The 69,744-nt window shown below is 50.8% G+C and overlaps 3 protein-coding genes across 3 annotated transcripts in view; all 3 read right to left on the reverse strand.

Moving 5' to 3' along the window:
* The window catches only part of Slc6a12 (solute carrier family 6 (neurotransmitter transporter), member 12), a 16,390-nt gene extending 10,589 nt beyond the window's left edge, over positions 1-5,801 (reverse strand). The window contains 4 exon segments of the mRNA XM_013023659.1: positions 255-336; positions 768-908; positions 2,357-2,491; positions 5,588-5,801. Coding sequence (XP_012879113.1) covers positions 255-336; positions 768-908; positions 2,357-2,491; positions 5,588-5,801 — 572 coding nt within the window.
* A 9,329-nt stretch (positions 5,802-15,130) lies between these two features.
* On the reverse strand, positions 15,131-42,079 carry Slc6a13 (solute carrier family 6 (neurotransmitter transporter), member 13). The gene is made up of 15 exons (XM_013023653.1): positions 42,026-42,079; positions 38,804-39,010; positions 29,459-29,593; positions 28,616-28,756; positions 26,709-26,793; positions 26,232-26,364; positions 25,075-25,209; positions 19,563-19,666; positions 18,298-18,422; positions 17,754-17,866; positions 17,355-17,492; positions 16,755-16,857; positions 16,235-16,335; positions 15,666-15,836; positions 15,131-15,534 (listed from the first exon to the last, which is right to left on the reverse strand). Exons 2-15 carry the CDS (start codon positions 39,003-39,005, stop codon positions 15,412-15,414), a joined length of 1,809 nt encoding a protein of 602 aa, XP_012879107.1. The 5' UTR covers positions 39,006-39,010; positions 42,026-42,079; the 3' UTR covers positions 15,131-15,411.
* Positions 42,080-47,169: 5,090 nt separating this feature from the next.
* Kdm5a (lysine (K)-specific demethylase 5A) overlaps positions 47,170-69,744 on the reverse strand; it is a 53,864-nt gene continuing 31,289 nt past the window's right edge. The window contains exons 19-28 of the mRNA XM_013023691.1: positions 66,996-67,351; positions 65,601-65,739; positions 64,218-64,397; positions 63,469-63,630; positions 60,920-61,471; positions 60,405-60,548; positions 58,775-58,934; positions 57,212-57,432; positions 56,250-56,660; positions 47,170-48,832 (exon numbers count right to left, since the gene is read on the reverse strand). Of these exons, the coding sequence (XP_012879145.1) occupies positions 48,626-48,832; positions 56,250-56,660; positions 57,212-57,432; positions 58,775-58,934; positions 60,405-60,548; positions 60,920-61,471; positions 63,469-63,630; positions 64,218-64,397; positions 65,601-65,739; positions 66,996-67,351 (2,532 nt within the window). The 3' untranslated portion in view covers positions 47,170-48,625. The remainder of the gene's footprint in view (positions 48,833-56,249; positions 56,661-57,211; positions 57,433-58,774; positions 58,935-60,404; positions 60,549-60,919; positions 61,472-63,468; positions 63,631-64,217; positions 64,398-65,600; positions 65,740-66,995; positions 67,352-69,744) is intronic.

The following is a 69,744-nucleotide window of genomic DNA, read 5'->3' on the forward strand; positions in this document are numbered from 1 at the left end:
AGTGAATGGGGGAATGTAAGCAGGCCTGGGTGGAAAATCCAGGTCTGGGTGTGGGCTTGGAGTGTCGGTGGGCAAGCATGGGTGTGTGTGTGGGGGGGGCAGACTCCCTTGTCTCTCAGTGGTGTGGGTGAAGGCTAGACAGCGTGCCCAGAGTCTCAAACATGCACCCCCGGGACATCCCGACCACGCACAGCTCAGACGCGCAGGTTTCCCCTGTGTGGGGGGGGGCAGGGGGCCTGGAAGGTGGCACCTACTCCCAGAATTCTATGACGGGCGAGGTGAAGTTCTCGGAGTGCGTGACGGCTGCGGAGTGGTTCAGGAAGTTCACGCAGAGCTCTGCGGGCACAGGCAGGGGAGGGGTCAGGGACGGAGGAGATGAGGAGCTCCTCAAACCCGAAGCCTCCCCCCAGCGCCTTGCCTTCCACCATGGCTAGGCCCCAGAGCTTTCTTTGGGGGCGCCATCTCCGAGAGCGCCAGGGCTGGGTGTAGAAGGGCCCCTGGTTCCAGGCAGCCCCCACGGCCGGCTCCCTCCAGTGCTGCCCCTCTGATTCCTCTCTCCCTCCCACACCCCCCCACACCAGTGCGATATCCCCACCCCCCCCCTCCTCGCCCTTTTGCCCCCCTAGGCTGTCTCCACCTCTTTGGCACATAGTAGATGCCTAGGAACTATTACACGGGAGGAGGCGGAGAGAGCCTGCCACGGCCACTGCGGCAGCCATCACCATGGTGACCGGGGTGGGGGTGGGGGCTGGCGCACGGGGGTCTACCTGTGTTCCAGGCATTGGAGCAGCTGGTCCAGGGCAGCTGGGAGGTGAAGGAGCTGAACAGATAGAAGAGGGCCCAGGCGAGGATGATGATGTAGTAAATGTTCAGGTAAGACTCGATGACCACAGACGCCAGGCCGATGCCTTCCGGAACAGGGGTGGGGGAGAAACACACAGCGCAAGAGGGTGATGTTAACGCAAGCAGGGACGGCATGGAAGCCGCCAGCCGTGGGCTCAGGACAAGGACCACGGGGGTTCTGTCACTGACATGAAACCATTCATGGATTCCCGTTCCTTCCCATTCCCTTCCTTCTCCTCTCTCCTCTGCCGTCTCTACTTGGTTTGTTGTTGAGACAGAATCTCACGATGGAGCCCCAAATAGCCTCAAGCTCACAATCCTCCTGCTCTGGCCTCCTAAGTGCTGGGATTACAGATGTGCACCACTGTGCACAGCTCCACTGCTAGGCTCTCTGGCAGCCAGCCTCAGGGCCTGTCCCTCCCTGCCCCTTCTGGCCTCTTTGTACTGAGTTCTAGAGACCAGAGGCCACACCCTCGTTGGACAGGGGTCCGTCCCCTGGCCCAAGGGATCCCTCTCGACTGAGTTTTCTGGTTGTCTGTCTGCAGCATCAGGGTTGGCACTGGGGGAGGCTCAGCGCACACTCAGCCCTACAGACCCACAGAGGAGGCTCAGAGACCCCGTCCAAGACCTGCGCCAAATCTGCTCTTTGTGATTTTGGTAACTTGGTTTCCATGCTGTGGGTCCTCATCCCCAAGCTGTGTAAGCTTCGGGCCCCACGAAGCTTGTCTGTCCAGTTAGCCCAGGCTGAGCAGTGGATGGAGTGTGAGGTGGGGGGCAAGGGTTAAGGAAGCGGGCGGATGCTACACAGGAGGGGAGGGAAGACAGGCAGATGCTACACAGGAAGGGGAGGGATGACGGGCAGATGCTACACAGGAAGGGGAGGGATGACGGGCAGATGCTACACAGGAAGGGGAGGGAAGACGGGCAGATGCTACACAGGAAGGGGAGGGATGATGAGCAGATGTTGCTCAGGAAGGGGAGGGATGATGAGCAGATGTTGCACAGGAAGGGGAGGGATGATGGGCAGATGTTGCTCAGGAAGGGGAGGGATGATGGGCAGATGTTGCACAGGAAGGGGAGGTATGATGGGCAGATGTTGTACAGGAAGGGGAGGGATGATGGGCAGATGTTGTACAGGAAGGGGAGGGATGATGGGCAGATGTTGCACAGGAAGGGGAGGGATGATGGGCAGATGTTGTACAGGAAGGGGAGGGATGATGGGCAGATGTTGTACAGGAAGGGGAGGGATGATGAGCAGATGTTGCACAGGAAGGGGAGGGATGATGGGCAGATGTTGCACAGGAAGGGGAGGGATGATGGGCAGATGTTGCACAGGAAGGGGAGGGATGATGGGCAGATGTTGTACAGGAAGGGGAGGTATGATGGGCAGATGTTGTACAGGAAGGGGAGGGATGATGGGCAGATGTTGCACAGGAAGGGGAGGGATGACGGGCAGATGTTGCACAGGAAGGGGAGGGAGGACGATGGGCAAATGCTGCTCAGGAAGACTCACCCTGGAAGAGGGGGCAGATCTTCCTCCAGGCTGTGACGCTCCCTTGGCTGGTGTGCTGGCCCAGGGACACCTCCAGGAAGAACACGGGGATGCCGCAGCTGAAGAAGAAGATGAAGTAGGGGACGAAGAAGGCGCCTGTGGAGGAGAGAGAAGGGGCATGAGGGCTGCGCCCCACGCTGCGCCTGGGCCTGCCCTTCAGAGCCTCTGCCTCAAGGCCCAGAGGGGCCTCGTCCTGCCTGTGGGCCACCAGGGGATAGGGCTTTGGCTTTCCCACTGAACTCAGGGCCTAGGTGCTGTCTCTGAGCCATTTTTGCTCAAGGCCAGCACTCTACCATTTTGAGGCACAGCTCCACCTCCAGTTTTTAAGATTAAGAGTATCACGGGGGACTTTGCTGCCTGGGTTGGCTTCAAACCAGGCTCCTCAGATCCTCCCAAGTAGCTAGGATTAACAGGCGTGAGCTGCCAGCGCCCGGCTCTGATTTTTTTTCCTCACAAATCTTGTTTGTGTATTATTTTTGGAACAAGACATATGTTCTGCATGATCTGATATGCTTATTAAGCTATCAGGTTTGACACATTTGGGAGAAAAATAAACAAACAAGAACACCTCAGACAGACACTGTTTCCCGCTAATAGTTCTCAGCATTCCCCTCTGCTGGGTTCCAATCTGCCTGGATCAGAACCCCGGATGGCAGGCAGGCAGCCCTGGGCCCCTGCACTCAGGTTGGGATGCACAAAGCGCCCGGGCCTCACTGCCAAAGAATACTTGGCAGTTGTCGGGTGCTCATTGCGTGTCTGGTCAACAGAAAAGTGCTCACGAAACAACCTGCCACTGCATAGGACCTGCGTGACCGCCGCCATTTTAGAGACAAGATAACAGAGGCCAAAACTGATGCAAAAATCCAAGGCACAAACAAACACACAGTCCATCCTCCAACCCAGGTTGGCTGGCTGATCCTAAGAGTGTCTCTTCCTCTCCCTTCCCTCCCCCCTCCCTCTCTCTCCCTTCCTCTCAGGGCCCCCTGTGTGTGCCAGGCTACCCCTCCACCGCCGAGCCAGGCCCCACAGCCTTCCTTCTAGATTTCTGGGTTTTGCTTTGTGTTCAGACAGGGTCTCTCTATCCTGAGGCTCTGCCTGGCCCATAGTTCGTGGGCAGCCCCAGAACAGCCATGGGGAGATGTCTACAGACATAATGGCTTCAAGCTAGGAGTTGACTGGAAATCTCCCCCTCACATCCTCTTCTCTCTCTAAATTAGGCCTTTTTCTTCTCCTCTCTCCTCCCTCTTCCCTGCAGGGCTTTTCCACCCTACGCTCAACGGTTAGCACCTGTTCTCTTTAAGGGGGAACCATTTCTTCAGGATGATCCGTTTTGTAGTTTCCTTTTTTGTAGCTGGACCAATAATTGTACTATGGTTTTCTACTTTATACTTTTTTTGGGGGGGGTGTTTCTAGGGTGTGAACTTGGGGCCTCCTGCTTGCTGGACAGGTGTTCTAGCTTGAGCCACACCTCCAACCCTTTTTGCTTTAGCTATTTTCCAAAGAGGGTCTCATGGTATTTTTCCTGGGCTAGCCTGGACTGCAGTCCTCCTATTTATGCAAGCATAATCCCAAGCAGTTGGAATTACAGGTGTGAACCACTGCACTGACTTTTTCTACTTTTTTTTGAAAGACTTTTCTCTACTGAAAATTTCCCTACATAAATTAATAAAAACTGCATTTAACTATGATCAGAGCATATCATTGGTTTGAGATAAACCTTATTATTACCATGTATAACTCTTGCCTAAAGCAAAAAAAAATTATATTTGTATTAGTCTGTGACATTGTGTACCTGTATAAATCCATTTCTAGGTTGTCTGTAATAAAGAAACTAATCTCTTCCCCTCTCCTCCCTTTTTGGGCTAGTCCAGGGGATTGAATTCAGGGCCTTTTTGCTCAAGGCTGGAGCTACACCTCCACTTCTGTTTTTTTGGTGGCCAATTGGAGGTAGAAGTCTCACCAATTTTTCTGCCTAGGCTGGCTTTGAACTGCAATCCTCAGATCTTAGCCTCCTGAGTAACTAGGATTATCCCCTTCCTGGACCCAAGATTGGGATCCAGATCTCACTAAAAATGAGGGATCAGGGTACAGGGGTGGCAGCCTGTTTTTCCCTAGTAGTTGGCCTACTGTGACTGGGGGAAGACTGATCTAGAATCACCGTGTTCAAGACCCTCCAAGAAAAACAGCACAGGACCTGATGATCTCCTCCTAGCAACCAGAAATCATTTCTAGATTGTTTGTAAGGCCTAGCACAATGGAAAGGCTGTAGAAATAGGTGTTATGCCCCACAAGAAAAAAAAAAAAGCAGATGGGTGGTTAGTGGCTCACACCTGTCATCCCAGCTACTTAGGAGGCTGAGATTTGAGGACCATAGTTCAAATCCAGCCCGGCAGGGAAGTCTGAAAGACTCTTATCTCTCATGAACCACCAGAAAACCATAATTGGCTCTGTAGGTCAAAGTGGTAGAGACTAGCCTTGAGCAAAAAAGAGCTCAGGAATAGTGTCCAGGCCCAGAGTTCAATCCCCATGAATGACCACAAAAAAAAAAAAAAAGAAAAGCTTTTACATTTCCAGGTCAGATTCCACTTTTAAAAACATGTATTTTTTTGCCAGGCACTGGTGGCTCACGCCTGTCATCCTAGCTACTCAGGAAGCTGAGATCTGAGGATCACAATTCAAAGCCAGCCCAGGCAGGAAAGTCTGTAAGACTCTTTTATCTCCAATAAACTACTCAGAAAAAGCCAGAAGTGGTGCTGTGGCTCAAGTGGTAGAGTGCTAGCCTTGAGTACGGAGGGGGATAGGGACAGTGCCCAGGCTTGGAGTTCAAGCCCCAGGACCGGCATAAATAAATAAATACTATATATATATATATATATATATGGTATTTATATGTATATGGTAGGGATTCTCCTAAACAATGTGTGTGTGTGTGTGTGTGTGTGTGTGTGTGTGTGTGTGTGTGTGTATTGTTTAGGAGAATCCCTAAATTTGAGTGTTTCTTCCCCCCCCCCCGGAATATTTCTGGAATTTATAATACACACTTCTCCAGGAAGAATACATGGAATTCTTTCAAGAGGTAAGAATGAATGTGTGAGCTGACACAAGGGCTGCTAGGTTAAAGCCCACCAGCTCCCCCTCAGGCCAGAACGAGGGGTCTGGGCAGACCCTGCCCGCGATGCCAGGTGAACTCACCACCTCCATTCTTGTAGCAGAGGTAAGGAAACCTCCAGACGTTGCCTAGGCCGATGATCTCCCCAGCCACGGACAGCACGAACTCCATCTTGTTGGTCCATTGGCCCCGGTCCTTCGCCCGGTCCTCGCTTTCTTGTTCCGTGGTCTCTCCTTCCTCAGGGACCCAGGAGATCACAGGAACCCCAGCCTCGTGGACTGCCACTTTCCTCTCCATCTCCACCGAGTGGCTGGGGCAGGGTGGGAGGAGAGAGGCCAAGGCTGGGGGAGAAGGAAGGAGCCGTGAACTCTGGTGCGTATGTGCGTCAGCCCATTCTGCCCTCTGCCCAGTCTTTGCTGTTCGCATATTGCTGCTTTTTTCTGGTGGTGGTACTGGTGTTTGAACTCGGGGCCTTATGCTTTGCTAGGCCGGTGCTCTACCACCTACCTGCACCATGCCCCCCCACCCCCCGCCCTGCCCCACAACCTGCTATATTGTTTTCCTTCCCAAACTCTGCCTGGCATTTCCACCTAAAGTTCCACTCTGCTCCAAGGAGCCACGAGACCCCGCTTCCCATCCAGGAAGCACCTCTGACCTGGCCAGGTTTGCAGCTCAAGTGACTTGCTTGCTCAAGACCAATAAGGAAGAGCTGGGACCTAAACCCAAGCCTGGGTTCTGTAGCTCAAGTGCCTTTTTGATCTATATGGGCAGCCACCATCTCACCAGCCCCTCCGCCCAGATGGTCTGTGTTCTCCAAGTGACACCAGCCCAGCTGCTGGCCTCCAGGTCAGAGGGGATCATAGGCTGTGTGTGTGTGTGGGGGGGGGTTGGGGTCAAAGGGCAGGGGTAGCCGAGTGGGTGCCTGGAGCTCCAGGCCAGGCACGCTGTGATGGATCCTTCTCGCTTGGAGTCCACCAGGGCTGGGCGTTCAAGCGATCGGAAGGCAAGCAGAAGGTGGGGCCTCTGAACAAGGCTGGGGGGAACCTTGGGCAGCACCAGCAGTAAGTGCCAGCCGCCTGAGGAAGCCATTCCTTCCTTGTCCCCCCTCCCCACTGTATCTCCGACACGAGCTGTGCAGGAAGGGGACGCGGCTTGTGCCAGAAAGGTCACAGAGCACCCTCACCTGGTAGGAGGTGACCCAAGAGGGTCAGATGATGGGGATGGGTCCCCCCCCAGAGGAGTCCTACCAGGACCTACCCATCCTGGGCAGGCAGGCCACCCCCTCTTCTCCCTACTCCCCACCCGCCCCGGGAGACAAAGCTCCCCGGCCCCCCTCCGCTCTCAGCGCTATTTCTGTCCCTCTCATGGGTCTGTCAAATGCCAGGCTGTGTGCAGAATCTTGATCTGACTCACAAGGGCCTGAGGCCCTGCTGCCTTTCCCCCTAGGGAAGTGCCAGGTGGAGATGCCCCGCTGTGGGGGGGAAGGCGCCCCCCCCTCACCTCCAAGAGGCACCAGGAGAATGAAGTGAGCCTGAGCCGTCTCGCAAGGCTCCATGCTTCTCTAAGGCTCTAAGGAAACACAGGGGAGTCTTTTTTTTTTTTTTTTATTAAGGAAGAATCTGTGTTTATTTGTTGGTCCTTTTAACCCAGGCAACAGCCCAAGCCCAAGTCAGTTAGAAAGGCGTGGGCAGGAGCGATTGGAGGTTATGGAAATTTTTGAAGGTGACTCGGAGGGTGCGGGCAGGGGAAAGTGTGGCGGGGTAAAATTCTGGTGTTGGAACCCACACAGAGGCATGGATGGAAAGCTCAGCCCGGGACGGAGAACAAGGAAAGAGCCACTAGGCTGCAAGTCCAAGACCTGGAGCTCAAGGGAAGAGGGAGGGGAGGGAGTAAGACAGCAAACCCATGGGGGTGGGGGGTCTTTGCGGGCCAGGCCCCAGAGCTCATGCTCCTGTGGCCAGTTCTGACTGGGGACCATCCCCCTGAGGAATGACTCCCGAATTGTCATCAAGCAAATAAAGGCATAAATGAATGAACTCGGACACACAGATCCAAGAACACCAAAAAGCCTGAGCCCAACGCAGGCCTACTCATCACAACAATAACCACAAAGGGTTAACGGCTGAGAAACACTGAGTGCTGACACTGGACGAACCTCAGTGGGCCTCTTCCAACCACATCCCTAATCCCCACCACAGCCTCTCAAGCCCCTTATCATCGTGACTAGCAGAGGCTAAAGCGGGGAGGCTCAGGAGGTGGCATAGAATAGCTGCTCAGTAAGACAGACTCCTGAGGAGCTGCTGAATATACTTACTAAGATGAAGAGTGGCAAAGCTGGGTCTTGCTGTGTGACCTTGGGGGAGTCACACCTCTTCTCTGAGCTTTAAGTCTCCCTGGAAGACAGAACGGCCCCTTGCTCAAGTAGGATAATGGAAGGGGGGGTGGATAATGATGAGAATGGTAAAAGACAAGAAGAGATTGTCTTTGTTTGCCAAGACATGGGGTAACAGGGTCAGAGTAAGCCCCGAACATCAGGATTGCCAAGGAAAAGCAGTAATGAAGGAATGAATGAAGCGAGAGCCAGAGGAGAGCCAGACAGGGGAGCAAGTCACAGAATCCCGTGTGGGCGCAGGATCTGGGGATGCATTAATACGGGCAGAGAGAGGGGAGACAGAGAAGAGTTGATGCGTAGACCCGGACGTAACTTTTTTATGTTATAAAAAACATTCTTCTTTACCAGACTTACGTAACTGTAACCCCTCTGTTCATCACCTTTATCATAACAATTTAAACATGTTTACCAGAAAAGAAGATTATTGGGAAGAACAAAAACTTATGGGTAAGAAGGAAAGCTGGAATGAGGGAAGCTGGCTCAGAGCCAAGATAAGTCAAGGGGAAAGAGGCTAAAAATTGCAGCAAGAGGGACTTAAGACAGACCTGGGAAGGAAATGTCAGGAGGGGATATAGACACACAGAAGAGCAACACAAAGATCTCCATGTTAGGTTCTTTTCAAAAGTAAAAAGGGGGTGCTGGGAAGGTGGCTCAGTGGTACAGTGCTTGCCTCGCATGCATGAGGCCCTGGGTTTGATTCCTCAGCACCACATAAGCAGAAAAAGCCAGAAGTGGCTGTGGTTTAAGTAGTAGAACGCTAGCCTTGAGCTGAAGAGCTGAGGGACAGCGCCCAGGACCAGAGTTCAGGCCCCATGACCGACAATAAATAAATAAATATAAATGCACTTAGCAAACTTTCACACACACACACACACACACACACACACACACACACAAGCTAAAAGGGCCAGCAGGCACTGGTGGCTCACACCTATCATCCTAGCTACTCAGGAGGCTAAGATGCGGGGGTCCTGGTTTAAGCCAGCCTGGGCAGGAAAGTCTGTGAGACTTTTATCTCCAGTGAACCACCAGAGACCTAGAAGTAGAGCTCAAGTGATAGAGGGCCAGCCTTGAGAGGAGGAAAAAAAAAAAAAAGCTAAAGAGCCCAGGCCCTGAGTTCAAGCTTCAGGACACACACACACACACACACACCTAAAAGGGCTACCACATATGGTAGCTTACACCTGTAATCTCAGCACTCAGAGGTTTGGTGTTCCCTATGTAGGCAGAACTACATAATAAGATCCTGTCTCAAAACAACAACAACAAATCAAGAAGAAAGGGAGGGAGGGAGAGGGAAGGAGGGAAGGAAGGGTGGAGGGATGTGTAGCTCCATCACAGCGTGCCCTCCCACCTCTGGCCAGCTTGCTAAGAACCACATAATGACGGAGCCCCACAGCGGAGAGGAGGCTTGGACAGCTCTCTGTTCTCAGGCCCCACCCCAGGAGCTGATGGTGGTCCCCCCCCCCGCCCCGCCCTCCTGCTGTCCCCCGGCTTGGCCAAGCTGGGCTGGGGGGGATGGGGAGGGCGATGGGGCCTCACCATCCTCCAGGAGCAAACTGGAGTGCACTGAGTATTCAGTGTTCGGGAGACGGCAAGGTGGAGGGAGCCCCCCCCCCAGGGGACTCAGGCGGGCATGGGCGGGCTGGGCATGGGCGGTGGCACGTTCCGCGGCTGTCTGTCCCCAGCCAGCCCAGGAATGGCCCGACTCCTGCTCCAGCTCACACCCACATACCAACACCCCTGTGTGTGTGCGCACACACACACACACAGAGGCTGGTGCCCGTCACGTTCCTTTGCACACACATACCTGTGTGCACGGCACCAAAGCCCGTCTCCCTCACACCCCGTGGGCGGCAGGGCCTGCCACGGGCTGCCAGCTCCTCCCCTCAGATCTCCCAGGACACACACACGCCCAGCCGCCCTCCCTCCACGCAGAGCCTCCACCTGGGTCTCCCCCCCCCAGCCATCGCAGGCCCTGGCCACTCCTGTCCTTCCCACCCCTGGGGTGCTCTTGTCTTCTCCCCCCCTCTTTCACCCAGCTCCCTGGGGGTCAGCTCTCCATCTGTGAGCTTGTCCTGGAGGATCCCCAATGCTGTGGTAATTGGGGTCACTGGGGAGCCCCCTGGTAGTCCCCGCACCCGTTGCCTGCAGCCCCAGGGGCCTGTGTACCCCTGACCCCCAGACACACAAGTCCATCAAGTCCTACCTTCCAGGTCTCAGCCCTGTGGGGCAGCAGTAAGAGATTGGGGGGTGTCCCAATTCACCTCAGTCCCCGGGGGTCAGCCGCACCACACATACCTGCGTTCCTAGGTCGTGGGGACGCGGCCTTGAGCGTAGGGACCCGAAGGGGCAGGGTCTCACACAGCCCGCGCAGAGTCCCATCCACGTGCTTCGGAGGCTGCTCTGTCTCTCGTCTGTCGTCTGTCTGTCTGTCCGTGGGAAGAGGGTCAGAAGTGCACAAGCACAGGAGGGGCTGAGACCAAAAGGCTGTGAAGCGGGGTTACAACATCCCAACATCCAACCTCAGGAAGCCAAGACCTCTGCCCTTCCCCCCCAGCCCCAGCCCCAGCCCCCTCCTTCACAAGCCGGTCGCCTTCCTGTGGGCACAGCTGCTCCCTCAGGCAGAGAGGAAGGGGTGCACGCAGCCTGACCTCAGCTCCCCCCCGTCCTGGTCCCCTTCCCCCCCCACCTCCACCCCTGGGCCAGGTAGGGCTATGTCTCTTACTAGACAAGGAGTGCCGGAGCGGCCAACGTCCTGGCTGGACACGGAGAAGCCTGGCAGGGGGGCTGGCCTCCCTGACGCGGGCACGGGAGGAGGGTGAATCACATACTGGACTTTTCCACCCAATACCTGCCCTCAGTGGCTTCCAGCAAAGCCCTGGGCCTCACCAGCCACTGCCCTCTCCCTGGGATTTTCCTAGAGAAATGCCCAGAGCCACCTTGTCCTGGGGTAAGCCTGGGGGAGGGGGGAAGAGGACCCCTCCCTTCCTGTCCCTCTCCTGTCACCCAGGACCGCAGCCTCAGTTTCCCACCCTGAAAAGGCAGAGCGCAGGTGCTCCACGTGGCGGCCATGTGTGTGAAGAGCCCTGTTAGAGGGGCGCCTGGTGAGGGGTGCCCCCCATGCCCTGCTCGGCTCCCAGCCCTTGGGCATTCGCCCTGCCAATGTGCCCCGTGGGCTTCTCAGCACAGAATCTCTTCTCCTCACTGCTCCTGGGGACTGGGGTACAGGGCCATCCCAAGCCCAGTGTTCCCCCTCCTCCCCCCCCCACTTCAAGACAAGATGTGTCTTCTGCTTCGGGGGGAGGGGAAGTGGTGGGGAGATGGGAAATTTCCCCTTACATCTTCTTCCTCTTCTTCTCTCAGAACTTCCCAGCAGTGGAGGGGTGTGAAGGCAGAATCTTGGGTCTGTAATTTTCCATCAAGTAACCCCTACCCCCAGCCTCTCCCGTGGGGCTCCCCACCAAGGGAAGCAGGTACGACGCAGTGAAATGGCCACTGCTAAGCATCCACCCCATATCCACCACAGCACCTGTGGCCCGGGAGCCAGTGGAATCCAGGAGATGGGCGGGTGGTAACTCTCCAAGAATGAAAGACTCACACTGTTCTCTTCCAGGGAGTGCAGTTTGATCCCCTCTACCCCTCCCCCCCAAGCTGCCTCATCCCTCACTCCGTTAACTCTGAGCACCCTCCCCCCCCATTCAAGTCCACCCCAACCCCCAATCTCCCAGTACTCACCTCTAGCCTGGAAACTCAGGATGCCGGATACTGCCTTCGCACAAAATCCAGCCAAGGCTGGGTGCCCTCCATACTCAGATGAAATCTGGTGACATGAATCGGTGATCTCCCTGTAGCTAAGGAGCCCTGCCCACGACCCCCACCCGCAGGATGTTCACACTGACCTGGCCTTTGCAGCCTTTCGGAGAGGCTGGAGTGGACCCCGTTTCCTGAGCACCGACCTCAGGCTAGGCATGGAGGTATTGTCTCTTCTGATCCCCTGAGGAGCCTTGAAATGGAGGCGTGATCCGTCCCACTTTTATAGATGAAGATGCTGGGCTGAGTAGAAAGCTAAATGTTTTGTTCCATGTACGAGTCAATGACGGAGCTAGGATTTGAACTTGGGCCTCTCAGTCCCCAAAAACCTAGGCTGGCACTACTGCATACTCTTTTCTAGAACATGCACACTAAATGGATGGGAACCTCTGTTTCTGTCTGTATCAATTAATACAGTGTGATCTTAGGGCACGCACTTCACAATGGACAGATGGATGGATCATAGATGATGGATGGATAGATGTGTAGACGAATGGTGGGTGGATGGATGGACAGATGATGATGGATAAATAGATGGATGAGGGCTGGGAAGGTGGCTCAGTGGTAGAGCGCTTGCCTTGCAAGCCTGAGGCCCTGGGTTTGATTCCTCAGCACCACATAAGCAAAAAGAAAAAAAGCTGGAAGTGGCGCTGTGGCTCAAGTGGTAGAGTGCTCGCCTTGAGCTGAAGAGCTGAGGGACAGCGCCCTGGCCCAGAGTTCAGGCCCCATGACCGGACCCCCCAAAAAAAATAGATGGATGATGGATGTATCTATGGATAGATCGGTGAATGGATATATATATAAATGCATGGATGGGTAGAAGCAACTGGAAAATAATAATTCTAGTTGTTTCCCCCCGCCTTTTATTTTGCCAGTCCTGGGCTTGAACTCAGGGCCTGGGCACTGTCCCTGAGCTTCTTTTGCTCCAGGCTAGCACTCTACCACTTGAGCCATAGTGCCACTTCCAGCTTTTTCTGTGGATTCGAACCCAGGCTTCAGGCATGCTAGGCAAGCACTCTACCACTGAGCTGCATTCTCAGCCCTTGTTGTCCCTTTTCTAGAACCTTCTGTTGCTCTGGAAGGTGTGGTCTGCTCTCTGGCTTCACGCCGCCATGCAGGACATGAGGCCCCCAGCTGGGTCAGGGCTCTCTCCAGCCCTAGGGCTGTGGGGACAGTGAAGATGTGTCTGAGCACTCCCCGCGCCTGCAGCTGGGGGGCTGGAGCTGTGGTAAGCTGGAGGGACTTGCTTGGATGGGTCACAGGACGGTTTTCCCTGAACTCTCTGCTGGACTCTATCGATATTATGATAGAAGAAGTATTTTTCTCATTTTTTCAGAAGAGAAAACTGAGACCCCGAGAGGGTTAACCTGCCCAAGCTCGTACAGCTAGCAGGCATGAAGGGTCCAAAGGAGGGTGCTTGGCCAGTACACGTTTGTGTACAGATAACAAGGGACTGGGAAGCCCTGGTGTACCTGTGTGCAAGATCTGACGGCTCAAGGCGGGGCCCAGTGGGCTCCGTACTCACTAAGCGCTTCCCACCGCCGTGGGCATCTTCTCAGAACTCCGCAGCTCCGCGACTCTGTGTGCTCAAGTCACCTGCTGCCTTTCTGCTCTAACGGGTGCGGCCTCTGCGTGTGACAGGTGCCCCCTTCCTTCCTCTGGAACTGCTGGGATCCAGGCCTGATCCTTTCCAGTCAGGGAAAGTGAAGGCCAAGTCCAGGGCCAACCCTACCCTTGGCCAGCCATACTTCCCACTTCCCCGCCTTGGCCAGGCAGGTCTCCTCCCCGGTAGCCACGCCCCAGGTAAGACCGGGCCAGCTCGCACACCCTGCATCTCCTCTGAGCCCTGTCACAAACCTGTGCAGGTGGCACGCACACTCTCACTCACCACCTGGAAAATGAACACAAATTCCGATGAGCAAAGACACGCAGTGTGAGCTAGACACACAAGCCCGGACCAGCAACCTATTCCTTGCACTATTTCCTGATCACTATTTCTTGTGTACCAATGGCTGTTTTTTGTATTTTTTCATACTGTGTCCCACCACTTCACCATTTCCGTCACCGAATCCCCCCCTACATATCTTCCTGGGCTCATCAGACTCTTGTGCCTTTGATCACCCCCCAGTGATTGACAGATACTACATCCCTAGAGCCATCTTCCAGACCACCCGAATGAAGCCATCACGCTCCCTTCCTGTGCCCCAGCCTTTGATGGCATTCGCCAGGGGTTGTTTATGGGGTTGGGCCCACGGTGTTGGTGGGTCCCCACGGAGCGGCCTTCCCAGGAACCCTGTCAGATGATGCAGATGGTGGGGGGATGTGGTATCCCGAGTTTTGGCAAGCCACTCCTAAGGATCTACTTCTCCCCTAGAAGACCGTGACACATCTGAGCCTCGTCCAACCAGTCAGTCACTCCTCTGGAGAGCGGCCAGGTTAGCTCTCAGGGAGGGCCGCTGCTGTCTTTATTCCCCCTGAACTTTTCCCAGCTCCAAGAAATCCAAACTCGGAGACACGGAGAAGACCTCTGTGCATTCCCCCCAAACCTGATGAGTGAGAAAGCCAGCCAGGGAAACCGGGGATGACAGCAGCTCTGAGTCGCGGGGGACGTGCACTGTGCAGGGGACAGGCAGACCCAGGCTGATCCCGGTGAGCCGTGCAGCTGTGTGTTCAAACACCTCCACAAACACAGCTGCCCCCGTGGGACCCCCTGGGACCACGGCAACAGGCAGGATGGGACTTTCCTTCCTCCGTCCCCTGCAGCCGCAGCTCTAGGACCTGTCTGGGCCGCTCAGGCCCCACAGTGGAGCCACAGCCACCCTCTTGTGGCCACAGCTGGCGGCGACAGCACCGGGTCCGGTTGCAGGCCTGTCCCTGGAGGGCAGGGTCCCTCTTCCGGCCTTGCTGGGGTAGTGTTTTCCTCCACTAAGCCTCCCTTCCCCAGACCTACTTGAGGCCTGCAAGGGTGCGGCTGGCAGCCCTCTCCCGCCCCGGGGGTGGGGGGCACACACAGTGTGGGAATGTGGGCATGGAGGAAGCTACCCGCCTCCTTCTTACAACCAGATGCTTCACCTTTCCCTCCATCTCCCCTCCAGGATGAGAAGAAGGAAGAGGAAGGAGGAGGAGGAAGGAGAAGGAGGAGGAGGAGGAGAAGGAGGAGGAGGAGGAGGAGGAGGAGGAGGAGGGAATGGTAAGGGAAGCGCAGGGAGCCGCGTGGCCACCTCCTCCCCTCCACTGTCTGGTGAAGGAGGGTCTCCACGTGGCCCTTGCCTCTCCCCGCCCCCCGCCAGGCTGCATCAAACACCTCCCGCCGCCGCGTGGCCCACAGGAATCCACGGAGGAAGGCACAAGGAGGCCGAGGCAGAGACCAGGCCGGACTGCAAGCGGTGGTGGGAGGAAGACGGGTTTAATGGCACCGGCGGGAAGGAGGCCCAGCGGCCAGCCACACTGTCGCCCCTGCAGCGCTGCGCTCTGGGGGCTGTGTGTCACTGTCGGGGGCCACCTCTGGAGTGGGGGCAGTGGAGGTGGGAGGGACCCCAGCCCCAGCTCACAGGGTGGATTGGAAGATATCCCCCGCTTCTGTCCTTTCTGCCCGGGGTGGACGGTGGGGAGCAGAAAGAGCACCGAGGGCTGCCGCGGCCTGGGCCGCTGTCCCCTCCCCGCCAGGCTAACTGGCGGCACGGCCACGGGCGGGCCTGTCCCTCAGCAGTGAGACTCCAGCTCTGTGAGTCTGAGAAGGGACGTCCTGGGCGTCACGGGGGTGGGGGGTCCTGCCACGTTCCGCCGGGGCAGGTCCTCGGCTGGGCACAGGAGCTGGCGGAGTCTCTGTAAGGTCAGTAGGGTGGCCATCGTCTGTCCATCTCTCCCGGGACAGGGGCTCCTGCCCCCTGCAGGCCGCCCAACCCGCCATCCCCCCCCAAAGGCTCCTCTGCGGCCTGCCTCCCTCCCTGTCTTACCTCCCTGAAGGGCCCCTTGAGGGTGCTGAGCCGGTAGACACCCCAGCTGGGAATGCAGATCATAGAAGACAGAGCTAACAGCCAGCCTAGGAAGTCGCCCCACCAGGGGTAGGTGTATTTGTTGTTGTAGGTCAGCGGGGTATACTTGATCAGCGAAAACATGAAGGTGGCCTGGGGAGAGGAAGGGCTTGAGGGGGTGGGGCCCCTGCCCTCCCCACGCAGCCCCCACCCCACAGCTGCCTGCTGGCACTTCAATCTCAATCCTCCAATCTCAGCCTCCTGAGTAGCTAGGATGACAGGTGTGAGCCACTGGTGCCTGGCCCCCATCCTACTTTTTGTCCAGGACAGAACACACACACACTCAGAGTGGGAGTGAGGAGGGGGTCGAGGACTTCTCTCCCCTCCCCTTTCCTGGCAATCCGATGTAGACGTGGAGTGGTAGATGTGGGGGTCAGTTCCAGTGGAGAGTGAATGAAAAGCTATACCTCAACTCCTAGGAAGAAGTCCATTTTGGAGCCAAGACTCTCCCTCCTGAACACCTGGCTGTACCCCTGGGGGCTTTTCCTTACCATGCACACAGCTGGGGTGAAAAAGAGCCAGCAGTATTTGATCAGCGGCCATGGCCTGTATCCAATCATATCTTCAATGTTGTCATAGAAGCGCCCGGCCCCTGCCACGAAGAGCACAAGGAGAGGGGAGGAAGGTCCTTCTTCAGAGTCTGAAGAATGGAAGGTGGGGGTGGGGGTGGGGCCCACAGCCTGGGACAGGCCAGGAGGATAATCAGAAGGTAGCAGGGCTGCCTTTGTATAAATGACAGCGGGAAGAATCCGTGTGGGGGGCCCTGACTCTGCTTTCGGAGGGTGTTTAAAGGCAGGAGGTGTGTGTAGACAGGTGGTGGCCCCACCAGAGCTGGTCTAGGTGTGGTCATCACTGGCCAGGCCCTGCAATGGTGAGAGACCACACGGAAGAGGTCTCCAGTGGGTGGAGTCCTGGAAAAGATGCCGGTGTCTCCCCTTGGTCTGAGAGGTTCTGGGGCTGGGGGCGGAGGGGAGAGACCTGGGGTCTGGATCCAGGGGGAAAGCCACTCACCGTAAATCCAAGCCACACAGAGGGACTCGAAGATGGCCACAAACAGGAGGCACATGCCACTGGCCGCGTAGTAGTCAAAGAGCTGGAACACGTACATGCCGCCCTGCATGGGCGGAGCAAACAGGTGGGGTGGGCCCTGGTGCCCCTCAGCCTCACACCTTTGGGGTACGGAGCCCAGTTGGCAAGGACCATGGGGACGGGACGGGGGGGGGACACACAGGTCCTAAGAGGACATAGATGGTAGACCTGGACACTAACTTCTCTTCGTTATCACTGTGGGAGGCGGGATGGGGTGAGGACTTGTGGTTGGTCCAAGGCCCTGCATCTCCTTGGAATGTCGCTGGGCCCCGGGGTCCCTCCCTCCCTGCCTAGGAAACCATGGACTCTTGTTCTTCCCAGCCTATGAACCTCCTGCAGACTCTTCATACATCTTCACTTCCCTTGGAGCCAAAATGGGGCTGGTGGGAGGGCGGGGGACTAGAATCCTAGAACCACAGCCGCGTGCCCCGCCTGGTGAGCGGCTTGGCACCCCCTCTCCACCCTGTTCCCTTTCCCCACTAGCCTCTCCCTCAGTCCCCGCTTCCCTGGCCGGCTGCTCACCTCTGTGACCATGATCAGGCCGACCAGGAAGGAGAAGACAGCCACGGCGAGGATGAGGAGCTCCCTCCGGTTTTTCTTGCGGAATATCCTGGGGTGCAGGTCCACCACCGCCGTTGCCAGGCTTTCTACACCCACAAACTGATGAGACGGCAAAAGGATCAGAGGGGAAGGAGAGCTCCCACAGAGCCCTGCCGGCCGGCTCACAGCCGCTCTGCTCCCACTGTCCACCCGTCCACCCCTCGCCCCGCCCCCTGCCGTGGCCTCCCTTCTCCAGCCTCCTGCAAGAGCCTCTGGGTTCCCCGGAAGGACCACGTCCAAGCTTGTTCTCAGTCCCCAGCTTTCTAAGGCCTCTTGGGGCAGCAGGCTCAGCCTGGTACTGTCTGCTCCCCCTTCTGATACCTGGCTATCTAGTCCCAGGAGGACCACCATGAAGAAGAAGCAGCAGGACCACAGAGGCGAGAAAGGCAGCATCACCACAGCCCGAGGATAGGCGATGAAGGCGAGGCCAGGGCCTACGGGGGTCAGGGGTCAGGGGTCGGGGGAGGGCAAGGAACACAACCCAGGGCCTAAGCCGGTTTCTGGTCTCTGTGATCCCTGAGCCGCCCCGGATGGGCCACGGAATCACATTGCTGGAAAACATTCTACCCCACAGTGCCCCTCGCCACCACCAAGAGCGCCACCCAAGCCTCTACCGGTGCCTGAGTTCCTAAGGTGCCACCACCCAACCTGAATCGCAGATCCAAGATGGCCCCCACCCCCCAAACCAGAGGTTTCAGACTTAGAATGAGCTCAGGAGCCAGCAGGCAAAATGAATCTCTGGGAGGCTCCCCGGGGGGGGGCCCCCACGGAAGTGGCCGGGCCTGAGGGGAACAGGCCAAGTCTGCATTTACCCAACAGATCGTGGTGTGTCAAAAGCGCCGCGTCTACCCCAAGCCGCTCTCACCTGACTCAGCCACTTCGGAAATGGGCACGCCTTGCTCCTGAGACATGAAGCCCAGGATGGAGAAGATGGCGAAGCCGGCCAGGAAACTGGTGCCGCTGTTGAGGAAGCAGAGCGCGATGCAGTCCCTGTGGGGAGCACAGGCCTGGTCAGAAAGGGGCTCCTCGAGGCTCCGGCTCCCCGGGGCCAGCCCAGCACCTTTCCTGGATCGTGTTTTTGGTCAGTCATGGGGCTTGAACTCTGGGCCTGGGTGCTGTCCCTGTGCTCTTCAGCTCAAGGCCATCGCTCTACCTCTTGAGCCACAGCGCCACTTCTGGTTTTCTAGTGGTTTATTGGAGATGAGTCTTACATACTTTCCTGCCCAGGCTGGCTTTGAACTGCGATCCTCAGATCTCATTCTCCTGAGTAGCTAGGGTGACAGGCGTGAGCCACCGGCATCCGGCCCTTCCCTGAGTCTTAGAAAGGGCCTCGGGGATTCTGAATCTACTGCTCCAAATCGGGATGGGGGGCTTCAAACTGGTACGACTCCCTGGTAGAACTCAGGGAGCTCAGAATGTTGTCTCTGCCCCATTTTCTCCCTCCCGCCCCATCCCAGCTCAGTGGTGGACCTGGTTCTCAAAGGAAGATGCTAGAAGGGAGGAAAAGAACAATCTAAACATTGCTAAGCTGACACACAGCCTCCCGCTCCCGAAGACTCTCCATGGCTGACAACATGACCTCCTCTGGCACCCGTAAGGATTATTCCAGACAGTAAATAATTCTTAGACATCCACATTTGATTGTAGCAGGATTTTTTTTTTCCGGCTAAAATCAAAATCAAAATCGGCATAGGCTGGGCATTGGTGGAACAGCGATGCCCATAATCCCAGCACAAGGGGAGGCTGAGGCAAGGAGGATCCAGAGTTCAAGGCTAGCCTGGGCTTCAAGGTGAGTATCAGCTCCCAAACAACATCAGCAATAAACAGTAACAACGACACTAGCGAAGTTGGCTTCTGTTCTCTGAGCAGAGCCAGGCAAGGCGGGGTGAACACTGGGGAGAAGACGGACGGGGAGGAAAGGCCTGTGGCAGGCGTAGCTAGGGTAAGTATTTGACGCCCCCAGGCACAGTTCCCAGGGCTGAGCTACCAGGGCTTGGCAATGCTAGCACTCTGGGCACGGTTAACCTTGATCCTCCAGCCTGTGAGCGGGTGTATCGCCCCTAGCCTAGCCGGAAGGGCAGGGGAGGCGCAGGCCGAGGCTCCGCCCCCGCCCGCCCCCATCGCAGTCACCTGTAGCAGTTGTTGTGGTACTTGTTGTAGCTACCCAGGGCCGTCAGGCACCCCAGACAGAGGGCGAAAGAGAAGAAGATCTGGGTGCCCGCATCCATCCACACCTGCAAAGGGAGGAGAAAGCCGCGCTCCAGGAAGGCCCGGCCCCGCCCTGGCAAGGGGGTGGGGAGAACTCTGTTCTCAGCCAATGGGAGCCTGGGTCCTTGCGTGGAGTTTCTCAGGCACCACCAGGGTGGCAGAGGAACTAAGACCTCAAAGGAAAGGACGCTGAGGAGGGGGTGGGAGGGAAGGATAAGGATCTAGGTTCGAGGGAGGTGGAGGGTCCGGTGTCTGCTCATGAAGGAGGCCGGGGTTCTGTCCCCACTTTTTCCTCCGCTCCCAAGTGTCACGGCAGTGTGACCCGTGGGCGAGGGGTCTCTCAGGGTGGGAGGCTTCCAGGTCAGGGTCAGCTGGAAGGTGGAGCTTTGTCCCTCCTGAACCCTGGCTCTCCACTGGGGCCTCCTTATTATCTCAGCTGGCTCATCGGCCGTGCCTGTGGGGGTTTAGCTCTCCCAGCTAGAAAAACATCCTGAAGAGAAAGGATGTGCAGAGATCGGGGCCAAGCTGGGCGGCAGGAGGGAGTGTGCTGCGGCTGTCCCCCCCTCCCCTCCGGCCCCCGGCTTGCCCACCTCCAGAGGACAAGCATCACCATCTGGCTGCAGGTGCGGACGTGGCCAGGGCAGGCATCCTGCGCTCCCAGCTGAGGGGACACCCCATCACCCCATCCATGCCTCTGCCCAACCCCCACCTCCGCCAAGGCCCCCAAACAGGCTCCTGCTTTCCACTTACCACCAACAGCACAAGCTAATCCACACACAGTCCCTTCCTGCCTTTTCCTGCCCCCCTTTCTCACGCCTTCACCCCTTCCTCTCCCAGTGTCATCTCAACCCACGTGTCCATTCTTCACACAGCAGGGCCTGGGCCGGGGGCTGGGGGAGGAGGGCGCCCTAAGCAGGCCGAGCACCTCAGGGTCTGAGCGACTCTTCAGCCATTGGAAATGCCGAATCTCAAAGCCAGGAGCATACATCTCCAAAACTTGCTAGTAGGCCTCATGACCCCTAACATCTGGCGCTGGGGGACCCAGCCAGGGAGGCCCCTCTCGCTACATTCCTACAGGCCCAAGGACCGAGAGAGCGCACGAACGGGAGAGTGTCTCCAGCTCCCCCCCTCCCGCTCCCAAGGAGCTGCCCCCAGGGAGAGGAGTCAGAGGAGGAGCGTGGCGGGTACAGAGCAATGGAGGAAGGTCTCTGGGCCAGTCTGGCCGCTCCTGCCGAATGTTGTGCTCAGTCCCTGCTCCAGGAACATGCAGGAACCTTCAGGAACATGCAGGGGCCTTCAGCACTGTCCTGTGGGCCTTCCTGCCTCCTGTGGGTCCTCGGGAGTTGGGAGGCCTCGCAGCGTGGGCCCTGCGCCCATCCCCAAGGCCTCCCCGCAGCAAGGCCAGGGCTCTGGCCCAGGTAGGTGCATCCTGGTGGTGAGCGCACAGCCCTCTGCCCTGTGCCCAGATTGGACGCCCCCTGCACCTGGTGGGGGCTCCGTCCCCGGGATGACCCGGGGTGTGACCCGGGGATGGGGCAGAACTCATTAGGAGTGAGCCGTGACTTGGCTGGGTCACCTCACGCAGTAGGAAGCCAGGGGAGGAGAGGTTACTGAGAACAGAGGACCCCGCAGGAGGACCGGAGTTGGGAGCTCAGGGGGTCCCGTGTGCTGCCTTATGACCAAAGCCCCCTTGCTGGGAGCTTGGCAGGCCCAGGACTCTCAACAGCTGTGGCTCGACAAGCCTGCTGCGCTGGGGGACAGAATGGGGTCAGAGGGAGGTGGAGGAACACGGAGGGCAAGATGTCCCCCCCTACCCCCCCCCCGGCCGCCCAACCCCGCTCATTCCAGAAGCCCCAGATTCCAGAACAAAACTGGGATGGGTCTTCGGCTGGGGGAGGGGGTAGGCAAGGCCAGCCAAGGCAAAAAGCAAGGACAAAAAACCCCTGTGAAGGGACAGAGAGCTTTAGATGACCCGCAAGAGTCGTTTCCACCTTCGGGTCAGGCAATGGTACACCATGACGGAAGAGCTCACGGGGGGCCCAATTTCTGACGTCACCGCTAGCTGTCGGATCTCAGGCAAAGCACTGCACCTCTCTTTTCTCATCAGAAAAAAGGGGTACGGTAATAAAATCAGGCACACAAATTTCCCGACATAGAAACATAAACAGGAGCTTCCCCATCCCACCCTCTAGAACAAGAAAAAACAAATAAGTCACGCGCCGGTGGCGCACACCTGTCATCCCAGCTACCCAGGAGGCTGAGACCTGAGGATCACAGTTCAAAGCCAGCTGGGGCAGGAAAGTGTGTGAGATTTGTTATCTCCAACGAACCACCAGAAAACCAGAAGTGGTGCTGTGGTTCGATAGAACACAAGCTTGGAGTGAAAAAGTTGAGAGATAGCACCCAAGCCCTGAGTTCAAGCCCCAGGACTGTCAAAAAAAAAAAAAACAACTTGCAAATGATGCATAATAGGCTTTGTGAAAGATCTATCATGGAGACCAGGAGAGCAGATTTCAACACACAGAACCCACTCCCTCCAACACGCTAGTTTGGGGTTCTGACCGGTCCCCACCCTTTCCTAAGTATCTGTCAAAGGTCAGGGTCTGTGGAAAGGTGAAACCGGGCCAGGTCTCAGTCAAGTCTGGGCAGACCCCGAGCAGACCACCCTGCAGCCAATAACGAGATGCCATTGATTTCAAGTAACAATCACAGCGACGACAAATGATCAGCTATGTCTGATCCCCGGGTTCAGACTTCCCCTTTACAATTCAGCACGGCTCTTTGGACACCCTACCAATCCCCTGCCCTTACGCAGCTACCAAACCTCACAGGAATGAGAAGTCAAGCAGACTGAATGAGGGCTGGGGCTGGGACCCTGCCACCCTGGAGGGTCAAGCCCAGGAACCCAGGGAAGGTAGCAACCTGTCCCAAACGCACAGCAAGCCCGGCAGAGGCCCCCCTGGCTCCCCACCCCCAGCCTCCCTGTCTGGCGGAGAGAGAAGCCCTGGGTCTTAGCACCTTTCTCAAGTACCAGGCAAATGCCAGCTGGATCTTTCCCGCTTCCCAGGGAGTGCCAACTAGATTCAATTAGGGCTCTGGCGAGGTGCCCCCGCCCTGCAGGTGCGGCTCAGCTCACTGATGACAAAGGCCTGGCTCCAGCAGGGGCCCAGGGCCTGGCTGCTCTTGAAAGAGTTCCCTCCCACCGCTGCAAAGCAGACGGAGGACAGGCCGGCTCTGCGGCCTGCAGCGGGGAGGGCTGGAAGGATGGCGGCGAGGTTGGCACCCCAGCGCCTACTGCTGCTCCTGCAGAATCCCCCCGTCCTTCTGAACGCTCAGAATTAGAGGCGGCCTGGTCTAGCCACATGGTGCGCTAGAAGCTTACCGTACACCGCACCTCAAATAGACCTCCAACTCAACAGGTGCTGAGTGAACGGGTTGGGGGAGAAACACAGGGGAGAAGATGGGGACTTGGTCTTCAAGAGACCATACAGTGTGGCTGTGCGGGGCTGTCACCAAGCAGCCCCAGTCCAGCTGTAGGTGTCAAGACAGGAAATTCTTAAAGCTTTAGGCCTCTATTTATGTCATCTCCTCCTCCTCTTCCTCTTCCTCCTCCTCCTCCTCCTCCTTCTCCTCCTCTTCCTCTTCTTCCTCCTTCTCCTCCCCTCCACCATTGGAACCCAACTTTTCCCCATTCCTCAGGTAGACTTTTTTTTTTTTTGATCAGTCATGGGGCTTGAACTCTGGGTCTGGGAGCTGTCCCTGAGCTCTTCAGGTCAAGGCTGGTGCTCTACCACTTGAACCACAGCACCACTTCCAGTTTTCTGTGGTTCATTGGAGATAAGAGTCTCACAGACTTTCCTGCCCGGGCTGGCTTTGAACAGCGATTCTCAGATGTCAGCCTCCTGAGCAGCTAGGTTTACAGGCGTGAGCCACCAGTGCCTGGCTCCCAGATAGACCTTGAATTTCAATCCTACTACCTCTGGCTCCAGAGAAGTTCACTATTTTTTTTTTTAAGACAACGTATCATCTACCTTTGCCTAGGCTGGCTTTTAACGTCCTGTCCCTACATCCTAAGAAGCTGGGATTATAGGCATGTGCCACCACGCCCAGTTCTAGGTCTCTGTTTCTTTTGTTTTTTTTGGTTTTTTTTTTTGGTCCGGTCGTGGGGCCTGAACTCTGGGCCTAGGCACTGTCCCTCAGCTCTTCAGCTCAAGGCTAGTGCTCTACCACTTGAGCCACAGCGCCACTTCCGGCTTTTTTCTTTTTGCTTATGTGGTGCTGAGGAATCGAACCCAGGGCCTCAGGCATGCAAGGCAAGCTCTACCACTGAGCCACCTTCCCAGCCCCTAGGTCTCTATTTCTTTATGTGCAAAATAAGGATAGCCCATGCATTTGCTGTGAGGATAAGCAGAAATCATGCTTGCAAACTTTGTAACAGTGTTATGGATATAGCAAGACAGACCCCAGTGCTTGTTCCAAAGCCACAAATCCTGGAACTCCCTCCCTCCTCCCCACCCCCCTCTCTCCCCCCCCTCCTTTTTCTCTTTCAGCCTGGCCTGCCTAACCACAACCCCTGTGCTCTGGGCCCTCCCTGCAGGCCAGGGTGAACTTTGGCTCCCTTCTGGAGCAGATCTAGGCCTTCAAGGTCCTCCCAGCCTCCTGCTTTGTGACACAAGCAGCCATCACAGCCCTCTGGTCCCAGACAAGCCAAACGGCTTCCTTCTCATTCACCAAAGGAAGATGCCCTTGCAGGATGCACTCCCACTTGCGGGGTGCCCCTTGAGGTGGCAGAAGGCTCTCTGGTCTAGGGGAGTGGGACTCTCAGGTGGAGCTTGCCTCCCTCCCAGTGGGCTTTGCCAGCTTTCAAAGTGGCTGCCAAAGAGGCGCCCAGAAGCCATTCTATCAGGGGCCCCTGCCCAGGCCTTGTGCTCCAGGCCTGGCTCCACACACCCTCCAGTCTGCCCACCAGCAGCAGCAGCGCCCCTCCTGGGGGCCCAAGGGAGGAAGGGCGGGAGGGGGAAGAGGGAGACTGGAAACGTAACACCAGCCCGGTTGGTATGGGGAGGGGCGGGGAGCTGGGGGCCTGGGAGGGGGGAATGTGGCCAGAGGGAGGGCAGCCGCGGGCAGAGGGAAGGGTGAGCTGAGGAGGAGAGCCCAAGAAGAAATGCAGAGAGATAGGAGAATGGGGGGGGAGGGGCAAAGAGACCCAGGTAAAGACACTTAGTGACTTATTTCTAGTCTCCAAGAAATGTCGCCAGAGGGCTCAGGACCCCCCTGGGTTGCCTGGCAGCTGTGGACCAAGGAGGGACCACAAGATCTGCTTATCAGGAGGGACTGCCCCCCCCCCCACCTTGGGGAAGGATCCAGGAGGCGCCCAGAGAAGGGAGGGGGCCTGGGGTTCAAGAGGCGGTCCCTCAGCTCTGTGGCTTCTTACCTGGGGATCCCACAGCCGTGTGATGTTGGGGTACAGGTAAAACTGAATTCCTTGGGCCGCCCCAGGCAGTGTCACCCCTCGAATTAACAGAACCACCAGCATGAGGTACGGGAACGTGGCTGTGAAGTACACCACCTGGTAGGGAGGGCGGAGGGAGGGAGGCAGGGCGTGGTGAGGAAGGGAGGGAGGGAGGGGGACCCTAGCCCCGCGTGGGGGGGGCACACAGGCAGCTCCGCTCCCGCTGCCCTCTGGTCCCCCCCCAGCTGTCCACGTCCATCTCCTGGCCACACCACGCCTCCCCCACCCCCAGCCTAAAATACTGGCTGCCTCTCGGAATAAGTCTCATAGAGGAACTGACTAGAGCTGACACGCAAAGGGTGTCAGGAACGAAAAAAAATCTTTAACACATGATTCCTTCCTCCGCAGTTGAGACGCTTAGCGCACACACACAGACAGACAGACAGCCGGATTAGGAAGGAAGCCTCGTCCCAGGCCTCCGGGGCAGGAGTCCAGAAAGAGCCTGGGACAGCCCCGTCCAACACGTCAGGCTCAAGGCAAAGACGCTCCCCACGTCTTAAGCTAGTTGAGAATCATTCTGAGGTAACGGAATTGTTATTACTGTCATCATTATTGCTATTAATTTTGGTGGTAGCGGGGTTTGAGTTCGGGGGCTCGTGCTGGCTAGGCCTAGCTCCTGCCCTGCTTTTGAACCACTTTTGTTTTGAGGTAGGGTCTCACTGCCCACCTGAGTCGCGATCTATTTTAGGCTTCCCGTTGCTGGGGTCAAAGGCACATATCACTTTGTCCAGCTTCCCCTGGTGGAGGTGGGGGGGCTCTCTTTCCTGTCCAGGCTGGTCTTGAACCCCGATCCTCCCATTCACAGCTCCAGGAGGGAGCCGTGAAGCGTGAGTGGTTAGTGTCACGCTCACAAGCACACCGATCCAGAGATCAAATCCTTCCCCAGGTGGCCTTCCTGCCCTTCTCTCTTGGTTCATCTCCCAGAAGTACTTGGGGTTCAATTCAATCGAGAGAGGCAGCCACGTCAGATCTTTGCTGTGTCACCTCCCCCTCCCTCCGGTCCCTCTGTCCCCTCTTTATCGGGGACCCAGCCACAGGAACCCCGGGAGGGGGAGGGGGCGCAGGCTAGCCGCACAGACCTTGCCCGTGGACTTGATCCCCTTCCAGATGCAGAAGTAGCAGGTGACCCAGGCCAGCAGGAGACACAAGACCATCTCCCAGTGCAGGGCCCCCATGTGCTGGATGCCATCCGTGATCTTCAGGACCCGCCTCCTGGAAGAGCGGGGGGGGGGGGTCCACTTTGCAGGCCTCACATCTTCCCCTCCCTCCTTCCCTCCCTTGCTCCCTCCCTCTCCCTTCGCCTCTCCTCCCTTCCCCTCTCCTCTCCCTTTCCCCTCCACGTTTCTTCTCTCTGGCTTCTTCCCGGCACGCCAGGGAAGTCGCTGTCACTGAGTCACCCCACAAAATCCCCCCAAATGTGTCTTGTGCTGACCATGGTGGACCCCACAGAAGCAAGGCGCCAGGCGAAGGGCCAGGAAAGGAGTGGAGAATCTGCACCCCCCCTCCCCGCCCCCTGCACAGGCCCACAGTAAGAATGGGACGAGGGTCTCACTCACTCCCAGAACTCAATCACTGGGGAGGTGGCGTTCTCCGAGGTGACGTTCAGGGAGCCATTGGTCTTCTGGAACTCCACGCAGTTCTCTGCCACCCGAGCCCCAGGGAAGGAAGGAAGAGAAGGATCATCAGTCAAGACTCAGGTGGGGGGTCCCCGGGGCTGACCTGGCCTCTTGCCCACACTTTCTCCGGGGGCCTGTGTGTGTGTACACATCCCCGTGGACGCTGTTCAACATTAGGAAAGGTTCTCCAAGTGCTAGCTTGCTCAAAGCGAGCGGATGATCCCAGAAGCAGGCCCAAGAAAGGCACCGCCTTTGAGGCAGGGGAGCATGCCTTCCGGCTTGGTGCAGGAGCAAGGTCAAGGCCCCGGCGGGGTTCGTTACCTTCTGGGTACCAGCTGAGCGGCCACGGTAAGTGACAACCAGGCTCCCTAACCACCCCTGCCCTACTTCCGGTGTGGGTGCATCTTTTAGGACCAATGGAGGATCACAGGCAAACATAGGATGGGTGCCGGTGGCTCATGTCTGTAATCCCAGCGACTCAGGAGGCTAGATCTGTACCACTCTACCCTCTTGGGCACCACTGGCCCCTGGATACACTAGGCACGGTGTACCGAGGGACTTGGCACTCACTACTCCTCTATGAGATGCTTGTCCCCCTCTGCCTTCAAATCTTTCTCTCTATAAGGCCTCTCCTGACCACCTCTACCTCAAATCACATCCCACCCCCAAAACGTCCAGACCCCTTCCCGCTCAATCCTCTGCAGAGAATGGGCTCCTGGGCAGCCCACCCTGGACACTGCGTTGTGGTTACCATCTGTGCAGTAGTCCGTGGCTCTAATACCGAAGGTGGTCTGCCCAGGCTGGTAGAGCAGAAGTCAATTACTACCATGAATTAGATCGATGACATACAAAACAGCCAATTCCCTAATTAAGCTCAGATAAACGATAAGTCTGAAAGACCTAGAATAGTATCAGAAATAACAAGGAACAAAGAAATGATCATGTAAGAGACACATATATCAAACTGGCTATGGTCCAAACTTAATATGGTCCAAAATTAATAAGTAGCTGAGCAACATGTTTTTAAAGAGAAGTCAATTCTAGTTGCCTAAATTGTGAGCTACATGCATTTTTGTCTGTGATGTTGGTGAACTCCTGTTTGCAGTTTCATTTTTTGATAGCAATACTGAGGATTGAACTCTGGATCTCGGGCTTGGTAGGCAGACGCTCTACAACTTGAACCATACCTCCAAGCCCCTTTTACACTAATTTTTATTTTTTTTTCTTGATTTATTTCATTGGTGGTGGGGCTTGAACTCAGGGTCTGGGCACCGACCCTGAGCACTTTTGCTCAAGGCTGGTACTCTACCAATTTAAGCTACAGCTCCGCTTCCAGTTTTCTGGTGGTTCATTGGAGATAAAGAATCTCATGGACTTTCCTGCCTGGGCTGGCTTTGAACTGCTGTCCTCATATCTCAGCCTCCTGAGAAGCTAGGATGACAGGTGTGAGCCACCAGCACTTGGCTGCACATAGATTATATTAAGGTCATACTTGAGGCCTGGGAAGACCTGCCTGGTCTGTGCTCCTCCTACCTGTGTTTCCCCATGTCCCTGGGGATAACAGGTACATGCCTCCAGGACCAGCCATTGGTTGAGACGGAGTCCTCATAAACTCCCGCCCACCCCCCGACTGGCCTTAAACCATGATCCTCCAATCCCTGTCTCTGAGGTAGCCAGGATGACAGGTGTGAGCCAGGGTGCGCAGCCCCTACCCCTTCCTCTTATTATTCTTGGTGGAAATTCTCTGTGAATCTGGGCTACAGGCTGAGGAACAGGCTGCCTGAGATACAGGGACAACCTCACTGCCGAGCAGGAGGAAGCCGTGGGATCCTGGGAGACAACCTCACCTGTGTTCCACTCATGGTGACAGCTTCCCCAGGGGAGGTCAGTGTTGAAGCTGCTGAAGAGGTAGAAGAAGGCCCAGGCCAGGACAACAATATAGTAGATATTGAGGAGAATGATGATTATCTGAGAGGCGTACCCGATGCCTGGTGGCAGGAGAGAGGACAGGCTGTAGAACGTGGCCGGGGGCACCCAGCCCTGTTGGGAGGGGGCTTTGGTCTCACTATCAGTGTCCTCAAGGACCAAGACTCACAACCCAGGTCCAGGAATGGGTCTCCTGGGTGCGGGTGGCCTCTCAGCCCGCTCCCTGCACCTTCCATCTTTGTCAGATTCTGAGAGTTCACTGTTCTGAGTTCTTCTAAACCTACATGAGGTTATCTCCATGATTCCAAGGGCTAATGATCCCCAGAGCTACTCTGATGTGTTTTGTCAGCACAAGTAAGGGATGGAGACAGCCGGTTGGTGTGGGACAAGAACACAAAGTCATGGTCACGTATGCATGTAGAACAGACACAGCGAAGGTAGTTCCCTGCGCGACTGGTTGAACCATCCTTGCCTCTATACAGCGAAGGTAGTTCCCTGCGCGACTGGTTGAACCATCCTTGCCTCTATACAGCGAAGGTAGTTCCCTGCGCGACTGGTTGAACCATCCTTGCCTCTATTTCTCCCTCTTCCTCTCAGGAGCCAGGTGGCGAGTGTAGGGTGTAGCCCACAAGCCAAAGGCTTGCTGTGGAGCCTCAGTATCTTCTTGTCTTTGTGTAGAATGTGCTTCTTGCTCAGCCATTGCAGATGAGCAATATCGTGGGGGAGGAGGAGGCTGCCTGGGAATGGGGCACACAGGTACTTACCCTCAAACAGAGGGCAGATCTTCCTCCAGGCTGTGATGCCCCCCTGACTAGTGTACTGGCCCAGGGCTGTCTCCAAGAAGAAAATGGGAATGCCACAGGTGAAGAGGAAGATGAGGTAGGGGATGAAGAAGGCACCTACGGGTAGAAAACACATGGTCTCTCACCTCTCAAAACCGTGCTCAGGGTCCCACAACCCCCTTGCTCCTGTGTTAGCCAGAACCCCAGGAGATAGGGGAACATGCAAAACTGCAGCACATGCTGGGCGCCTGTGGCTCACACATGTAATCCCAGCTACTCAGGAGGCCGAGATCTGAGGATCATGGTTGGAAGCCAGCCTGGGCAGGAAAGTCCATGAGCCTCTTTTTCTCCAATTAAACACCTCTAAAAGCCAGAAATGGAGTTGTAGCTCAAGTGATAGGGTGTTAGCATGAGCAAAAAAGCTCAGGGACAGTGCCCAGGACCTGAGTTTCAAGGATCAACACACACACACACACACACACACCCTTGCCACACACACACACACCCTTGCCCCCCCCCACACACACACACCCTTGCCTCACCAAGGTCCCTAGGAGCCCTTTTTCACCTGCAGTTTCAATCTCCACTGAATATCAATTGCTGACTGAGTAGCATGTCACTTGAAAAACACGTCACAAATTCATTGACTGATAACTACCTGGGAGCATCAGCACAGCCTGAAGGGCTGGGAAGGTGGCTCAGTGGTAGAGCACTTGCCTTACATGCATGAGGCCCTGGGTTCCATTCCTCAATACCACATAAGCAAAAAGAAAAAAGCTGGAAGTGGTGCTGTGGCTCAAGTGGTAGAGCGCTAGCCTTGAGCTGAAGAGCTGAGGGACAGCGCCCAGGCCCAGAGTTCAGGCCCCATGACCGGACCCCCCCAAAAAAAATCTTTTCCAAAAAATGGTTGTTCCCAATGTCAAGTAGAGATTTGGGGGGGGGACACAGGAGATACCAGGATTTGTACCTGCTAGGCAGGTACAAGAGCTATGCCCATAGTCCTTCTTTGCACGGGCTATTTTTGAAATAGGGTCTTGCTTTGAGATCCTCTAGTTTTAGGCTTCCCGCACCACACTCAGCTTCTTGGTTTGAGATGGTGGGGCTGGGGGTGGGGGTGGGGGTGTCTCATGAACTTTTCTGCCTGGCTGGCCTCAAACTACAATGCCCCTGATTGCAGTCTCCCAAGTAGCTAAGATTACTAGGTGGGGAGTTTTTGAGGGAAAGGAGGGACAGGGCCTGGAACTACCTTTCTGCCTCAGCCTCCCATGCGAGGTTTCCCGCAGCCTGCATCACCTCCCCAGCTAGTGCATTCGCCCCATACTGTATCAAGAGGAATGCACCACTTAGGGGCTCAGAGCTGGAATCAGACTTCTGCTCCTGTTTTCGTAATCACTGGCAGAGATGAGACTATTATAGATGTTAGAAATGCCAGTACTTCTCTCCAGGGACCTCCATCTTCTGCCACAGCAGACAAATGGAAGTTCATAGCAAACAGTAGCAGAGAAAGGATCACTGCCCCCGAGAGGGAAAAGCGCAGCACGCAGGAAGAATTAGTCAGAAAGGTTAAAAGTCCGTTTTTGTCTGTTCCCACCAGCCAGAGAATCATCTCAAGATCCACCAGGCGCCGATTACACACAGTATGCCAAAGTGCATTTCCTCAGTGGAGAAGAGCCAGCCCTAGAGAGATCACACCACCAGTCCTGGATAACAAAGTCTTAAAGGTAAGATGAAGAAGGTTCAAGAGTCTTCACTGAGATCCCAGAGCAGAGCTCGAGAACATTCATAAAAACAGGAAAAAAAATTGTATTACCACCAATAAAGCAAGAAATTCATCTGGTCTTGTATCCAATAATGCATTGGCAGCAGCAAAGAAGCTGGAACAGGTGACTCCTACGAAAGTGGTTAAGTCATCCATCGATTCTGATCCATCACTTACACAGATGTTCCAATGAGCTAACATGGGCACTTAAAAGTTATTATAACTGAGCAGGAGCCGGTGGCTCACACCTGTAATCCTAGCTACTCAGGAGGCTGATATCTGAGGATCGAGGTTCAAAGCCAGCCCGGGCAGGAAAGTCCGTGAAACTCTTATCTCCAATAAACCACCAGAAAACTGGAAGTGGTGCTGTGGCTCAAGTGGTAGAATGCTAGCCTTGAGATGAAGAGCTGAGGGACAGCGCTCAGGCTCAGAGTTCAAGCCCCACGACCAAAAAAAAAAGTTATTATAACTGTACTGTATATGCCATAAGAAGTTCTTCCAGGGGCTGAGAAGGTGGCTCAGTGGTAGAGTGCTTGCCTTGCATGCATGAGGCCCTGGGTTCAATTTCTCAGCACCACATAAGAAAAAAGCTGGAAGTGGCGCTGTGGCTCAAGTGGTAGAGCACTAGCCTTGAGCTGAAGAGCTGAGGGACAGTGCCCAGGCCCAGAGTTCAGGCCCCGCGACTGGACCCCCCTCCCCCCCAAAAAAGAAGTGCTTCCATGTCTCTAAAAGGTGTAGAAAAAATATCCAAGTAATACTTGTAGAAGCTGGGTGCCAGTAGCTACTCAGGAGGCTGAGATCTGTAGGTCCTGGTTCAAAGCCAGTTCAGGAAAGAAAAGTCTGTGAGACTCTTAGCTCATTTTTTTTTTTTTTTTTTGTGGTTGTGGGGCTTGAACTCAGGGCCTGGGCACTGTTCCAGAGCTTTTTTTTTTTTTTTGCTGAAGGCTGGTGCTCTACCACTTTAAGCCACAGCTCCACTTCCTGGTGTTCTGGTGTTTCACTGGAGATGAGTCTCACAGCCTTCCCTGCCCAGGATGGCTTTGAACCACACTTCTCAGATCTTAGCCTCCTGAGTAGCTTCTTATCTCCAATTAACCAGCAAAAAGTCAGAGTGGAGGTGTGGCTCAAGTGGTAGAAAACCTAGCCCCGAGTAACTGCACAAAACACACAAACCAAAAACTACCAAACCATGGACACAATACTTTTAAATATGTGCATGTTGTCCTCAATTGGTGGAGAACATAATGAGGTCACCAGGTCTTCACCTTTCGAACTTGTAGTATGCAGTCCACCCTACTTAGTTCTGACACCATGAGGCTTAATTAGCCTGAGGGCAAAGAAATGAAGGTTGTAAATAATTCAGCCTAACAGGTCCATAAATCAGTCCAAGATTTGTCGGGCCAGAGGGGAAAAAAAAATTAACTCAGTCTTTGCTGAGCACCCCATCTTTCCAGGAAGGGTTAAGAGCTCAGCTCCGGGGTCCCCTCACAATGATTAACTGCAGTGGGTTTGTGCTCAGCTTCGTTTTCCTCCTCCCCTGCCATTCTGAGCCCTAGGATAGCCCCAACACTACGCCTCTGGGAATTGCTCCAGGGGTTGGATGGAGGCTGAGAGGGACTTAGGAAGAGCCCAGGGGGTCCTGAGGAACAAGCTGCCTCTTTCTTCCCTGCCGTCACCAACCACTATCAGAAGATGGGAGTCAGTCCTGGTGGGGGTGGACAGAGCTCCCAGTGTCCCAGCACTCCCAAAATGTGAGTGTCCACTAAGTCCCCAAATGTTCCAGCCTTACCCACCTATGGGCACTACCATCCTGGAAACGAACTGCTTTGTTGGCATCTCAAAATGAGGACACTTTGGGATGCCACCTGCAAGGTTCCAGGTACTTTTGAAAGTGATAAACCAATTAGTTCACATGAGAAACAGAGCAGAGAGGGGGGAAGGGGGAGGGAAGGAATGCAGGAATAGCCACATGGCGAGAATCCACATTAGCCTGGGCACTACTGGGCATTGAGTAACTCCCTCAAATGTGAATCGATTGTCCCCTGCCACTAAAATAACGGCTTCTCTTCTATGACGCAAAGGGGTGAATGGTATCCTTGAGTCACCGAGTCCCCTTAGACTTTGTATTCCTAAACTCTCTTGGTAGAGCCTAGAGCTCAGATGAACAGTTTCTGCTCCTCCCTTCCAAGAGTCCTATCTCTCAGGCGTCCACCCCTGCCACCCCCCACCCCTCGCCGGTGGCCACACACGGGGACCCGTCTCCATATTCCCAGATGAAGACCCAGGGGCTGAAACCCAAGATCTGGGTGATTCTGGATTGGATGAAAAGACTTGGAAGCGGGCAGAGGGCAGGGAGCTCTTGTCTGCTCAGTTGGGATGGTCTCCAGGAACCCTTGCTGTGGGTAGCCCCTGGTTATCCATTACTCTACAGTTAAAAACTAAGTCAAAATGCTGGACAAACCAACTGGTTTTGTCTGAGCTGGGATGGGCAGGCAAGGAATTTTTACATTTTCCTACCACTTTTTCCTACCAATTTTTAAATTTTCCTCCCCCTGTGTCTTCTTGAGTGATCCAGAGTCGCCTTGTCTCCTTGCTAGAGCTTTAGCTAGACAGGCCTTGGTGGAAAGGTCTTTGCTCTCCCTTCCGGGGAGCTGACGGTGAAGAGCTGGGGAAGAGTTCAAGGGTGCAGCTTCTGCAGCAACTTGACCAGCAGTGCTGGGCAGGCTGGACTACTCGGATGGACACAGGCAGAAGGAAGAAGGGCAGAGATGGAAGTCTGCCATGACGACTCGTACGTATGACTTGCGATCTCTCTCCCTCTCCCTCGCTATCGGAAGCCCTGCACAGCACTCTGACCACGAATGACTGAGCCCAACACCAGTTCCACCCCCACTCGGCCCTCCCAAACTCAGCTGCTTATTTTCTTCTCTAAGTCTGCTCTTCTCTGGGCCCCAAACATCTCTGGACATGGCCATCCATTTCCTGATTGCCCAGCTAAGTGATCTATCTTAGGGGCTCTCTTAGACAGGGTAGTAGCAATGGTGGGGACAGCAAGAAGCCTGATTCTAGTCGGAGGGGTTCTGATCCTGAGGAACTTCGTCTGCTGGTACCCAGGGGTCAGGAAGTTGGAGAGGCCTCCGCTCAAGGCCCAGGCTCTGAGGCATACCTCCGGTTCAAAGAAGAGAATCAAGGATGAATCCAATTTTTAGCCTTGTCACTGGCTTACTTACATTCTTCCTTATAATCAGTTCCTTTATTTATTTTTTTCTGTCAGTTGTAGGGCTTGATCTTGGGGACTGGGCGCTGCTACCACTTTGGAGCCACAGCTCCACTTCTGGTTTTTGAGTGGTTCATAGGAGATAAGAGTCTCAAGGGGACTTTTCTGCCTGGGGTGGCTTTGAACTACCATCCTCAGTTCTCAACCTCCTGAATAGCTAGGATTATAGGCATGAGTCACCCACCCAGCACCCAACTTTTTATAATCAGTTCTGAACACAATGGCCAGCTAGATTATTCTAAGTGCAAGATCATGCCATTCCCATTCAAAATCCTCCTTGAGTGGCTGATTCTAAAGTGAAAGCTGAGTCTTGCAATGGCTGACCAGGCCCCACCTGGCATGCACCCCCAATCCCCCAACTCCGATTGCCCTTTCTATGGACTCTTCCTGTTCTAGGCTCACCGGCCTCTTGCTTGAGGCTATCTAACCTGTATTTCCTCGGCCCCGGGCGCTTTCACCCCCAGTAGCCACCTGCCCAACCCTCTCACCCCTGGTGAGCCGTGGTGGCTGGACTGCCACCCACACCCAGCTCAACCTGCTCCATTTCCACAGCTCTCAGAAGCTCTGGCACGCTGTACGGTGGGGTGCCTTGTCCACCACCTTGTCCCCCTCCCCTGGAATGGAAACTGTTCACAAGGCCGGGATGCCGGTCTGTGGTGCTAACAGATGCACCTAGAACAATTCCTGGCCTTTGCAAGGTGTTCAGTAAATATTCGTCCATGAGTGGCACCGGCAGGGGCCGGGCTTGGTTGGCTGGGTGCTGGCACAGTGGGACTGGAACCGATCTGGAGCCTGCAGGGGTGGCATGCTGGGGACAGATGGTCTACATGGCCTGGACAGAGGGGAGAATGTCTCCCGAGGAGGTGATCTGGGAGCTCTCTGAAAATCCTGTGCGGCCCCAGGGCTTCTGACTTAAGAAGGGCTTCATCCCAACTCCTTCTCTGCTTCCCCAGGAGTGTCCAAGTCTGGTTGTCACCCATCTTCTCCCCCCCTCTGGCCTCAGTCCCTCCCCTGCACTGGACCTCACCAGCAGATCCAGCGAGATCGAGCCAAATGCTAAAGCTGAAGAAACCAAAGGAGATGTGACTTGTATTCTAGTCCCAAAGTAGAAAAAAGAAAGAATATGGAAGCCGGGCGCCGGTGGCTCACACCTGTCACCCTAGCTACTCAGGAGGCTGAGACCTGAGGATTGTGGCAGGAAGGTCTGTGAGACTCTAATCTCCTATTAACTCCCCCAGAAGCTTTCCTTGAGAGTTACCTGAGGACAGAGAGGAGGAGCTTTTGGGGGAAACGACAGCAATAACAAAGAAAGGAACACAAGTGCAGAAGGCCCTGGGCTCCTCGACTGACCATGAGCACACACACCTTCGCGCAGACTTTGGCAAAGGAGCCTTCTCATGAATGTATCCAGTGGCCCTGCATGACGCACGCCCTTCAGAGCAAACGCGGGCATTCACCTCTAGCTCCAAAGTCCTTCCCAGCCCTCCCCCCCAGCTGCCGTCTGTCCATCAGCAAACAAGAGGCGGGGGATGCTAAGGCCTCAAGGGAGCAAAGTGTGGGGGTGACGTAAGGGTTAAAGCACGTGACAGGATCTTAGGAATCCCAGAACCTTCTAAACTGCCAGGTGGGAGCAGAAGGCCCAGGCGCGCTGCTTCTGAGCCTGCAAGCAGAGCCCGCCCCTCCCCAGGTCCACAGCAAACGCCCTGAACCAGGGCTTGGGCTCCATGTCCTCGGGGCCACACTGTCCCTCTCCACCATGTCTTCTTCAACCCTAAACCTGGAAAGGGCTGTCTTCCTGCCACTGCTACTAATTCCCAAGCCAACCCTTACCCCATTCCACAGAGGCTTGGGGAAAGCGGCTCATCGCTAATCTCTCTGCCACATGAGGCGCTAAGCTGGTTACTAGCCATGCTCAGCTCAGTCCCGGCCTCCTGGCTGCGCCCCTCATCCTCCTGGGCGGCTTCTTCCGTCCACCCAGTTTACTCCAAAGGGGCGCCGATTCCTCCACAGGGTGCGAAGTGTCGGGTAGGTGGGAGGTGGGAAGAGCGCCCCTCTCCCCTCTCAATGCAGACAGAGCAAAGTCCTGTGATTTCAGGCCACAGGCCAGAAATTCTTGGAAGACAGGACACATGAGCTCATTCCTGCTGGAAAAACACAAGCTAACCTCCAACCCCAGGGAGCAGGCCGAGGGTCCCTCCAACCGCCACAAGCCCCCAGACCTTCCAGCTCTACCTGGGAGGGAAGTCTGCTTTCTCCAAAGCCACCGGGAGACTCCAGTCTGAGGAGTCTGCAAAAGGGTAGGTGTTGTGTTAGCCCCCACCCTCAGAGCCCAGGGCACCCTACGTCTCCGCCTCGATTCTGGCCACCCATGTCTGCATGAAGCATGCTCTCAGTCCAGGAGGTGCCCACGTTACGAAACCGATCTGAGTTCTCCCAGTAAATTCCACTCAAGCTTCCCACTGGTCAGTCTAAAACCTTTAGTATTGGAGGGAATCTCTTCCAAGCCTTCCCACAGACATGGGACTCCCTAAAAGTGGCTTAGTTACCACTTTTTTCTTTCTTTTTCGTAGGTCACGTTGCCTGAACTCTGGGCCTGTGCGCCGTCCCTCAGCAATTCAACTCAAGGCGAGCGCTCTACCACTTGAGCCACAGCGCCACTTGCAGCTTTTTGTGATTATGTGGTGCATGCAAGGCAAGCACTCTACCACTTAGCCACCATTCCAGCCCCAGAATTGCTTTTTCTAGCCAAGCACGGGAATGGATGTCTGTAATCCCAGCACTTGGGAGACTGAGGCAGAGGACTGAGAGTTTGGTGATAGCCTAGACATATAGCAAGACCTTGTCTTAAAAAAACAAGCCAGTTCATGTCTGTAATCTTAGCTATTCAGGAGACTGAGACCTAAGGATTGTGGTTCAAAGCCAGCCCAGGCAGGAAAGGCCATGAGACTCTTTTTCTTGGGGGTAGGTGGGTAATCAGTCATGGACACTGTCCCTGAGCTCTTTTGCTCAAGGCTAGTACTCTACCTCTTTGAGCCATGGCTCCACTTCCAGTTTTCTAGTGATTAATTAGAGAATAGAGTCTCATAGACTTTGCTGCCTGGTGTGGCTTTGAGTCTCAGTCCTCAGATTTCAGCCTCCAGAGTAGCTAGGATTATAGGTGTGAGCCACTGGTGCCCATCTCATGAGACTCTTATCCTCTCTTATTTCCAATAAATTACTGGGGGGCGGGGATTGGGAGTGGTACTGTGGCTCAAAGTGGTAAAATACTAGTCTTGAGCAAAAAGAAGTGAGTTCAAGCCCCAGGGTTGACAAAAAACAATTTCTTTAAAGGCATTGCTGTGGTGATAACAGTTATTCCAGGGTGGTTGGAGTGAAGAATAAGAAGCTCTTAATGACACAGCGAAGAATTAGTGTTGCCGGGCCCTGTCATCCTAGCTACTCAGGAGGCTGAGATCTGAGGATTGTGGTTCAAAGCCAGCCCAGGCAGGAAAGTCTGTGAGACTCTAATCTCCAATAAGCCACCAGAAAACCAGAAGTGGTGCTGTGGATCAAGTGGTAGAGCGCTACCCTTGAGCTGAAGAGCTGAGGGACAGTGCCCGCGCCCAGAGTTCAAGCCCCATGACCAACAAAAAAGAACTAGTGTTAAGGGCTGGGAATGTAGCTTAGTGTTCCTGTGCTTGCTTAGCATGCATAAAGCCCTGGGTTCCATTCCTCAGTACCACATACACAGAAAAATCTGGAAGTGGTGCTGTGGCTCAAGTGGTAGAGTGCTGGTCTTGAGCACAGAGAGGCTCAGGGACAGTGCCCAGGACCAGCAAAGAAAAAAAAAAAGAAAAAGAAAAAAGAACTAGTGTTAAATGTTCCTCCACAGGCAGACACACATGGATACACACATACACAGGAAAATTTTAAAGAAAGAGTTGCTAGGGTCAAAGGTTATGCTTCGGTGGGGGTTGGGCCATAGATGGCTCTGGGATTTGTCACAGTGCCGGCTGAGTTGGGGAAGACACAGGCCAAGGCATCTTGAGCGCACAGGAAGTCTAGCTTCGACCTGACTGTCATGTAGCCACGACTCCTAACGAAGTTACAGGAGTTCTCTCAGGTGCTTACCACCACCTTGGAAGACGGGTGTGATGATCTGGATTGACAGAGCGGCTGGGAGGCTCTGAGCACAGGAGCAACCCGCCTGAGACCACGCGGGGTGGGCGGTAGTCAGGATCCGGGCCCCGGGACACCACGGAGGGGTGCGCCCTCATTTGGGGGACAAGGGGAAGGACGCCGTGGCTCTTACCTCCCCCATTCTTGTAGCAGAGATAAGGAAACCTCCAGATGTTGCCTAAGCCAATGATCTCCCCAGCCACGGACAGCACGAACTCCATCTTGTTGTTCCACTGTCCGCGCGCCAGGGTGCCATCTTGTTCCGCCTGCTCTGTGCCCGCACACACTGGCTTTGTCTCTCCATTACTGGCTGTGCCCGGGACCCTGTTATCCATCCCTCCTGGAAGACAAGGGAGGTGCTCTGTTACTGTGGAAATCCCCGCCCCTCCTCAAAGGGAAGCCTCTGCCCTTCAGAACCCCGGGAATCAAGGTGTTTGTGCCTTCCCCAGCCTTGAACCTATAAGCCCTCTCATCTCAGCAAGGCCACACTAGAGGGCAGATGTGGCTTCCGTGACCCAGCACTCTCAGGTTGGGGTCTGAATTTGCATAATCCCTGTGCTGGGGTGCTGGTGGCTCACGCGCCCCCCCCCCGTCACCCTAACTACTCAGAAGGCTGAGATCTGAGGGTCGTGGTTCAAAGCCGGTCCAATAAGCCACCAGAAAACCAGACGTGGACCCATGGCTCCAAGTGGTAAATGCTAGCTTTGAGCAACAAAACAAAACAAAACAAAAAAAAAGAGCTCAGGGACAGAGCCCTGGCCCTGAGTTCTAGCCTCATGACCTAAATAAATAAAGAATTATCCCTGGGTCATCTGCAGTGAACCTTGACTATGTGAACATGTGCTTCTATTTCTATACTCTGCTTGCTGGGGGCACTGGAGGGATGCCACACCATTTAGTCTCAAAGCCACTGATTTCCCTCTGAGTAATCTATCCTAAGGATGTAATTGTGTCTATGGGTTAACAGATTCCGTATTAAGGATGTTTTTGTAACTTCTCACTATGAAAAAAAGAACCAAGCAGACCAATGTTCCAAAATCGTTAGCAGATACACACAATGAAACAACTCCATAATCATTAAATGCTACACTGCAGAGAGAGATTATTGAAGCAAAAAGGTAGTCACACGTAAAAGAAGGGAAAATAGAAAACAGGATCGGGTTGGTAGGTAGCAGACTACCCCCCAAAATGTTTCTCCTAGCGGCTGGAGGACAGGAATATATTTCCCCTCTATGCTTTCTACATTTTCACCAAAGAACATGTTTTAATTTTGCCCTAGAAAATTAAAAGCGCTAGGAAAAGTAAAATCCTTCCAAAGGAATAGGGGAGGAGGAGCGGAATCAGTGACTGGCCAAAGTAAGCTGAATGAGCTGCCTGGGGGCTCAGTCCTCAGTTGCTCTCTGAAATCAAAATGAGAGGGGGAAATGAGCTATGGATTTTCTCTGCCCGCATGAGCGCGCACGCACACACGAGCTAATATAAGCACAGGATCTGTCAGAAGAAAATATAAATGAGTGATTCTAAACAACCCCTGCGTGGACTGCTCTACCCTGGGTTGGGATGGAGGAGAAGGCCAGGCTCGGCTAGCATTTCTCCAGCAGCTCCTGAGGAGGTGGTACCCAACACCCTCGCATTCACTCGTACCACCCGAAGGTGTGTTCTCTCTACTACACTAAAAATAAGGAAACTGTAGTTCAGTGAGATTAAAAAGGCTGATTGGTGCCATAAAGTAAATTGCACAGCCAAGACCTGAACCCACTCTGCCCTTCCTGCTTTTTACGTCTGCTCAGCTTATTGTCCACCTCACCGATGAGCAGGCCTAACTGGACTGTCTTTTAGCTACTCCCTCATTAATACGGTGGCCCCTCTTACAGAGAAGTAGGAGCGGTGTTTTTCTCTGAACATCAAGAAAAATGCGCGCTAAAAAGAACCGCTTCAGCAGGATCTCTTCTGACCCTGGCAGGGTTAGCCCAGGGATTTGGAAAGTGAAGAGAGAGAAGTGGGGGACAGAAAGCATCTTAGCTTATCTGATAAACTAGGGGATGAGCTCCAAAGGTTGTCTGTGGGCTAGGAAAGAAGTCTAGTGACCAGTCCCAACACACAGCTGCTCTAGCCGTTTCTTGTAGGTCATGGGACTTGAACTCAGGGCCTGTGTACTGTTCCTGAGCTCTTTTGCTCAAGGCTAGCCTGCTACTACTTTGATCCATAGTGCCACTTCTGGTTTTTGAGTGTTTAATTGAAAAGTCTCAAGGGAACCTTTCTGCCTGGGGTGGCTTCGAACTGCAATCCTCAGATCTCAGCTTCCTGAGCAGCTAGGATTACAGGCAGGAGCCACCAGTACCTGGCTCACTCTAGCCTTTAGAGTGCTGTCTCTGGTCCTGGGTCAACACTGGGCCTCCCCTTACCTTATCTGATAGGAAGCTGCCTCTCTTTTCTTCTTCACTCTCCCAGACCCTTATAACAGGGCGGTGACAACACATCTTAGGGTCATGAGAGTTAATGAAATGATCTTATGTAAAGTGCCCAGTGTATAGTAGCTGTTCACTAAACAAGAGCTGAATCCAGACTTCTCTCAGTCAGTCCCAATCGCAGAATGAGGCGTTTCTAGTGATGAAAGTTTCCTTTTCGGTTGGCTTCTCCGCTATAAGAGACTCCTATACTTGTCATCGCCAAAAAAAGCAAGTCCCTAGGGTGCAAAGAGGAGCAGGTTTTTTCCTGAGCCTTGATGTAGCTGTGTGTCAGGAAGAGCCCACTACAGAAAACAAAACAAAACAAAACAACCAACTCCAGCCCCGGAGTCAGCCCTGGGATTTTCTCAGCCCTCTGCCTGACTTTACCGGAGTTAATGAACAACCCAGCCTTAGTGTGCTCACCTGTAAAAGTGGGAATGACAGAATAGGTTTACCTATATGTAAGTATAGAACAAGAACACCTATAGCTCCTCACTTTGTAGACGCAAACAGGTGTGCTTACATCTGCATTTTTCTCTTGGCCCTGCCAGCATTGATCCTTATCTTCCTAGACAGAGAGAGGAAAAACTATGCTTTCGTGAGATCAAATCCAATGCCATTCAGCTCAATCTATGGCCATTTGCCCTCCAACTCAGATCATGCCCTCGGGTGAGCAGCCACCCCCAATTCCAGAAAGTCAAGAAAATAGCATATTGTCTTTTGCATATGCTCAATTAATCGTCAGAAACATTTGTTTAAGGAGATGCCAGAAATGTTCTATCTATACATCCTATGGATCCCACCACCCAGCAGAATGAGACCCCAGAGAAGGGGTGAGAAGGGGAGAGGGGGCGAGAGGGAGAGAGGAAAGGAGGGAGGGAGAGAATGGCACCAGCATTCCAGACCTTAGTGAAGTTGCTGCCCGTCCAGTGGCGAATTCTCCAGGGAGGGGAAGGTGCTGGCTATTTAAAGTGTGGTTCCAGACCGCCTCGGTGGCTGTGGCACTTGTAATCCTAAACTAGGCCCAGCCCACATTCCGCCTCCTGTCCCCGGCCCTCCCCTCTCCTCAGCCACCAGACAATCCTCACACTGGTGATTCACAGTGGGATTGTGTGCATATCCTGGCAGGGCAGGCCAGTGGCTTATAAGCTATCTTAGGGTGCCACCTTTTCTTTCCTTTGGAGGAATCTACCTTTCTGCCTTCTGCCCATCCCCACAGCTCAAGTGCTCCTATGAACCCATTAAGAAGTGGTGTTTCTTGGACCAAGTGCTGGATAGATGATTTAAAAAGCACTTCTATGTTACCTTTTACCGTTTCCAAGCTGGAAAGGACAATAATTTATTTTTACTTAGATTTTTTTGTGTCAGTCCAAGAGGGCCGTGAACTCAGGGCTTGTGTGCTTTTTTGCTCAAGGCTGGTGGCCCACCACGTACGCCACAGCTCCACTTTTAGCTTTTTGATGAGTAATTGGAGATAAGAGTCTCACAGACTTTCCCGTGTGGGCTAGCTTCGAACCAAAATCCTCAGATCTCAGCCACCCTGGGATCTCAGCTGGGATTACAGGTGTGAGCCACCAGCACCAGGCAAAGGACAATAACTTAGAACACAATATAAACAATTACTGAGATGTCAGAAATCAAATCCACACTGCCTCCCCTCCCCGTACCCCCATCATATATAAAGTCAAACAACAATTAATTGGACAGTTAATAGTAGTTCTACTAGAACTGGGAGGAGGCAATATGTTTTTCATTTCTACTTTGTTTTTTGTTGTTGTTTTTTAAGCTTCAGTATACTTATTTGTGCCAGACCTGGGGCTTGAATTCAGGGCCTGGGTGCTGTTCATGCACTTTTTTTTTTTTTTTCTGCTCAAAGCTAGTATTGTACTACTTAAGCCACAGCTCCACTTCTGGTTTTTGGCAGTTCACTGGAGATAAAGAATCTCACCAACTTTTTTAGCCCTCCCTAGCTTCAAACCACGATCCTCAGATCTCAGCCTCCTGAGTAGCTGGGATGACAAGTGTGAGCTGGTGGAATTCAGCCTTTTGATTAGCTAGGATTACAGGTGTGAGCCACCTGCCCAACTGGAGTTTCTATTTATTTCTTTGACTTTTCATCTACCACAATTCATGGGGTAGATGCAGGGAGTGCGTTGTACCTTCATGGAGATTCTGCTGCGCTTGTCTCTTCCGTCCTAACCATCCAGGTCTGGTTTAGGTGGGTGAAGCCAAAGACCAAAGGGGTGTCTGTCCTCAGAAGCTGCAAGCTCAAGCAAAAGAGCCCACCTTCAAAGCAATGACACTGACTTCCATTGTGTGTGTGTGTGTGCACGTACACGCACACACAAGTGTCTTATTGGAATCAGGTACCAATTCAATTGGGGAGGGCCTGTCCAAATGTGAATTGTTCCCAACTTACCTCCACGGGGAAAGATGTACTGGTGCTGGGTATGGAGAGGCCCGATGAACTCTGCATAATGCAGATCCAAATGGAAGACTAGACAACCGTGAACAATGCTTAGTCTACAAGTAGAACAGACACAGTCAGCAAAGGCTAGTCAAGGGTTCTGGGTAAATGTTTCTTCCACGCAGGGGCTGGACTACTTACCTCTATGAAGTCTAAAACCTCTTGAGGGAGAAACATCCTTAAAACCAGCCTGTGTCCTTCCTTGGTCAAAGACAGTGGCTATACCTTAATTTCCCTAAGATTCATGTCAACTAACCCGTGTAGAAAATCATGACCTCTAAATAGTTAGGTAGGGTAAGGTCACATATAAAACTAAAAGCCAGATGACTTGATCCTGAAATCGAGTTGACCAATGAACTTCGTGGAACTTCCAAAAAATATTAATTTTCTAGAATTGTAACCTCTCTGTATATCAGCTTTAAGATAAAAAAAAATTTTTTTTAAATATTAAGCTCCAGGCTGGGAAGATGGCTCAGTGGTAGAGCACTTGCCTTGCATGCATGAGGTCCTGGGTTCAATTCCTCAGCACCACATAAGCAAAAAGAAAAAAAGCTGGAAGTGGCGCTGTGGCTCAAGTGGTAGAGCGCTAGCCCTGAGCTCAAGAGCTGAGGGACAGCGCCCAGGCCCAGAGTTCAGGCCCCACGACCGGACCCCCAAAAAAAGCTCCTATTAAGCTCCTATCTTCCTACCAAATTAGAGTAGAAATATGCCTTTATAAGCAAACAGGTAAGAAAAGCCAAGAAATGACAAAATCACTGAGGTTTATTAATGCTGCACATTAATAATTGTGTTCATCATGTACAATCTTTATCAACCAAGAAGAAACGCTGAATATTCCTTTTTTAAACTTTATTTTTTGGCCACCAGCCACAATGCGCAGTCTGAGAAACATTATTGAAACCAGGACTGTAAATAATTTTTACTAAGAAAAAAGGACTATCATCTTGTGAAACCTCAAATTATCTCTGCTGCTGGCAAGAAAAGTATTTTCCCAGTTAAGAGATAACCAGATGGTTTTCCCTTCCCTCTTTCCACCAACTTTCCTCCCAATTCATAAACACTCAAAGGCTTCCAGTTTTAAGCAGAAGCATGATGCTTTCGGGGTGGGAAACATGGCTCAGCTGGTAGAGCACTAACCAATGAGCAAAAGCATTAGGTGCTGAGTTCAAGTCCCTGACTAGGACCAAAAAGAAAAAGCTGTAACACTTTCAGCAGTAACCTGTCCCTAATACTTGTACAGCCTGGTAACCTTTGCAATGGGGGGGGTTGGGGGAGGAAGGGGAACATTTGCCTCTCTGAAGTAGCCTAAGGTCTGAACTGCTGGTGAGCATCAGGAAGCCACGGAAAAGGCCAAGCATTTGTCTTCCCTGTTGCCAGCCTGCTGCAAAAGGACATCTCAGGAAGCAAACGTGCTTCTACCTTCACTCTCCAGCAACAGTATTCTCAGCAGTGATCCGCGGATCACAGCGCTCATCACATGACCCCAGTTCACGTATGCTTCAGTGAGGAGCGAGTGAGAACAAGAGCTTGCCTGGGGACACCGTGCTTACCACCGAACTTTTTACTTTTGCTTGGTGATGTTTGAAGGTGCTCACCGCTGTAAATGATGAGGGAGCGAGCTGGGGAACCTGAGCACTTACACACACACACACACACACACACACACACACACACACACACTATTTTTACTTTTGGTTGTGGGGCTTGAACTTGGCATCTGGGCTCTGTCCCTGAATTTTTTTTTTGCTCAGATAGTAAGTACTTCAGCATGTTGCACACTTCCCATTTCTGTTGGTTAATTTGAGATGCCTTACAGATATTCTTGCCTGAGCTGGCTTTGAACCATGATCCTCAGTTCTCAGCCTCCTCGGTAGCTAGGATGACAGCTGTGAGCCACAGCTTAGGAACAGCACCATAAATGTATGTATGTACTATACGGTGTAGGTGTAATTAATTCTACCTAGTAACCTTTCAGAAAATGTAAGAAGCAAAACATGCTCAAAAAAATCAAGAGGTCAAGTTATACTTTGGATTAAATCACCAATAACCCTAGAAAATTGTCAGTAAGGGGAAAAAAGTCACAAGGCAGTATTCAGGTTTCTAAAAGCAAGAAGAAATGCAAGCAGGAAACAGCTTTAAGAACCCATCACAGGAGTGACACTGTCCAAAACATTTACTCATTACCCGACGAAGGCAACGGTAACCTCTGCACACCACCAACCACAACAAAGACAAATTAGAAAGAACTCACCATATCCTTTCCCAGTGGACACCTCAAGACGTGTTAAGTGTTGACTGGACATAATCAAGGACAAGGGATGTCTCTAACACCCACCCATGCTGCCAACACCCCTTGGCAGTCCATAGCTGACGCAGTAATGGTAATGCTTTAATGTGATTTCAGATGGGTGCTGGGGGTGCCACCTGTAATCCTAGCTACTCAGGAGACTAGATCTAAGGGGTTAAGGTTTGAAGTCTGCATAGGCAAGAAAAGCCCATGAGACTATCCTGTATCACCAAAAAGTTGGAAGTGGCACTGTGGCTCCACTGGCAGAACACCAGCCTTGAGCAAAAAAGCTAAGGGACAATGCTTAAGACTTGAGTTCAAACCTCAGTTCCAGCACACATACCATTTTTTTTTCAAAGTATACTGAAGGACCTCCCACCAAAGCAACTTTCTATGTATAGCTGAAGCTAATGAAGCTTGAATGAACTGCTCAAATTTCCCACAATTGTAATTCACAAATCGCACTCTGATTTGTTATTTTCTCCTTTTTTTTTTTTTTGTCGGTCGTGGGGCTTGAACTCTGGGCCTGGGCGCTGTCCCTCAGCTCTTCAGCTCAAGGCGAGCGCTCTACCACTTGAGCTACAGCGCCACTTCCGGTTTTCTGGTGGTTTATTGGAGATAGGAGTCTCACGGTCTCTCCTGCCCGGGCTGGCTTTGAACCGCGATCCTCAGATCTCAGCCTCCTGAGTAGCTAGGATTACAGGTGTGAGCCACCAGCGCCCGGCTTGCACTCCAGCTTTTAAAACTTAACTCTTGGAGTTCAAGGCAGTTGTTTGAATCCTTTTCAAAGACACACACACAGTGCTTCCTCTGTAACATCAACTACATGCAATTTTTCATTAAGTGACGATAATCTTTTATGAAATCAGCTAGTTACCTCATAATGTTTATTAAAATCCTAAGTCACATACTGAGTTTAGGATCTCAAGACACGCGTGTTACAACTTCCGGGCCTCTCATAATAGGCCAGAGTATTTAAACTGTTACCTAGCATTAAGGGAAGAGTGAATGACAACAAAAAATCAAAATAGGGAGCGTGAACCACAGAAACTGGGTTTTATAGGAGCCTCTTTAGTTTTCATTAGATGTTTTCCGAGTTAAATCTGGTACCCACTCACACTGCGACTGGACAGTTCATTTCACTTCTAGTTATAAGATACTTCTTTAAAACAAACGGGCAGACAGGCAGAGACTACAATGGGTTCTAGGCCTCCCTCCCATCACCTCCTTTTACCAGGGCATGAATTTGAAGTCAAACCACATACTTTTAAACCAAAACAAAAGGACACAGGACAGTAAAGCAAAACACTGTTTTTAGTAATTTTTTTGTCCTTAAAAAAATGTTAACCCCCTTCTGACAGTTACATACAGCTCCCGACACCTGGAGGAGGAGGGAGACACAGAGGACGCAGCACCATAGACACAAACATTCACATACGACGGAAACCAGCCAGCAGAGAGGAGAAAGCCCGTTTCCTGCCAGTGAACAGAGCCACGTCCGCCCGTGCAAACGCAACCATCTGAGCAAAACAACGGGAGACGGAAGATGGGGACGGGCGAGGACTGCACCACAAGGAAGCAATGGGATTTATCAAACCACAAGACGGAGGAAAGCAAGCTCCCGAACCAAACTACATATGCTGCTGGTAACAGTAAATATATATATGTATTTATATATCCGTATGTGCATATCAAAAAAGGAAAAATAATCTATTTATACAACAGTCAGTAGTCATAGAGACATTTAGAAAAAGTAAAAACAAGTCCTTTTGTTTCTTTTTAGAAATGGATTTACTAAAACAACTTCATCACCCAGAGGTACGACAGGCCCCCCGTCTTCTGACGCAGCTGTGCGTGCCCAGCAGCGTCGCCGCGGCCATGGCGAGAAGCTGCGTGCGGCGCAGACGCAGACGCAGGGGCGCAAGGCAAAGAGCTGCTGTGTGCCGGTCTTGCCCGTGGCCATGCGGGAAGCCTGGTGGTGTGTGACACTTGCATGTGGAGGTTTCCGGGGAGCATGCATCGCTGAGACTCGATCTGATTACCAGTCGTCTTCTTTCTAGAAGCCTGGACCACGTTCCCGCTCTCAAGTGTAGATTCAAAGCCAGAAGCAGGCTCCCTGTCTTGAGATTAAGAAGAACTCGTCTTCCCCGAGTCCATTCCGTCTCATTGACACCCCCACTCTGCACGAAGGGAAGGCACACGCTCAGGTCTCGGCTGGCGACTGTGCCATGACTTCTCTCAAGAGTCACTTCGGCCCGGTGCTCCTACCTGACCCGGTAAGAACATGAAATGCCAGCTAACAGCAGAAGCCAAGTGGTGCCCTGTCTCCTCTCTGACAATCCCAACTATGTAGATGGAAGCAATCAGCACCCTGAGATGGTACTGCCGCTTGCCTGCAGGTCTCTCCCTAACACCAGCTAGCTACAAGCCACCCCTGCATGTCTGCTAGCACGGCCATGTGCCAGGGCCACCAGCCCACCCAAGTGTTGACCTGAACTCAGGTCACTGTGAAGGAGACGAGCGCTGGACACTGGCTGCTGCACCCTGGGCGGCGCCCTCCGCAGACACGCCCCGTGGGACAGCGGAGCCCACACAGCCCCATGGGGAGGAACGCAGCACTTAGGAGCACTTTCTCTGAAGGCCACTCATCTTTGGAAGCGACATTCCGAGTGGATCGAAACCACTCTACTTGATGACTAAACATCTCAGTGTGGTTCAAGCCCCCCGTGTCCCAAACTAAGCCAGCATCTGCTAACTGGCCTCGTTCAGGTCCTCCATTGGTAATTTGTAGCTCATGATGAAGGCGGGAGGTGCCGCGTGGCCCGGGCTGTCCGGCCCCGGCTTCTTCGCACAGTTTATACAGATGTAGTCTTCGCTCTCTGCCATTTCTGGAGACACCCCAGCACACACCTGATGAAACCACTGGTCGCAGCCACCGTCACACTGCACCCAGTCCACCTGAGGAAGACAAGAACAAGGGTGGGGAATGTTCCGGTTACACCACAGGGAGCCTAGAACCAGAGCAAACCACAAAGCTTTCTTGGCTTCAATGACAGCAAACAACTGGGATGTCCGCAGACAGAATGGCTGCTTTGGGGTTATTTTCACAGAAAGAAGCTGAGAAGTTAACACCCCAAAATATCTTCTACCATAGTGTGTCCACAGAAGTAGGCCTCATAGGCACTCCATCACCTCATGAATACCTGGGGCTCCGTGTGAGGCAGAAACATGTGCAGGAGAACTTGACAAGAAGGAAACGTCTAACAGAGCAGCCAAGTAGCTTACTAGTACGAACAACTTCTAGGCTCTAAAGACAATGGAATTATCAATGAAGAAAGGAGGAGGACAACGTGTGAAGGCAATCCTGTGTGTTAGCTTTAGTTCAAAGAGATAAGCCAAAGTACTAAGAGCATTAAATACCTTTTTAGAAAAGCAGTCACAAAGGCCACTTTTAAAACTACTATTTTTTATTCTTCTCTTCTTCTGTTACAAATACAACTCCCTATAAAAAGTTAGTAAAGATCAGAGGTCAAATCTTACAAATTAACCAATCACAAATAGTCAAAGACACAGATCAATCAACACTATAGGTTTACAATTAGTCTGGAAAACTGACAGGTGCCAGTGGCCAATGCCAGGCCACCTCTGACCCCTCGGAGGGCACCACGATGACGAAGGCCTGCAGAGGACTATGGTCTGGCCACTTTAAACCTTGGACTGAGAGCTAGCAGCAAAGTTAACGTTTGCCTATTATATTTGTAAAGTGATTGTGGCAGCTTTTATACCTGTCTGCAAACAAGAACCTTCAAGATGAAAGGAGCTACTCTACCTCTCCCCGCATGAGGCTGACGCTTCTGCTGGCAATACAGCAGCCACTGCACCTATGTGCTATGCTCAGTTTCGCAGCCAAGGAAGGAGTCTGAGGCGATCACAGAAGCTCCTCAGGCAGCTCAGGGGAGACAGCAAAGGATGTCTTGGCTAGGTAAACGAGCTTCACTCAGGGAAAGGAATTGTTTCCAAATTAGCTTCTGTGTCCTGTAATACTTACCCAGCATCACATCAGTACTTCTGGCTTGATAAAATAATAATAATCACTTTGGTTTTTTTTTTTTTTTAAAGTTCCTATTCTAGAATTCTAGATCTTAAGAGGTCATGTTATAGTATAAAACTGACTGAACTCAGGCAGGGTGCAGTGGCTCATATCTGTAATCCTAGCTATTAAGGAGGCAGAAATTGGGAGTATCCTGGTTTGAGGCTAGCCTGGGGGAAAAAAGTTAGCAAGCCTCCTTTGAACCAATGCCCTGGGCAGTGGTGGAACAGCACCACAGGTACAGAGAGGCACAGGTGAGAGGCATGTGGTCTGAGCATAGCCCCAGCAAAAAGGCGAGACCCTTTCTGAAAAACAACCCAAAGCCAAAGTGCTGCAGGTGTGGCTCGCGTGGTAGTGCAGCCGCCTGGCCAAGACCAGGCCCTGATTTAGTATCACAACAACAACAAAAAAAAAAAGAAAGAAAAAAATCCTGAAGCCGTCGCCCGAGTCACGGGGCAGCTTCTTTCAGGCAGGCCATGAGACTCCCGAAACGGTTCCCCACGCACCACACCCTAGAAAGTGCAGACCACTGCTCGAGCAAGCCGTGTGCACGTGAGAGGTGCCCTCTAGACCAAAGGCGCTGTGGAGTGAGCGAGGACAAAGAGGACCGTGACCGAGAAGCCAGCCATATGAGGTAACACAGTGTTCCACAGTGCAGACATCTTCACCCCTGCCTCCTGCCCCCAGTCAACACGGCCCCGTCCATGCTAATCCGGAGGACATAAAGGCTTCAACACCAAACAGTGTCTGCTACCGAGAGAAGCCATCCCTATGTTTTTAAATCCCAGTTTCCTGAAGTTCCATGCAGTGTTTTGCCTTGGTGGCTCCAGCAGACACCCTTGTCCAGAGCCTTGCTCCCCTCCACAAGACTCTATCCATCTGCTGGTTGTGTACAATTCACACAAAGCCAGTCTTCCCCGCCATGTCCAACTATTAACAATCAAACTTGAGTTTCACTTTTGTCTGAAGAGGTCCAGGATCATTCAGCAGGACAAAGCTCTAAGACAAGGACCAGGGAGTGGCAAGCTGGCAACTCAAGACACAATGGAGTCAGTTGCACATTAAGTTCTGTCATTTTCCCCTTCCTTATTTCTGAAGTGGCACTTTGTCAATCACAAAAAGCATACAGAAACTTCACAGAGCTGAGTACTGGTGACTCACACCTATAGTCCTAGCTACTCAGGAGACTGAGATCTGAGGATCTTGATTCGAAGCCAGCCCAGGCAGAGAAGTCTGTGAGACTCTTATAGCCAATTAGCTACCAAAAGGCTGGATGGAAGTGGAGCTGTGGCTACAGTGGTAGAGTACTAGTCCTCAGTGAAACAATTCAGGGACAAAGCCCTGGCTCTAGTTCAAGCTTTAGAACCAACACTAAAAAACCAAACCAAACCCAAACAAAACAAAACAAAAACCCCAAAACACACCGTCACAGAAAGACAATAGGGACTGCTTGGCCTTAGGAGCGTGCACAGCACAGCACAGCCTCAGCTGTGGCCCACGCCTGTAACTAACTACTCAGAAAGCTAGTTATCTGAAGGACTACAATTTGAAGCCAAAATAACAGGCAAAAAAGGTAGGGCTGGAGGGGCTGGGAAGGTGGCTCAGTGGTAGAGCGCTTGCCTTGCATGCATGAGGCCCTGGGTTCGATTCCTCAGCACCGCATATGGAAAAAGAAAAAAGCCAGAAGTGGTGCTGTGACTCAAGTGGTAGAGCACCAGCCTTGAGCTGAAGAGCTGAGGGACAGCGCCCAGGCCCAGAGTTCACCCAGGCCCGATGACCAGATTCCCCCCCCCAAAAAAAGGTAGGGCTAGAGGGGTGTGGCCTAAGTGGAAGGGTGTCAGCCTCAGTTGGAGTACCGAGTTCAAAGCCTTAGTACCAACCACCCCCTTTCAACCAACCCCCTTTATTCAACAAACGAGCAATCCAATTTTTAACAGATAACAGGTTTTAGGTTTTGTACAAATAGGTTACTGTGTAGTGAAAAAGAACAAGACATTGGGGGTTGGGGCTGTGCTAGTTCAGCGGTCAAGTAAGGTGTCTGCCTAGTTACTCAAGGCCTTGGATTTTGGTTCTATCATCAGCCAGCCAAGAGAGAGGCAGACATGGGTAAGTAAGAAGGGAGGAGAGAGGGTAGGTGTGAACAGAGGAAATGAAGTCAATTGGACATGTGTGTTTTCTACAACTTCACTTCAGTAACTTGTTATATATTACATTTTGTTCATTCCTAGAGCATATTCCTGCCCTAGGGGTAAAAAGGTCACTTAGCTTGGTGACAAAGGCTGGATTAAGTAAATGGGCAACATACTCCTGACAAAGTCTAATATACTCAGTATCGTGCTCAGCATTTTACCTCTAGTCTCCTCTTCTGTACCAATGTTCCTTGCAAAAGCCAGATCTGAAAATGCAAACAGTTCACTTCCTGAGGCACAGCATGCGTGCATGCACATGTATGTAACTGTATCCATGTGCTCTCAACATTAAGCAACCAGCTTTCCTAGTCCGCACAGGAATGAGATTTCCCAATGTATGGGAATGTCAGAACTACAACTGGAAAAGCCCCAAGCACACTGGGGCCACTGGTTACCCCATCTCAACACCACGTGTGTGTTACACATTTACTTACTCCAGCGTTGACAATCTGTGCTAAAAGAAGCCATGAACCAGCAAATCCACCAATAATGCCAACATTTTGGTTGAGGTCATACTACCACAAAAATCATTTAAAATCAGAATGCCTAACTAACAGTAAATGTAAACATGCAAGTTCCTAAGTTTAAACCTCTTAATTTACCATGCCCAACTCCCTATGGGAGTAGTAGTAGTGGCTAAGGAAAAACAGTAAGAGTATGTCCATAAGTAAAATGCGTAAATAGTTATTTTAATACTGAAAAAAATGCAACTTAGGTATCAGCCTAATTAATTTGCCCTTTCAAACTGGTTTCACTTAGTACCAATTAGAACCATTGGGCAGACTTGAGAAAGAAAAAGTGTCTAAACTCTAAAATAATTTTTTTTTAGAATTTTGTTATATGTGTGTGTGTGTGTGTATATATATATATATATATATATATATATTTTTTTTTTTTGTCGGTCATGGGGCTTGAACTCTGGGCTTGAGCGCTGTCCCTGGGCTCTTCAGCTCAAGGCGACTGCTCTACCACTTGAGCTACAGCGCCACTTCCGGTTTTCTGGTGGTTTATTGGAGATAGGAGTCTCATGGTCTTTCCTGCCCGGGCTTGGCTTTGAACCTCGATCCTCAGATCTCAGCCTCCTGAGTAGCTAGAATTACAGGCGTGAGCTACCAGTGCCCGGCTTTAAATTTCATTTATTAGAATATTAAGATATGATGTCTTTACAGGCAATGTAGTTCTCTATATCCTGTATGACCAATGGGACTGCAGACACCTCTATAATGACCAACAACCAACAAATCGATTCCTCATTCTACTACTGCTCCCAAAGGAAGCCCCTCTTGTCAGACCACATGAAAAGCAAAGATTCACATCATCGATAAAACTAATTTTTTTTGGTGCCACTCCTGTGGCTTGAACTCGGGGCCTGGGCACTGTCCCTTAGCTGTTTTGCTCAAAGCTAATGCTCTACCACTTGAGCCACAGCTCCACGTTTGGCTTTTTGGTGATTAATACAAGAGTCTCAGACTTTCCTGCTCTGGCTGGCTTCAAACTGTGATCTTCAGATCTCAGCCACCTGAACAGCGAGGATTACAGGCATGAGTCACCAGTACCCAGCTTAACACCAGTTTCTGAAAGTAGTTCCTTTTTTTTTTTTTTTAAACTATCAGTATCTAATTTAGTAACTGAAGAAATAGCTTTTTACAAGCCTTTAAATCCAAGTGTGATAGCTCATGCTTGTCAATGTATCTGGCCCCAGGTAAAAACTCAGAAACTCTACCTGAAAAATAACTGAGGGCGGAGGCGGTGGCGGAGGAGAACGTACATATGCATGTGTGTATATATAGGTATACACGTATGCATGAGTACACATTTACATACATTAGCTTGGAGAAAAAGGAATATACCAGCCAGGCAGGTTTGTGCATGCCTCTAAGCCCTGCACCTGAGAAACTGAGGAAAAACTGTGAATTTGATGATAACCCAAGTTTCACAGTGAGTTCCAAGACAGCCTGGTCTATAAAACACCAAAAGTGAAAATACAGCAAACCAGTGTCAGGAATAAATGCAGAGAAGTCCAAGGTCGTTTTCGGCAGTAGCTGCCTCTGCCCTTACGCTGTGTCCTATGGGCCGTATGTTGGGATTACTGTGGCTTCCCCTGGCATCACAGGGCGCCAGATGGGCACAGGAGGGCCCACGTTCCACTGCACAGCCCACTGGAAGGCAGGCAGAGGCCGCCGGGCCCCCAAGCTAGCGAAGGCCAGGGATAACATGCAACCTGGTAAGAGTGATGAGAAGAAGGGAGAGAGAAGGTGGCGACGGGTGCAAACAGGAAGAGGAGAAAACTTGAAAAGGAAACCATGGCTCTTGCAGCTGGTGTGGAAAGAAAGCACCTGAGAAATAGAAGAAATGGCTGGCAACACTGTGCTGCTTAAACGCATCAGAGAGTGGCAGCAGGCCGCCAGCCTGAAGCGTCTCTAAAAACAGAGAAAAATGAAAGAGGAGATGCAATTCACACAGATCATCTATCTATTAAAATGCTTTAAAATCTCTGGGTGTGAATATAGAATTTTTTTTTGTTTTTGCCAGTTGTGGGGCCTGAACTCTGGGCCTGGGCACTGTCTCTCAGCTCTTCAACTCAAGGCTAGTGAGCCACTGTGACACTTCCAGCTTTTTCTGCTTGTATGGTGCTGAGGAATCGAACCCAGGGCCTCATGCACGCAAGGCAAGCGCTCTACCACTGAGCCACCTTCCCAGCCCCAGAAAAATTCTTATTACGTGAATAAAGATGCAAAAGTGCAAGCTGGGTGCCTGTAACTCATGCCTGTGATCCTAGCTACTCTGGAGGCTGAGATGTGAGGATCACAATTCAAAGCCAGCCTGGGCAGGAAAGCCCATGAAATTCTTATCTCAAGTGAACCACCAGAAAGCTGGAAGTGGCGCTGTGGCTCAAGTGGTAGAGCGCTAGCCTAGAGCTGAAGAGCTGAAGGACATGACAAAAAAGAAAAGATACAAAGTGCACAGGCAGTGCTACCAAGATATATAAACAATTCCTATCATTATTGACAGCTACTGCCCTTGAAAGGCTACAATACAATTGTACTAGAGTTCAGTTTCCAAAAATGAATAGCAAGCCTCAAATAAGCCTGATAAAAGAGGAAGGGAGGGTGACTGGCTGGAAGTGGGGTGTCTTACATCTGAATTACTTATTTTGTCAAGACTGGGATCAACTACGGTACCTGATGCTTTTGCTTATTAGCTGTTCCTCTACCACCTGAGCAATGCCTCCAGCACTACATTTATGCATTACTGAGGGGCTGAGTATTAACACGAAACCTGCCAGGAACCAGGGAGCTGTGCCTGAGTGGGCTCAGCCACTTGGTCACTTCATCTGTACGTATGGAGTCTGGACAGAGTGACCGCTTGGCCCCTTCAAGTATGAAATATGTTAAGTGTATGACCCGGAAGGTTAAGTTGGACAGTTTTGGAATTTTATGCATTCTAATTTTCAAACCACGGAGCTACTACAAGTCTAAATATGAAGTAATATAATGAGCAATTGGAACGGTAAGTTTATCAAGACTTTGTTTTGTTGAGACAAGGTTTCATTCTGTAGCCCAGGCTGGTGTCAAATGCAAGATTCTCCTGCATCAGCCTCCTAAGCGCTGGGATTACAGGCATCACCACCACACCTAGCTCCTTTGTGACATTCTTGATGATTCCGGAATGTTAACAGGTACCTTCAATCAATTAAGAACTGATTTTTTTGGTCATGTCTGTTTTTCTCAGAAGTTCACACCATCCATATTCCCTGAGGAATGACCGCCATCAAATTACTTAAAAATCTGGAGTTGAAAAATTTTAAACTGTACCTTGAAGAATCTGAAATGTTTTGTTGGAAAAAAAAAAAAGCCATGTTCTATTCAGGAGGGTAGACACGCTGGAAGTGTGGGGGAGATAAGGTCTCTGGGGTGCAATGTCACCCAGAAGTGGACCCACGCTGCAAGTGTGTGTGGCTGGGGATGCAGCCCAGTGTGATCTCATCAGGTGTTTCAGATGCTGCCAGTGCAACCTGCTTCTGTGAAGCACACCGACTCTGCAGCCCCTCCCACCCCTCCCCTCCTCCTCCCGCCTCGCCCCTGCGGGAACTCACCTTGTCCTTACAGGGCCTCTGGCAGCTCTGGGAAGCGCACACGGCGTTCTCGTCGTCAGACTCCTCCGCCCCGGACCAGTCGTACTTGGAAGGGATGTCCAGCACTTTCTTCTCCCTCTTCTTCTCCGTATTCTCCTTCACAAGTTCAACTTTGGCTGTGGCAGCCTTTTCTTTCTTTTTCTTTCTCTCTTCTTCTTTTGCTAGCTTCTTGGCTAGTTTATTCAGCTCCTTTGATTTCTCTGTGTTTAATTTTAATTTCTTCTTTTTAGGTTTGTCCATTTTCTTTGTCTCCTTAGACTTCTGTTTTCCTTCTCCAAAAAGCTGCTCTGCCTTTTCCAGCTTTCGTTTCCGTTTCTTCTCTGAGGAGTCCTTTCCTTTCATTTTTAATGGTTTCTCTTCCATGCTGTCATCCTTCAGAAATAAAGAAGCAATTTTAACATAAGACATGTAAAAAGTGTTACTCTCTTATGTGAGGTGCCTAGAATCACAGAGCAAATCACACGTACATTAGAGCAGAAAGCACAGGTCTGTGGGGAATAATAGAGGCTTGTTTTATGACTAGAATTCCTATTTGGGCTAAGTAAAGAGTAGTAGAAATGGATTATGGAGACGACTGCTTAATGCTGTAAATGTACTTAAAGCTTAACTGTCTACCCCATAAGGGTCTCATTCATACACACACACACACACGTATATGTGTGTATGTATATACTCATTCACAAACATTTAATTAAAAGAGTTCTGAAAGTGCATTAAAGATATTTAAGAAACAAACAGTGCTAAATATACAAGAAGGGAGGGGAGTAAGATCCCAAGAAAAACCATCACCAACCAGAATTATTCTAGCTAAGTGGAAGAAACAGCCAAGGTAACCAGACTGCTTTCCACTTAGCCATCCCCTGGCCAGCCTGGGCATTTTGCATAGCTTTAAACCCTTACTTAAAGGAGCTTGACACCCATACCTCCATGATATGCAAGAATCTGTCTTCTGAGGGTGGGTGTGTGGCCTGCAAAATCCGCCATATGTGTTGTGTCTCATCTAGAGACACTTCCAGAAGGTCTCCAACCATCATGAGTTCTTCCAACTGGGCTTTCGCTCCCGGTGACAGCTCCAACACTGGAGGTTCCAAACTTCGGGGAACTAAGGGGCTCTTCCGAGGTTGCTTTCTTGGGGTGCTCGAACCTTTCAAAACAATACCATAAAACAAAACAAAACAGTGAAGACTGTGGGCAGATGCAAAGCTTCCATTGTGAGTGTAGGAGTATGGTGTCCTGTCCTCTATAGTGACTTTAGATATCTGGGTTCATTACATTAGCATCAAAAAGAAAGTGAAGGGCTTTTCTTCTTGTCTGAGACAGGGTTATGCTATGTTCCCAGGACAGCCTACAACTCCTAGGCTCAAGAGATCCTCCTCTCTCCACTACCTGCTGAGCTGGTAGGAAGACAGGCACACACCCTGTACCGTCAAACATGAAATGAAAAAAATAAACAAAAAACAAACAAACAAAAAAACCCCACAGGACAGACACATCTAGAATTTCTAAAACGGATTTATTTCGAGTTTAAAGATGTTTCTCTATCTTATTACTAAATTCCTTAATCCATAAATATTAAGTAGGAAACTGCCCTGTGACAGTGAATGGCTCTACAAAATCCTAAGTTTCACGCCAGAGAAAAACCAGCCTTCATCTTCTACAGTAAGCAGGGTGACTTTTTTCACAGTTGGGAAAAGAAAAGCAAGTCCTGTGGAGAAATTATTCACCAAGAAGAGGAAGAACTTTCTAGTAATCTCAGCCACTCAGACTCGAGCAAGAAAGTTCTCAAGCAGCTGTTGAGCCCGCAAGTGGCAGCGGCGCAGGGACAGTGAGGAGGCAGGCGCACAGCTCACAGCAGCAGCAGGCAGGCCCAGGGGCCTCGAAATTGTCTGAGCGCAACGTTCTCAGGTTATCATCTAATAATAAAAAACATAGCTGGGCGCTGGTGGCTCACGCCTATAATCCTAGCTACTCAGGAGGCTGAGAAGTCAAAGCAGCCCTGGCAGGTAAACAGACTCATCTCCAACTAACCAGCAAAAAGCCAGAAGTGGAGATGTGGCTCAAATGGCAGAGTGCTAGCCTTGAGCAAAAAAGCTAAGGCACTGAATTCAAGCCCCAGGACAGGCAAAAAGGAAAAAACAAGGAGGATGGCTTTTCTAACCAACACAGCCTTTAAAACTGTTATTAGCATTTCATAGTCAGGCACTGTGTACAATTCAATGGAGATTCATAGCCAAAAGTTGGTGACTCAAATCTGTAATCTTAGCCAGGTAGAAGGCGCTGAGATTCAGAAGACTAAGTTTGAAGGCAGCCTAGGCAGAAAAATTCAAGGGACTCCATTTCCATCTGGAGGAATGGCTCAAGTGATAGTGCCAGCCAAGCAAGCAAGCTGAGTGGCACAAATCCTCGAGTTTCAATCTCAGAATTGGGGTCAGGGTAGGGCCAATGTGGGGAGCATTTACAGCTTTCTGTCTCTGAATGCGTAATACCTTGTGAACAGCTCTTGGAAGCAGAAGAATACGCATGCTCCGCACAGAACGAAGGCGCAGTCCACATGTGTGTCACCACTTCCTCAGACTTGATGGGAATCTCTTCATCACAAAAAAGATTGGGCTCCAGACTACTAGAGGACTTCACACTGGCTGTATCCTGAAGGACAAAGAGGGCTTCAGAATTGGAACCGCGGACCTTACACTGTAACGAGGATTAAATGAAGGCTTTCGGCTTTAAAGCTTCTATACATTACAAATAACACTCGAGGGATGGAAATGTGGCTTGCCTAGCATGCATGAAGCCCTGGGTTCGATTCCTCAGTACCACATACACAAAAAAGGCTGGAAATAGTGCTGTGGCTTAAGTGGTAGAGTGCTAGCCTTGAGCAAAAGAAGCTCAGGGACAGTGCCCAGATCCTGAGTTCAAGCAAAATAACTTAAAATAAATACAAATAACAATGTAATTATATAGTATTACATCTAATTTTAAAAAGTATGTTTGAGATAAAAACAATAATGACCTAAATTTCAAACCCAAAAAGAATAAAGCTAAAAAGTATATAGAGACAATAAACTTACAATAATTATTACTAAATAATCCATCATTCAGATTCTACAACACATAAACAATTCATAAACAAGAACTGTGGACACTTTAAAAGAAACACAAAATGGACTTTAGAGAGGAAGAAAAGTTTAGATGTGCTATCTTTACATACAACCATTTAACTCTGAAGGTGTTCAATCCCATCTTACTGTTCTCACTTAATACAATGAAAAGCCTGAATGACAATACAGAAATCACTCAATTCTGACAGCTCTCATCAGGTCTCAGATAATTCTCCAGGGAATTTATTTCCACAAGCTCACCTGCATAGCCTTGGAAACAGAGTGCAATCAGATGGAAATCACACTGTTATTTTAACATAGAACTCCATACTGGAAGCCAGTCAATTGGGTACTGAAGGACTGAAAGGCACCAAGACCCATGACATCACGGGAGGCAGCACAGCGCAGCACAACCCAGGACTGGATGTGTGTGTGTGTGTGGGGGGGGGGAGCGCGGGCGCGGGAAGGTGAGGCTGAACAGACCTCTGAGAGAACTACCAACCAGGCAGGTGTGCTCTTTCCAGCAACACGTGTGGCTGGCTTCAGGGGAGGGGGATTCCAAGTGTGGAGTTGCTGCTTACGCCAGGGTTTAAAAAAAAAACAACAAAAAACCCACACAGCCTGGCACTAGTTGCTTACACCTGTAATTGTAGCTACTCAGGAGGCTGACCTCATCTGAGGATCATGGTTTGAAGCTAGCCCAGGCAGGAAAGTCCAGGACTCTTATTTCCAATTAAAAAAGCCAGAATGGGCTGTGAAGGTGGCTCAGTGGTAGAGCGCTTGCCTTGCAAGCATGAGGCCCTGGGTTCAATTCCTTAGCACCACACAAATAGAAAAAGCCAGAAGTGGTGCTGTGGCTCAAGTGGTAGAGCAAAAGAAGCCCAGCGGCAGCAGTCCTAAGTTCAAGCCCTAGGACCAGCACAGAAACAAATTTAAATGAAAGGAAACACGTAATAGATGTTACTATAAGAAACAAAGCAAAGTAAGGTCCATACCCACCCGGCCGGTCCCTAATTACCTTTATGTCATAGCCATAAGTCTCTCTAATGTCTTCGTCAGAATCTGTCTCCTCATCGTCGTAGTCCACTGTTTGCCGGGGAGAAGATGATACACTGCTCACCACCCGGTTAAAAGCTGACTGTTGAAAACTAGACAAGTGTCCCTAAACAAAGAATTCCAGGATGAGTGGAGATTTACTGAGTGAACATGGGTACTTAGTATGTGCTAAAATCAACAATTTGTAACCAACTGGTGAAGCGGCTAAAGGACTTCTTCAACAGTCAGTAGAAACTAGATGATTCGATTAAAGCTGCCACGGTCTAGGTGAATGGGACCTGCAAGGAGTATCTCACTAAAATGACTCTGGCGGGTACTCAGAAAATTTTTACAGGTCTGTGGAGCAGGAAGATGTGTGGGGCTCATGAAACTGCTGACAAGCTATTGTTCTCCTAGTCAGAGAATAGACGGAGTCCACTCCACTGAATACTGATACACACACAGGAAACAGAGAGAAAATGTAAACCCTAATCTTGCCTGTAAGTCTGGGTTGGCGGCTGCTTTTTGGAGTTCTGCGCTGATGATCTTCTCGGTCTTTTCCCGAGCAGCCTGCTCCACCATACGCTGGCTTAGCACAGACAGTTTGGCCAAAGCAGAGGACAGTTCATCTGTGGCCAGGGCCTGCCGTGCTCTGTCTTGCCAGCTCATAGCACGTTCCGTCAAGCACTGCAGGGCTTCTCCCTCAGGCAACCGTACAGGCAGCTTCTGAAGGGACACCAGGAGTGACAAAATAGTCTCTAGCCTGGGCCTGCGGGACCTCATGCAAAGAGGGCACAGGAATTTGACTTCTTTGGCCTGCCAACTGGAGCCTTTCTTGTGGGAACTTGGCTTGGGAAGGGGAACACAGCTGTTGTGGAACCAGTCCTTGCAGAGCTCGCACTGCAGCATAAACCCACTGGCTGTCTTCCGGCAAATGCAAAACCTGACTTCCTCTGGGCGGCCCGCCACCGTCATCTTGGCTAGGTTAGCTGCCCGGAGGGAGTGCATGGCCTCAATCTCTTTTTGCTCTCGTTCCTTGAAAACTGCCACCTGCACACGAGAAACATTTAAAGGAAGATGTCAGTGCACTATAAACCCCTAAACACTGAACGTTGAAGGCTGAGGGCTCTTTCTCCAAATAGTTGCAAACCGTTTCTGAAAATTTGGGGTGCTCGGGCAGACTCCATACCAGCATCGTCATCTGAGATGGAAGGGTACTGAAAGACTTGACAATTCAATTTACGTAGGCACAATACTTCCCCTGAGCACCCTCCTCTAGGGTAGGAAGAGGGCATAGGCCACCCTGAAGCCAAGCCACCTGGGTACCAAGGCTGGGTTTCAGAGGGCTGATGTGTACAATTCATCTGAACAGTTTTCTGGTGATGTAGCCACATCATCAACTTCATCCTGTTTTAAAAATTAAGTGCCTAGCTTGTACTGGATCCATCTTGAACATTAAGGTCTACACCAGCACACTTGTCCAGACGGCCTCCCCATTTCATCTGGAGCTACAACAACAAGCCTGGTGACAAGCTCAACACTGGTTTATGAAACTCACTCCAACCAAGAAGAGAAAAAACATCCTAAATATCGATGTATCTTCTTTTTAAATTACCAGAGTTGCTCTGAATCGATTTTGAAATAATGTCCAGTTCTACTTTTCTATCAAGACTGATTTGTTAGGCAGGCTCTCAAACTGGATTATTTGTAGAGAGAAAGAAGAGTATACCAAGCTACATATTATATGCAGTTCCCAACTACTAACTGTCTAATTTTCATTTTTATTCTTCTAGTAATCCTAATTCTTCCCATTCTTTTTTGTTTTTGTGCTGGTCCTAGGGCTTGAACTCAGGACTTGCACGCTGTTCCTGGGATTTTGTGCTTAAGGCTCATGTTCTACCACTAGAGCCACAGCTCCACTTCTGGCTTTTTTGGGTGGACATTCCTGACCAGGCTGGCTTTGAATCAAGATCTTCAGCTCTCAGTCTCCTGAACAGCTTAGTGGCTCACACATGTAAGCCTGGCTGCTCAGGAAGCTGTGATCTGGAGGATCCTGGGTAAAGTTGGACCAGGCAGAAAAAGTCTAGGAGAGTCCCATCTTCAATTAGCCAGCACAATACCTGACTAGAACTAGTGTGGTTCAAAAAAATTATCATAATTCTCACTGCTATAAACACTTTTACTGAATAGTCAATATCCTCCCAAAAGCTAATAAAAGGGAGAAATTTTGAGAGTATCTGGCACCAGTACTCTACTTCAACTGCTTCAGAAAGCACAACCGTATCAAGAGCCACAAAATGCTACTAAACTAATGCAATTTCTAACTAACTTAAAGAACATTATACAGCAAGTTCCCCTGCTTACGTACAACAGAACATTTTTAACAAAGTAGGGCTGAGAGTATGGCTCAACTGGCAGACTGCCTGTTAGCAAGCAAAGTCTTAAGTTTAAACTCCAGTATCTCAGTAGGAAGGAAAAGTAGTAACGCAAATGTTCTGAGCAGGCTGGGAATGAAGCTCAGTGGTAGAGTGCTTTGATTAGCCAGCAAGAAGCCTAAGTTTGATCCCCACCACAAAGAGAAAACAAAAAGCAGATTATGCAATAAAATTAAAGCAATAAAGAACTGATATGTGGAAAAGAATAGTAAACTTTTTGCACTGCAATTACAAATGTATAAATCCCTACCTTAATAGTAACAATAAAATTATATTTAAAAAAAAGTCCTAGCCAGGTACTAGTGGCTCATGCTTGAAATCTTAACTACTCTGGAGGCTGAGATCTGAGGATGGCAGTTTGAAGCCAGCCTGGGCAGGAAAAGTCTGTGAGACTCTTATCTCTAATAAACTACTCAGAAAAAGCCAGGAGTGGTGCTGTGGCTCAAGTGGTAGAGTGCTAGCTTTGAGAGAAAGAATCTCAGGGACAGCGCACAGGCCCTGAGTTGAAGTCTCAGGACTGACACAAAATAAGTAAATAAATAAATACATATCCTATGACAGAGTACACCAATGTAAAAGCCTACACCTGTTAGCATCTTCCCAGTCTCTTACCACCATGGCTGTATCTCTTGTTTCCTCCAGTCCTTCCTCCAAATCACTCAAGGGCTCGAGGTCTAGGTCCTTCTCTTTTTCTTTTTCTATTAATTCTTTCACTTTTTTCCTCCTGTTTTTACCACTCCCGTATATACCAATGTCAGTTCGGGGACTTAGCACCTAAAAAATAAAACCAAAATATAAACTGTAGTTTTCTAAAGTGAAATAAAAGGAACCACATACAGCCGCACACCATGTCCTGGGACCTTAAGAACTTTATGTACGTATCTAACTGAACCTGTGCAACCTTACACATTTATTTCCACACTCTACAAACAAAGAAAATAGATTCATGGAACAACTTGCGCAAGGACACGAGGCTAGCAAGAGAAGAGCCAGTCCTCAAATCTGACACTGTCCCACTTCAGAGCCTGTCCTCTGACTACCATGATCAACCTGCTCACCATACTAAGGACAAGGATTTAAATCTGTGCTTTTGAGAAATAACATCTGTCAGTGACAGAGTCCAATAACCAGAGATAAGATCAGGCTGACTGCTTTTTCTGGACACAGCATAAGCTTATCAGGATATGAGTCTAAGGCTCCAAATTTCAGACCCACATCTGATAGGTGTGGGAGGTATCACTGGCGCTAAAGACCAGATTAAACTGGGAACACCCCTCACCTGGGCTACAACCAGCCAGAGGGTTAAGTTTATCAGCTGCTGATGGAGTGCTGAGTAGCTGGACACCAAGGACCCTTGTTACCTGCAGCAGCGTATGGCTGGAATTCTTCTTCAGAAAGGTGCGCCCAGTCCGCTCTCTCCAAGCCCGTGCTGCCGCGACCTGCGACTCCACCTGGGGCAGGGCATCAAGCCGCACAGGGATGGGGCGTCCCTTGGCAGATAAGCTCTCAAGCTGCTCCAAGTAAGCATAATTGCTGCCACTCTGGAAGACAGAAGCAGAGTCTTACAACCTTGCTTCTCTTATGGAGCCTGGAACATGTCAGAGGAATGCAGAAAAATGCTCAGATACAGAAAGTCTTATAAACACGAGTACTCTTCCTCTTATGTCAAATTCATGTCAATTGCCTCCAAAACTCCTTCCAGATAAGTCTTGACTGACCCTCCTCCCAAACCATGCATCCTAAACAAAGCCTGACTACCATCACAACCTGTCCACTTACTCAGCACCCATAAGTCAATATCCCACTGAAGAAAAGGGCTGGAGAGCCAGGGAGAGACAGAGCCTTTCCACATTACCAAGGAGACAGACATCAGTCGGCCTGTTAGCTTTTCAATCATAAATAGCCAATTAGGATGATCAGACACCACACTGCCTGGGTAGGATCAGAGACAAAGGAGTAGCCCTGATCAAAACAGAGGTAATAAGAGGAAGAAAAAGCAGCAGGAGCTGAGTCCCAGAAAGTGAACTGAAAATTGACAGAGTGGAAGAGGAGTCAATACAGCTAGAAAATGTTCTTTCTTGAGACAAGTTTTCTTGGGTATAATTCTAAAATGAACACTACCAATATTACTTACAGCTTTTTTATTTATTTTTTGGGGGGCGGGGAGGGAGACAAGGTTGCATAATATAGGCCCAGGCAGCCCTTGAACTCTGTATCCTCTGGCCTCAGCATTTTGAGATCATAGATGGATACTACCACACTTCATGCTAATGGCTTTTAATACTTCAAGCAAAATTCAGCACTAATTTTACTACTGTAAACTGTAAACGTGTTATCTCTTCAAGAAAAATATGCATTTACATCATTTCTCACATTCCTGTTCCCAAACACCTAAAAAAAAATATCAAAGTACTAGGTGTTTCAGTAAGTGCTCATTTCATCTTATTTTTCCACATCTTATTTTAAAAGTAGTACATGCATGGGGAAAAAAGATTCAAAGAATACACCAGATAATAAAACCCTCCTATCGGTAAGCACTGAATAGCTAATCCCATCACCTTTTGTAATAATAGCTAGTTATATATGAAAAGTGGTCTGTCTTTCAATTATTGAATCAGATGGAAGAGCAGGTGAATTCTAAGCAATGCTTTATTATGATTTTCTATCCAAAGGAATGAGAGGTTTCAAGGTTCATGCGCGAGGCAGGCGCTACCTGCTAGGCAGGCTAATGCCAGTATGCTTACCTGAAGAGCTTCCACCTTTGCTGTCCATTCTCGAGCCTTGTGTAGGGCCTCTTTCAGGGACAACACGTTCGGAAGAAAGGCTGGAATGTTCTTGGCTTCATTCACAATGCTTTCTAAACTTGCTACACTGTGCCGTGGTCTAAATGAGCAACAAAATGGAGGAAAACATGAAGAAAAGTGCAAGTGCTACCAACATATAACAACAGTGTATTATGTGGAAAGAACCTTCACTTCTGTCACTTAGTTCTCAGCAAAGCAAGCACCACGTTCTGTCTGATAGAGAAAAACTAACTCACTGGTCATTTCGTATAAATAAATTATACCCCCTTGGCTGGGCGCCAGCGGCTCGCACCTGTAAATCCTAGCTACTCAGCAGGCGGAGATCTGAGGATCGCAGTTTGAAACCAGCCCAGGCAGCAAAGTCTCCGTGAGACTCCAATTAAACACTCAAAAACTGGAAGTGGTGCTGTGGTTCAAAGTGGAAGAGTGCTAGCCTGGAGCAAAAGTGCTCAAGGCTATAAGTCCCATGTTGACAGATAACATTCTCACAATGTTTTTGCAAAAATGCTTTCACAAAGAACACCAAAGCTAATTACTAGTCAGATTAGTAATATATATATATATATATATATATGATACATATCACTACTTATCCTCATTAAGTACAGTGGGATAGTACTAACGACACAGTTCGATATAAATCTTATCTCTATACAAACCTTATCTCCTATTACTTTCCTAACGAAATCTTTATATAAACCTTATCTCCTATTACTTTCCTAACTACAGCCTCCATTCCAGAAAAACTCAACTTGTCAGCTGAACACACCTTACATGTTTCTCAGTTTATCACATTTCCCCCTTCTATTTCCCTACTGTTCTTTTTCAAGGTTCTCCATAAATTCTTTTTTTTTTTTTTTTTTTTGGTGGGTCATGGGGCTTGAACTCTGGGCTTGGGCACTGTCCCTGCGCTCTTCAGCTCAAGGCCAGCGCTCTACCGCTTGAGCCACAGTGCCACTTCAGGTTTTCAAGTGGTTTATTGGAGATAATAGTCTCTTAGACTTTCCTGCCCGGGCTGGCTTTGAACGGTGATTCTCAGATCTCAGCCTCCTGAGTAGCCAGGATTACGGGCGTGAGCCACCGGCACCCGGCTTCATAAATTCTTATTTCTCTGAAACTTCTCAACTGAAGGTCCAAGCTCAACAAACTCCTGCTGAGGCCAAAGTATACTGTATGTAGTTGGAACCTATCTGAAACTGTCTACATGTAGCCTCATTTGCTATCTTGGTGCTGGTGGTCAAGTTAACCACCTCATGAAAGAAGCCCTTTATTTCCTCCTTCCCATCCTACTTGCTAAGGTTCTCAAAGAGGCAACAGTCACCAAAATGTCTTCACCTTGCCTGCAGGCAAAGCTTAGCCTTTTCCTCCCATCGTTCAGAGACTGTAAGGAGCTCCTGTAGTTCAGCCATTGCTTTCTCCACAGCATGGTGGGGTGCCAGTCCTACACCAGAGTCAATCAGTTTCTTCATGGCATCCAAAGTGACCTGCTGCGGATCGGATAGGGTCAGCCTCACTTCATCCAGCCACCGAGCCTGCTGGAGCTCTTGTTTCAGCCGGGGTAATTCAGGAAGCTCCACATAGAGACTAGAACCCATGTCTATCAGCATCTGAAGTTTGGAAGAATCTGGCGTTTCATCCATCATGGCCTTCTGAGCACGTTCATGAAACTCTTCCACATCATCCAGCAGATTCTGAAAAAGTAAAAAGAAAATTTAAAGGGATAAAGAACAGACATTCTTACTTTTAAGTAAGTTTCACATTTATAATACTGGACTCATTCAAAAACTACATAATGACTGCCAACTTAAGACAAACTCCAATGGCCAGACAGTAAACACGTAAGTGAAATGTCTCTGTCAGTATGAGCATTCTGACAACGGGCCAGCACAACAGAGACTGGCAAGAGAGGGAATGCCACAGTACTCTGATATGACAATCACAGAAGATGATGAACCCAAACCACACAGAGACTGGTGGTGGGAGCTGTGAGGAGCTGGGGTGATGGCAGTTGGTAGAAAAGCAGGCATTCAGGGAGCGCAGGCCCATACAACTGGAAGAGATGGCAGGACAGGCTGACAAGCCAAAAATGCTGGACAATGAAATGGGGAACAAGAAAGGAAGTCACCTGTTAATGACAAATAAGGAGATAAGGATGCTACACTAAATCTTTGGCACCACATTTTTACAGGAAATAGAAAGGAAGCCCACCAATCAAAAAGCCATCTTCAAGGGCTCTAATTCTCCCTATTTAACACAAGGCCAACCTTTGTACCCCCAAGACAGAGCAGCATGTTTGAGATGGACTAAGGTGCTATCTTCCCTGCAGCATGTCTATGCCAAATGCTGGTTTTTTGCTACATTTCTTTTCTAATATTTTTACTATCACTTTTACTATATTCAAGTCTTGCCTGAGTTCCTCTCTTGCCAGATGTAAGGAACAGGGTCAACTTAGCTGCCCCACGTTTTCTGTTAAAATATTTGGAGCACTGACCAGGAAGCTAAGGATTGATAGGTCTTTTTCTGACCTGGGTTCACTGGACCAAGAATTGAGATCAGGCAGGAACTAACTACAAAATCTTTTTAAAGAGGAATGAGCTTATTACGTGGACAGACGAGAAACAAATAAGCCGAGGAAAGAGTGCATAATGTCTTGTAGATTAAAATGACTAGATTTCTTTCTAATGGCACTTAGGAACCACTGAAGAATTTTAAGCACAGGGAAGTGCTATAACTTTACTTATATTTGAGATGATCATTCTGCCTTTCCTAACAAAAAATAAACTGGGAGACAGAATAGAAGAGGAAGTAGTTAAGAGGCTGTTATCCATGGGGAATTGTGTGGCACACTCCGAGCATATTTTAAGCAATGGAGTGGTAACTGGTTTGCGGAGGGATCCATTTTAGAGGCAAGAGCAGCACTTGCTTAGGCTGGGCACAGGGAAATGAAATGAGGAATCAAGTAGCCTAGGATTTTTTTCTCTTGACTCATTAAAAGTTTTATTATTTATTTATTTTTGCCAGTCCTGGAGCTTGAACTTGGGGCCTGGGCGCTGTCTCCGAGCTTCTTTTTGCTCAAGGTTAGCACTCTACATTTTGAGCCACAGACCCAGCTTTTTGCTGTGTATGTGGTACTGAGGAATCAAACCCAGGGCCTTTTACATGCTAGGCAAGCACTCTATCACTGAGTCACATTCCCAGCTCCTAAAAGTTTTCTTGGAGGGAAAATGTGGTCATGGGGCTTGTACTCAGGGCCTGGGCAGACAAAATCTCTAAGCACTTTTTGCTCAAGGCTAGCACATTCTACCACTTTGAGTCACAGCTCCATTTCTGGTTTTTGAGTGGTTAATTGGAGATAAGAATATCTGCCTGGGCTAGCTTCAATCTGTGATCTTCAGATATCAGCCTCCTGAGTAGCTTGTATTACAGTCAGAAGCCACCAGTGCCTGTCATTAAAAGGTTTTTGAAGATGGCTTTTACTCTGCCTAGCCCATGTAAGACTCCAAGTTCAAACCCCAGTACATGAAGCAAGCAAGCAAAAACATTATACATCTGGATATACATCTATAGAGAAGGAGGAAGGAAGAGTGAGAGATCTTGGCATCAACAAGATACAGGTGATATTTATCGACAATGGACAAATCAGAGAGCACACAGCTACAAGGGCTGAGGCTCCTTCGTATTCTACATTTATTAGTCTGGACAAAGAGCGAAGAGAATTAAGAGCAGGTGAGTGCTGTGCCATGGATGCCTACAGGAGAGTCAATTAAGAGAGGGAATAATCAACTACCAAAGGGGTAAGACAAGAAAATTATATATAACTGACAGTAGATTTTGTAAATTGACAACCACGTCAAAAACTGTTTTAGATATTCTGGCCATCCCTAAAACAAACAAGAAAAACATTAATAGTTATGTAGACTAGCACAGGTGATATATACTTTTGATAAAAATGCTAAGCTAAACAAATTCTCAATTCGCTTTAGGCTTTATTCCTTTAAAATGGAAAAACCCAAAACAATAAAAACCCATGACATAGACTGCTTACTAAGAACCTTAAACAGCAGCACATATGTGAGAAACCAAA

The sequence above is a fragment of the Dipodomys ordii genome, unplaced genomic scaffold (genome assembly GCF_000151885.1).
Source record: "Dipodomys ordii isolate 6190 unplaced genomic scaffold, Dord_2.0 Scaffold69, whole genome shotgun sequence".
Classification (NCBI taxonomy): domain Eukaryota; kingdom Metazoa; phylum Chordata; class Mammalia; order Rodentia; family Heteromyidae; genus Dipodomys; species Dipodomys ordii.

Excerpts from the sequence above, each read along its gene's own strand:
- Slc6a13 (XM_013023653.1), bottom strand. The coding sequence starts at position 39,005 with ATGGATAACAGGGTCCCGGGCACAGCCAGTAATGGAGAGACAAAGCCA. Across the intron at positions 25,210-26,231 it reads GGATCAAGTCCACGGGCAAG|GTGGTGTACTTCACAGCCAC; the intron begins GTCTGTGCGGCT and ends CCTCCCTACCAG. Across the intron at positions 18,423-19,562 it reads TACCACAACAACTGCTACAG|GGACTGCATCGCGCTCTGCT; the intron begins GTGACTGCGATG and ends TGCTCCCCACAG.